Raw genomic sequence first — 72,089 nt, 5'->3', positions numbered from 1 at the left:
GAAACGGTCCTAGCCGTTCGGGGATACCTTGTTTGGAGGGGATATTTTGGGATCTGGCCCACAGCGCGAGGATATAGATAGTGCCAGGGCAGCATTGGTCTTCACTCGATACTAGGGTACCGAGCACGCCGGAGCTACAGGTCTAGAAGGGGTATGTACCACAGGAGACGTGAGTGTGTGTGTGCTGTGATTGCATATAGTTCATACGCCAGTGAAATAAGTGACATCAAGTGATCTTGAGGATTAAGTGATCCAAGTGGTATATCAAACCAGCTTCGTTCTGATCCAAGGACTGGTTCTGTAGTGATCAAAGCAGTGAGCAACGTGTTCTATCTTTCCTCTTGCAAGTGACATCTAGTGACAGTGGTGGAAATCCAGGGGTGATCAGGAAACAAAACCACGTGACTTTCTATTTGTTAGTTCCGGTCTTATCTTGCCCATAAATCTATTGCCAGTAGAAGCTCTCACAACATTCATATAGCAGCTAGGTTGAGTGTCATGGCTCTATCACACTATATTCCTGAACCACCAATAGGGTTCCTCAAGAGCCACGTGTACTTGTTGACATTCACTTCATCCTCACAGCGAATACAGAATAGTTATTACACCAGGTGGTTTCTCGAAGAGATTCTAACAACTCTAGACCTAGTAGTGGCACTGGAGCCGAAAGCGGTTTCAGCCCACAATCACTTTCAGAACTTATCTAACTGAGAACCCTGGAGAAACTGGAGTTTTCCAGTGTCATCAGTCAAATTGGCTTCTGAAAGAGGTTGAAAGCCTGAAAACTAGAAGTCGCTACCACAGAATCACTTGAGTGATAGCACTAAATACAAGCTTGACCACATTTGCTGACATTACATCCGCGATAAACATTTGCTGGGCAGTAATATAAGCCAAAAAGGTTAAGTTCTTAATAGAGACGTTAAGAAAATCACAGAACTGTGATTTGAACATGATCACAACTGTGATTGCATTATAATTCAAACTGCGATTAATAGTTATTTATCTTTTGTCCTCCTTTAACATGCGAGAAATCAAAATTTACACTCTCTTCTTACTGCATGGTTCACCTAATACCATGCAAAAGAACTGTGATTGCCAAGTAGCAATCACAGTTTAACCTGTGATCACAAAATCACAGTTTTTCCATCACTAGAATAATAGAAGCAACAAGTGCTCGACAGAGGTCACTGATATCTCGATTATATATCAACTCAAATCGAATGTTAGCGAGCCACAATACTACCACTAAAGATAATTGTAAAACAAGTAGTTATTATAGTGTGCAAAGATGTTAGGAGGTATGAATTTAGTTGATAAGGGAAGTGCACACAATAGTCAGTTTTGCAACACAGTGCCTCAGAAGTCTTAGATACACATTTAACAATATGGTGCAAATAGTGTACGCAGAAATGCCATTAGAAGGTTCTTCGAACTGCATGGGGTCATTGTACACCCGCAACATGCCAAGCGAACGCGATCACGGAATCTATTCTGGGACGTAGAGTGCGAATGGGCTCGGGACTAAAAAAGAATCCTACTGAGGTCCAAATATGGATACAGTTGTCGATGCACAACTCAGTTAACACATGGGCAGGAGGGTTCAAGACGGAGAAACAGCTGGAAGTCTATGTATGGGAGGGGGGGAGTGGTCCCTCTTTACTTTTATTGGACACGCTCGCTTAAACTAAACGTTCGAAACAAGTGAAGGTGAGGTTTCATAACACAGGAAAGGAGAAGTGAATGTGGACGGAAGATGAAATAAATATTTGAAAATTTTCGAAGGCAATCAAATTGTCTTTCATCCACATGTGCTCATAGATGGCGCGACGATAAATTTGGCTCCTTGTAATCAAGGTTCGATACCTGGTGGAGGCACATAGTGGTTAGGATCCCACTTTAAACTGTAGGTTCAGTCCCGATTAGCCTTTGTGTGCACAAAATGGACTTTGAAACAAACTCAAAGAAACACACGTATATAACAGTTGAAAGTTGTCCAAACATTCTACTTAACTTATCTCTTATGAAACCTCGACATCAGAGTCGAACTCAGTACCCCTGGATTGCAACACGATATCTCACAGGCCATGCAGATCAAAACGTTACGCTACAGTAAATTTAAAGCAAATAAGAAGCGGTAAAGATTAAAGCGAACATCATGAAAACAGATGAAACTTGAAATCATTGTCACTAGTCCACGATGCAAAATAATGCTTTCAACATTGAAACACTACGAGGAAAGATAGTACATGTGAATTACGTTTGTGCCTTGGGAGTGGATCTAAATAGTAGTGCAACGCAGTGTACCGAGGTCTCATTCTGTTAGAGCAAATGGTGTTTAATGTTACCACGTGAAGTCTTTAGTAACATATAGCTTTTGTTCTATAACATTAGGCTTCTACAATATACATATACGCTTGCTCATCAAACAACACCTTGAGCTGAAAGGGGAATTCGAAAATTAAGTGCAGGCTTGTGTCTAGTGCCTGAAAATTCTTTACACTTGAAATTAGACTAGACTAATCGTTCGTATGTCGTGTTTTTAATTCAGATTAGTCGTGGCGACGAGAATAAATGATTGATGATGAGATTTTATTTGGAGTCTCAGCTATACCTACCATTCTGACACGATACTTAGTTAAGGCAATTGAACTTCTTGATAAAATAAACTTGATTGTTTTTTACAATTTTACCGAAAGATGGCGTTAAAACTCAATTGCACTTTTTCATTTTGCCATCGTTCGTAAAGTATTTAGTACCACTCTCAGATTTATCTGTAAAACCTCCTGTTTGTTTCCGATTGCTAGAAATTTCTTATAAACAAACGAACTTGTGAATTCCGTAGAATGCAAAGAAACTGACTAGCTTCTTGGTGATCTCATATAGGGTCTTTCACTACTTAGTTGGCTTAGTCAAATAATTATTGCGGAAGTAATTAAATCACTATGCGCCCATTTGAATAACTTGTAAATTTGACAAATGTTAGCAATAGCCGCCTTTATGATGGACGAAACGCAGTATGATGACTTTTATTGTACAAAGCATAGCAGGGGTGACGAGGGCCATTTTGGCGCTGATGTACAGCCACGAACACTGCTGGGTTGTAATAATCCCATTGAAAGTTAATGGTATCTTTACAACCCAGAAGTGTCCGTGACTGTACTTGAGTTTATCCAATGAGCTTTGTACACACTTTCCTTCAACATTCCTCAAAGCAAAAAGTTCATGGCGACAGATCTGTTGCCCGAGGTGGCCATACTCCTTTCGAAATTATTCTGTTCTTGAAGGAAGATCTGATGATCCATGTATTTATCAGCAGTGTGCAACATTGCCCAACCTTTTGCTGAGAGTTTGCAAAAGGACAACATGGCACCTGGTGGTATTTATTTTGAGCTTCCTACAATAATGAGTATTTTCATGATAAATGCTTTTCTGGGCCAAATGAAACACCCTGTACTATGAGAAACATTTTTCCGTTAACAATTTCCATTCTAACGTCCAGTATTTCCATGACATGAATTTGGGTAATAATACAAAGTCAGTTGATATACTTCAATTGTTTTCTGGATAGAAATAATAGACAAATAGCTGAAACCAGACTCATTATTTTGAACTATATGATGAGAGATTACTTTCGTAAACCCAAATCTATTGTATAGTAACTTCCAATTGGTAGAACACTAGTTTCTAGTGTCTTTACTTTAATACTATATTTAAAAAATGAATTGATTAACACACACATGGAGTCTATTGATCATAACTTTTGACTTTCACACAAAAAAATTGGAAACAATTTAGTCACAACGAGCAGCTTATATGTATATTGCATTCCTTCCAGAATAGCAAGTTTTGAGATTTTTCCCAAAATGATGTAATCACCACAGGGGGTCTTAATGAGATGAGAAAACTATATTTTATGTTTTGCTTGAATGTTAATTTATAATATAAAAATCAGGATTTTAAAAACCGCAGAAAGAGAATCAAACTTCACAATATCATATGCAAGAATTATTATCTATTTTTTTAATATCACATGTACAATTACACCATTACATGTATTTCACAGCCCTTAAATGTGTTTCTTAATATGTAACTAGCGTCCATGTCTTTCTTCATGCACGTACCATTGTGATTCATTAACAAAGTTTCCCAGCGTGCTTAAAAGTAGAAATTTATTCAAAAATATATCTTTTATTTATTTTAATATTTGTTGTTCATCGAAAATTTGCTCTGTTTAAATCAGACACATTTCTCAAGCGATATATATATTAATAAAAGCGTAGATGCCATCTAACGGAAGTTTCAAGAACTGCCTCGGTACCAATGATTTGCAAATGGACATTAAAATAAGCTTAGGGACGCCGTAGCAAGTAATACTTTTGCTAAGGTTCTGTATGTGCATTGTACTTATTATTCTTTCTTTCTTTTGTTTTTTCAGGTTAACAAAGACAGACATCCAACATGTGTGACGACGACGTTGCTGCATTGGTGGTTGACAATGGCTCCGGCATGTGCAAGGCCGGTTTCGCTGGGGATGACGCCCCACGAGCCGTGTTCCCATCCATCGTCGGCCGACCCCGTCACCAGGTATATAGACTGTTCGTAATCACACATACATAAACCATTAGTTACTCACAATCACACATACATGGACCATTTTGTACACACAGTCACATGTATGCTTCTGACGAGAAAACTAACGCTAGATGGAGGTAGTGTGACTTCTTATAATATTACAAATGCAAGTGGATAGCTGTAGAAAATATTGAAACGTAATCTACAGCTTAAAGTAGGATCTGAACTATGAAGTGTACTTCTGCCGAAAATCGAACCTGGGACCCGTGGACTAGGTGGAATTCTAAGGGATGCTTTCCTCCCGCGTGTACTACAACTGATTGAAAAGTATTAGTTATTGACAACAGAGGGTAAGAGTGTCTATTTTGGGGAGAACAAGAAGACTGAAGTATACGAGGTTCGATCATAGCCTAAGCCTGTGCCTATGTTGAGGAGAACAAGAAGGCTGCCTCACTCCTAACCAAGGGGTCGCCAAATAGTTAGGTTTGCCCAGTGTTACAAACGAATAGCATGTGACTTTAATTGGAAATAACTTGGTTAGTGTTAGGAAATGTAAGATAGAAATATTATCTCAGAACTTGACAGGGTTAAATGAAGGGAAAACGTTTCTATAAATTTGCTCACTCCTGCCTGAACTGGAATGTACGTTTCCCTTACTCGCCTACGCTTATGTGTGAACTGATGGGTGAGGCCTTGGAGAACCCTTTGTTCGGTCTCTAACAGGGCGGGCAAAAAAATAAGCAGACGTTATTTTTAGTCCCACCGTGTCTTCAGGAAACATACACGTCTTTTCTAGACTTGGTTACATGTGTGTGTTTCCGTGGTGACGAATATGTGTATATACCGATAGGAAGGGGGGGGGGGGCGATTCCATATATGGACTTTAAAGGTCTTCTTGGGTTATTTCGAACAGAACCTTTGCGTTCCTCAACTTATTTCCGTTCGGTTTGGAAATAGGCGCGGTTTGTTTCTGTAGTGAGACGATTCCTTTCTACTATTTTGGGAATCGTTACTTCTGTGTTGTATATGCCCTTCTACCACACCCAGCCCAGGGTGCCAGCTCATGGACAAAGGCAGCTACTGGAAATGATATTGTTATATTCAGTTACTTGGTTGCTTACTTGATTATATGTTTACGCGAGCAGTTTCTTTAATGGACCTTTCTATAAAAGTGATTGACTTCAAGGGCTCAGAATAACGAGGGCATGGCGACTAAAATTATAGCCAGGCTAATCTTTTATATTATTTTTGGGATAGAGTATATGACTCCTCAGTGTTGCCATTCTTACAAGAGCTGGTTCTCCCTAGTACGACTCTGTTTTTTATTGTAGGTAAGGGAAACCGTGAACATAGCTTTCAGATTTTATCAGCTTTAGGCTAATAGTTTTGTAGTCTACATTTGAGTCACTCACTCTCGCTATACAGGGTCTCCTCGATGGTGCAATGGCAACTTCGTCGCCTTGTTGTCAAGAGGTCCCAAGTTCGATACCCGGTGGAGGAACATAGTGGTTGGGATCTTACTTTAAACTGTAGGCCCAGTCCCGATTAGCCTATCTGTACATAGGGTGGACTTAAAAACTCAAAACTTCTCGCTATACACTGATAATGCTTTTGTGTCACTCTGTCTACACACTGACAAAATCTACATTTGAGTTACCCATTCTCGCTATGTACTGACAATTTAGACATTTCATTCACATGCTCTTGCTATACACCTATGAAAAATCTAGTTTCGTGTTGGGATTTGCCTCTGTTCTAAGATAGGTGCAAATAACCTAATTGCTGACACGCCGAAATGCAGAAACGCACACTAAAAACAGCAAGGAAATCGAAACCTAAAAGATAATCATCAACTGCTTTCCAAGTCATGTTGATGCAAGGAAGCTAATCGAGATTTATTTGATGTGCGGTTCTTGCTTGTGAAATGTGGCATCACTGTAGATCAAACCTGGTACCGTTTGTCTACAGAACCTTAGAACCTCCAGGTTGTCAGGGAGGCTATGTTTATAGAGAGTAAGACCCATTATCTCCACTTAGGGGGAATTTTCGTTAGTGTGTATCGCAGGCGTGTTCCCAGTCATTCGTTTTATTTCGTAAAACTAAAGGTAACGCTACTTAATGCACGTTTAAACTAAATGTATTATATTGATTATATTCACATTTAGGAGTACCTTTATCACTTTTCTCCTTAATATGTTTAACATGTTAAACAATAAATGCTGCACAACTTTCAAATATTGCATATGTTCTTGGTTTCGTTAAAAGCTAGTTAACACTTCCATGGTGCTCTGTAGACATTAATTTTTTAATATTGTGTTACTGCCTATGGAAACTAAAACTTTAATTTCGTTAAAATATATATATAAGTTTTAGCTTCACTAACTTTACACCAGAAATATTATTTCACAAAAATCACCTTTGTAACTGTCCCATAGTATTGAGCAAGTTTGGTAGCTTTCTCCAAATTTTTGCACCTTAAGATACAGGTTTTGTTCTAAATGTGTATCTTCACAAAGTAAAAATGTACAAGTTTAACTTTTCAAGCATTCTCTTCACTTCAGACCAACAGTACAATATTTTTCTGTAATTTCTAAGTATTCTATTATCGAAAAAGTTAAATTTATGCAGGTTTATTCAGCTCCAAAAAGTTATCTAACTACACTACAATTCAGGTGTACTAAGTACGAGAATCTTCGTCCCTTGGTCTTGCCCTAAACATTTACTTTATCTACAAGCGTCAGGCAAAAGAGGGAGGGTGACGCTTAATCAGTTCCTACACCCTGATTTTTGTGATATCTAATCTGAATGTCAGAGTTACCACACGCGTGGGTTTTTCTGATAATTTCACTCTCCCGGGTTTCGGCACCGTTTTGTATTAATCGTACTGTTATGCTCTTTGTGCGTGTCTGTGTAAGTTTAAACTCCAAAATACAATTTCTCTCCTCTACAGGGTGTGATGGTAGGTATGGGTCAGAAGGACAGCTACGTAGGTGATGAGGCCCAGTCCAAGAGAGGTATCCTGACCCTGAAGTACCCAATCGAGCACGGCATCATCACCAACTGGGACGACATGGAGAAGATCTGGCATCACACCTTCTACAATGAACTCAGAGTCGCCCCAGAGGAGCACCCAATCTTGCTCACAGAGGCTCCCCTCAACCCAAAGGCTAACCGCGAGAAGATGACCCAGATCATGTTTGAGACCTTCAACACACCCGCCATGTACGTTGCTATCCAGGCTGTGCTCTCCCTGTACGCCTCCGGTCGTACCACTGGTATTGTGCTGGACTCTGGTGACGGTGTCTCCCACACAGTCCCCATCTATGAAGGTACGTTGGAAACATTTCGCAAACTTCTTAAAACACTTGCCACAAGCCAGACAGAATTTGCTCTCACTATTTCAAAAGCCTTCCACAAGTCTACACTTTCCAAAACTTAAAAGTCTTGTAGCTGAGGACCAAAGCATAAGAATATCTCTCTCTCTTCTCAAAACACATCAGAACTTCAATAATTATTGGCAAATAATTTGGTTCTCAGTTCCGAACCAAGCCTAAACTCAGAAATACAAGAACTCTACTCAAGCATCTCGACATCACATAACAGTCACAGTGTACACACACATGCAATGAAATAAACGTTGTTGTTAGATGAAATTGCAAAAAAACTTTGAGGTATTAAGATATTTTACTTACCAACAACTGTTGATTGAATTTGTATTCTCCAACGGATCTGAAAAATAAAATTAATACTTAGTATCTTGTGACAAAAGTTAAACAAATACAAAATACAAAAGCACGATACATTTCTACCTCATTGGTTACCTTATTTATCAACTGACCAAGTTTTTGATCTGAGACTTGCTTAACTAGCTGATTCAAATATTCATTTAATTCTCACTAAATTATTAGTAACACAAGGAAACCATGGATACTTGTTTTGAGTTTGTGTATTTTTTTTTTTATACTAAGCTCGAATTATGCTCTTCTTCTTTCTTCAGGTTATGCTCTGCCACATGCCATCCTGCGTTTGGACTTGGCCGGCCGTGACTTGACTGATTACCTCATGAAGATCCTGACTGAGCGTGGCTACAGCTTCACCACAACCGGTACGTACCCGTTATTTTACAAGTTCCAAAATCAGACATTGAAATGCATTAAGCAGTTGTAAAAATCACAACTTCTCAGTAAACAAAGAGCTTTAATTTAATTTACCCCCTTAAAACCATAATTTTCAATTTTGTATAGCTTGGTGGTTTTCAAACGTAATGATTTTTCAGTTTAATGAACCATAATGTTCTCAGGAAGATTCAGAATGTTAATTTTTCTATTACGTAGCCAATCTTTCCTTCAAACATTTAGATCTGCTATCCTAATTCTGCAATATACTCTTCTTATTTCCTTGTTCTTGCTTCTATATTGGTTAATTCTAATATTCAGCCAGTTAACACTTCCTCGCTCTTTACCATCCCGTCACTCTGTCAGTTCTTATCTAACGCTCTGTGAGTTAACACTTCCTCGCTGTTTACCGTCCCGTCACTCTGTCCGTTTATTCTAACGATTTTCGAGTTAATACTTCTTGCTGTTTTCCGTACCGTCATTTTCTTGGTTAAAATTAAGATTCTGCACGTTAGAACTTCCCACAAAATTAGTGGTTAAAAAAGCTTTCATATTTTGTAACTATTAACACCCTGAAACCATTGTAATCGGAAAAATCTGACCAGTGTTTCCAACTTTCTCTCCCACCAACAGCTGAGCGGGAAATCGTAAGAGACATCAAGGAGAAGTTGTGCTATGTGGCTTTGGACTTCGAGCAGGAAATGGCAACCGCAGCTGCCTCCACCTCCTTGGAAAAGTCCTATGAATTGCCTGATGGCCAGGTCATCACCATTGGTAACGAGAGATTCCGTTGCCCAGAGGCTCTCTTCCAGCCATCCTTCTTGGGTATGGAATCTTGCGGCATCCACGAGACCGTGTACAACTCCATCATGAAGTGCGACGTCGACATCAGGAAGGACCTGTACGCCAACACTGTCTTGTCCGGTGGCACCACCATGTACCCCGGTATTGCTGACAGAATGCAGAAGGAAATCACCGCCCTGGCCCCAAGCACCATCAAGATCAAGATCATCGCTCCCCCCGAGAGGAAGTACTCCGTATGGATCGGTGGATCCATCTTGGCTTCCCTGTCCACCTTCCAACAGATGTGGATCTCCAAGCAGGAATACGACGAGTCCGGCCCAGGCATTGTCCACCGCAAGTGCTTCTAAAAAGGAGGCCAAACATCTTCAAGCATCAACATCGCACACGAACAACAAAACAGCATCGGTACAGCGTACAAACACGCCCCCTCATGCTATACCATCAAGCATCAAAGGAAACAACAGACAAACTCCACCTCTCTACCACTCTTATGGATGTCTCTTGCACTATATCTCGTCTGCTTCCAGGTTTCTCATTGAATCCTGAGAAGAAACTTGAGCTGCTGTGGTGTTTGATACAGAAAAAACAAATATTTTGTAACACTATTATTATTATAATTAATATATTATTATAAATGCTCATATTGAGATCTTGTGAATAAAGGGGCTTTTTAAGATAATACTCGTGAAGTCATCAACAGTTTCCGCATGTCAACTCAAGCAAAATATTCGAGCACCATATTCTGCTTAAGTTCATATGTGCCTAGCCCTTATCTTACACAACAATGAGTTCAAACCATGCAACAACAATGGAATCAACGTGTGATTGTTATCGTAAGAGTTCGTTCAGAGAGGTGGCTTGTGTTGGTTAACAAACATGAACTGAGAAATTTTAAATAACAAGGGCAACCTCCATGTTCATTATTATTATTCTTTATTTGCTATTTATTATTTATTCGTCTTGTTTATACGTGTCAATCACAGAGCCTACTACTGGGAATTATGGGGAATTGAAGCATTTTGGAGCATTCTTTGATTTGGCTCACTCGAAACGAATCAAATCAAAGAACGATTCATATCGGTAAATATTTCTTTTGACACCAGAGAAATGTACAGCTAAAAACAAAGGTAAAATAAAACTGCAAAAACAGCTTTAAAATTTTATACAATGTATTGTTATGTGACAAGCCTCACAATAAAAATCTGTTTAGTAGTGTAAACATGACACGTTCATTTTTACAAAACCAATCAAAGGTTAAAGACAGTCATTGCAGTTTGAACAGAAATGCAATGAGTTTATACATAGAAATGATATAGAGGCAACATATTATGCACTGGTAGTATTTGGAAATAACTATATGGTTAGACATGGTATTGGTTTCAAGCTCTAGAATCTATAAACATTGTTGTCTAGAACATTACCTTTCAAACTAATGTTACTCTTATAGCTGGTGATTGTTTTTAAAATGTTATTTCATATGATAGTCCAAGGACCTCTCAAAGTAGTCCCCGTCCAGAATACATATTGATGATAGGTATGCTATACAATTTGATATATTGGATTCTCTACTGAATCTGAATAGGATATGTACTAGACAGCAATGTTTATCACGATCTATATTAGCATTATAACTTGACATACCGTAGTTACTCAGATCCAAGAAGTTTAAGGTGTGCCAGGAATACACTTATCAACAACTTACTAAAACAATAGTAAGAAAGCTATGCAATTTTCATTGTTGGTTCTAATCTCCATACACTGTTAATGTCAACAAAGCCACGTGACTTCTGAGAAAATAGTTATTTTTTATGTCTTGGTTCTGGTGTTATTTTGCCCATGAATACATTGGTTGTAGCTCTATAGCCCATAATACAACGTCACACGACTTCAATATGGCATCAACGTTGAGAGATATGACTACATCACATGCATTATATTCCTACGCGGATGATTCTTGCCATTGGAATAGCCAATACAATTTCTCACAAGCCACGTGTATTTGCTTACATTGACTTCGTTCTTACAGCAGACGAAGAATGGTTAACGATATAATGCCGATCGTCTCTCAACTTAACAACTATAAATAACAGTAGGAGTTATTGGAGAAACTCAAAACAATGCGCTCTTGTCAAATACTTGCTTATTCCAACTTGAATCTACACTTGACTCGTCAGTCTGATTATAATGTTAGCAATACATGGTAACTTTTCTGGTTCTTTACATTAATCGCAACGATGATGAAGATGAAATTAGTCATACAGAAGAGATGCCAAAAACAATTAACAAATGACATAGTAATTTGATAAATTGTATCTACAAATATGAAAGGTCTTCAATGCAATACATCGTACACAAACAGTTAGTCTGTACACGAGTCTACATACCATATCTCGGGAACTATAACAGAGAGAGAGAGGTGAATGCGACTGACATGAAAAATCGACTTCTGACCACATGCAATGACCAGTCCTTCTCTCAATGCAAATTAGAGATTAAGTATGATATATATCTCAGGAACATTACCACCGAAAGATCTCATATGTGTAACGTGTGGCTGTGTATAATGTCTGCCACATTAGACAACAATCAACATTTTAGAAACATCAGTATGGTGACACGTAGGCTCTACCATATAATGATAAAAAACTGCATTATAGAAGAATGGGAAATATTGATCTAATATACAGGGTGAGTCAAAAGTCCTTGACCACCCCTTATAAAATGAAAGGGAGTGTAGATTGCAGCAATTGATCATGGTAGTAATATGTTAGGCCTAGGGGGAAACGTTTTGGTGCATGCCATGACAACGTCCGCCATCTTGGATCCAACTTCATTTCTTTAAATAGGAAGGGGGCCATGTGGGGTATGGTTTTGGGCTAGAATTTCACCAGGAATTCAGTGGTGAAGTCAGATTTATGAACTGACTAACATAGGCCTAGCACATTACGAATTGATGCAATCTACACTCCCTTTAATTTTATAAGGGGTGGTCAGGGACTTATGACTCACCCTGTATTATGGGATCATAAATGGCTCATGCATCCTGTACACTTTTGCTGTTATGGAAAAAGGTTCGACTAATCCTCCGGGAGTAGGACTTCAGCTGAGATCAGGACAGACAGGTAATTAAACCGAAGTACACAAGTGACACTTATAAATCGACTCTATAACACAGCCAGTGGCGGCGATTAGGTGAGCGTTGGGGGGGCAGACTCCCCCACTTTTAGTCACTTTTGCCTCCGCATTATGACGCCTTAATGCTAAACCTTGTCTATCAAGAGAAATTAACTGTCCTTGCCCCACAATTTTGTCACCCGATCGCAGCTACTGACACAGCTTGAAGCTGTTGATTGATTTGCCTTTGCTTTGTCACCTCGGGTTCATCGCGAAGATGAGGATGAATGGTGATAATATTAAATTGATGAAAGGACAATCAGCGCACAACATAAGTCTTACTGGCTATAAGCCCAGACGCCAGGGCCTCGTTAGTCTGTGAAATGCAGTCCAGTGTGTACTATTGGATGCATTCTGAAGGGGTCACCCCTCACACACCTTGAAGCTGTCACACTGGCTTAAATAAAGTCCTTTACGGGCAGAGGCGTCTCCTGAACGCATGCGGTGCATGCTGCGCATGCGTCAATTGTGGGAAAAAGGACAGCTTGCTCTGCGACGACATTCATGAGCATTTCTACATTCTAATTTCTTCATATAGGAGAAGTATTTATTTTACACGAGAGCGCTCAACTAAGATTATATTACATTTCTTGAATCTGAAGTGACGCATGCGTCAATTGTGGGAAAATAATTATTACTTTCTTTCACTTCAGATCCAAGAAATGTAATATAAGCTTAGTTGAGCGCTCTCGTGTAAAATAAATACTCATCCTATATGAAGAAATTAGAATGTAGAAATGCTCATGAATGTCGTCGCAGAGCAAGCTATCCTTTTTCCCACAATTGACGCATGCGTTCAGGAGACGCCTCTGTTTACGTGATAACATAAACTGAAGCTTTATTTGTTTAAGAGTATAGATAAGCTCGAAGAATCAATCGTGATTGAAAGATGACATTTACAAAATCTCTCTCTCTTCCCCTCTCCCACTCTTGCACCCCCCTCCACACACAAATATAAGGTTAACGAACACTTTTGTCCATCTCTGTTGTGTGGGTCCTTTATAGGGTCGGGTGCGATGCACACCAGCTTGCAACAAGCGCCGAAACTAAATGGTAATAGCTCGAAACGTGGCCCTACTAACCTAACCATACATGCATTATTATACCTAAACGGAATTGTAGATTATGAGGGGCCAGGTTTAGAGCTCTTTGTATTTAGTTTTCGCGCTTGTTGCAAGGCTGGGTGTGCATCGCGCCAGACACGGCCTTCATATCTGTCCCTCTTCGTCTTCGGTCGCTTTTTATTATTTTCTTTCTGTTACTGCCACCCTTTTCACTTCTCTACTTTTTAACTCACTTTCTCTTTTTTTTTAAATTCAACCCTCTATCTCTGCTTCCTCTCCATGACTCATTCATATGCTTCGCGGTGCTTCTCTCTCACTCTTTTTTCTTTGGTTATATCCATTCCTTTGTTTCTCGTTCGTTGTATCTATCCACTTCTCCTAATTACCATATCTGCCTCTCCCTCTTTCGTTATCTCTGTCTGTTACTTCTGCCTCTCCTTCCCTCCCTTCTGTGATTCTCATCCTTCCTCTCTTTCTGGTTCGTTGTATCTATCCTCTTCTCCTTCTCGCCATCTCTGTCTCTCTCTCTCTCTCGTTTCCTCTAATCCTCTTTCTCCCTTCCCCTCATTCTCTTTAGTTTCTCTGTTACTGTCTTTCCTCAATTGTCTTTTCTCTCTTAAGCCTTTCTTATTATCATAAATAGGGCTAGGAAGTTCATGAAAAAGTATCTTTCTTTCTGGACCTTGAAGGCAATTCCGAGCCTCTTGACTTTTGGGTCAATTTCAGTATTTTCTGTTGCTTTTTTTATCATTTTTGAGGTGTTTTTTTGTTCGTTCCCTATTGTTCCACACATTTGCTATCAGAAATTTCAAATTTAAATTTCTAACAAGAACACCATTCATAAAAAAATGGCAAGCGCAAATGAAGAAAACCACATGAGCACTTAATTGCTCCATCACCCCCTGCATCGGTAGTTTAAACAACCAAACAACTAGTTTTATCGAAATATTACACTCGTCTATTGTAATATATGAGAAATGAAGGTTTCATTTTAAGAGCAAAAAATATTTTTAGGTCATTCTATATTCATTCTACAGGTCATTTTTTGAGTCATCAAGTTCAGAGTCATAAAGATAAAGTCTAATGCGCAAACCTAATGTAATAAGACAGAGTAATTATTATCACGCGCATCCTTTAATGCGAGAACCCATTGTCAGATTCTCGATAGAACTGATCGTCTGTATAAGGTAACATTGGCCCTGTCTAGTTTGCTCCACTTTTTGACACTATACAGCTCGCATTCTCAGCTGGCGGCTGGGAAACAACGAATCAGCGATCAGTTGGATTCTCTTCGACTGACATCGGGCATTTTCGTGTCACGAGGCCCCGAAAGTTGCTGGCGGGACGAAACAAATGAGCGTCGGATACACAGCTGTTGCCAAACGTACTGTAAAATGAGAGAGAGAGAGGGGGGGAGTTGATAAGCGCCGTTACTGGATAAAAGCAGGGTTGTTGAAGGTCCAGGAACCCACAAATTCTAATTGGTTCTATTGGGTTCCACTGCCGGACCGGAATCTTTTCTCTCGCACAATTTAAATTCGGTCCAAGTTGCGTATTGTTTCATTGAAAAAAGGTTCCTGGACCGTCTTTTAATTGTTCCTGAGAAAAGGTCCCTGGACCTTATTTAAATTGATGCGAGAAAAAGGTTCCTGGACCGAATTGAAATTGGTTCGGAAAAAAGGTTCCCGGACTGTATTTAAATTCATCCGGAAAAAAGGTTCCTGGACCGTATTTAAATTGATCCTGGAATAAAGTTTCCTGGACCGAATTAAATTCATTCTGGAATAAAGGTTCCTGGACCGAATTTAAATTGGTTCGGAAAAAATGTTCCCGGACCGTATTTAAATTCATTCAGAAAAAAGTTCCTGGACCGTATTTAAATTGATCCTGGAAAAAAGGTTCCCGGACCGTATTTAAATTGATCGGGAAAAAGCGTTCCTGGATCGATTGAAATACTTTACAGATAAGAAGGTTCTTTACGGTCCAGAACCCATTTACGCTTGCTGATTTTCTCTCCTGGACCGGAATTGAATTTATTTAGAATTCCTGGACCTTTAACAACCCTGGGTAAAAGTTGTACAATGGTACACCGAGCGCGGAAAATTAGTACACAATAAAACACTGTACAAACAAGCTAATAAAAACAACTGACAAAAACAGACGCTGCAACGGGAGAGCGATGTTACCCCTACAACTTTTATTTCGCTACTGAGGTTGTTGACACTTATCGAGGCACACACCCCGGAAGACGACTGGGGAGCAGATGGAGCTATGTAGCAAAAGGTAAGTCAGCCGTCAGTTGGGCCCGCGACCAGTGTTGCCACATGAAGGGAAATTTCCCTTTTGCAGGGAATTTCGGACCGAAATTTTAGCCAAAAGGGAATTTCGATGAAGAATACCACAATTGAAGGGAAATTTTAAGGTCGTCTGATTACATTATTACAGTTTATGTTAATTTTGAATTTCATATACACATTTTTATGTTATTTATTTGTTTTGCTATTTCTACTTGTTTCTGCTCCTATAAGTTTATTGTACGTTGCTTTTATGCATCTTTGGATAAATAGTAACGATGAAGATTAACGAATAAATGGATTCCTGACCAGGATTCAAACCAGGACATCTGGTCAGGAAGTGATGAAACTGATATGTGAATTTTATTTTCAAACGAATAGCGAATTCAACGGAATACTTCACTACGTACTACTACTGCTTCCACCACCATCACTAATAATTCTGCTACTACCATTAATACTAATCATTATTATTATTATTATTATATAATTTGGTTATGTCAAAAAGGGAAATTTTGCCCTTTGGAAGGGGAAATTGTGCCCTCATATTGTGGTAACACTGCCCGCGACCAGTATACGTGTAGTCCAAGCAAGGCTGCTACATGGAAATTGCGTTCAACGAAGTAGACGCTTTACACGACCGGTGGTCAAGTTCAGAAGCTTCAACAAATGCATGTCTTCTCTTTCAACGGTCATTTGTTTGATTAGCGCTTACCATGTGACTATACATCGCTCCAGAACGTAGAGCATACCAGCCTTCTGGCTTCTCCTGCGGCTTCTGAGAGAGCACGAACTGCGCATGACCGTTGGTTGGAGATCGAGGTTCCTCAGTATCCTCTTCCATGTATTTTGCCCATATAGCTACCCCGAGCTTCTGCCTGCCGCCCGAACCTTCACTATGGCAGGATCTCTCCTGTGGGGGTTCAGCTGAGGGTCTGCACGAGGGCGGCCGACTCGCGGTTTCTCTTTCTCAGCAAAAAAATTTGCCGTGTTACGGACACAAATACATGACTCCTTGTGTAGAAATTTTAGCGAAGAATTGTCAAAAAATAAAGACATTGTTTATTGTCCATTCTCGAGGTAAATGCCATATATTACTTGGGGGTTCACTGATCCTGTGCGCTATAGGGCCAACCGCGCCTGCCGTGTCTCGAATCTGTATCCATACAGGGCCCTGGCGCTTATCTAGTTCTGATAATATTTAGTTTTCTCTTACTCTCAGGTTAGTGTGTGGGTTGCAGAAATCTCATTGTGGGACTCACACTACTTAAAGGAAATGGTGATCATTTTTGTTTTGAAATGCTCATCAACGATGACCTGATATATGTAATGAAACTACTTTATCTGTAAAAGTCTATTAACTTGTATGTGTAAAATACGTGTGACATTATTTAGGAAAGCAAAGTATTAAGCAATTCATCATGTAGGTGGAGGATAGAATTATCAGAGTTAAGTACGTGTGTCGTATGCAATACTCGTGTGTTGTGTAAAAATCCAATTATATCCACAAAAATTTACTTGCAACTCAAGGAATTACATTAATAGTTGAACTTACGGTTCGGACTTTCGGGATTCATTCTAGAAAGATACATAAAGTAAGTCAATATAGCACTATTCAGATTTCACTACGGAGCTAGTTAAAGTTACTGCTCTAAACAACTTTCCAAGCGAGTTTCGTTTAAATTCTTCATACAAACGAGATCGAAGGAAGAAATCAAAGAAATAATTGATGAGTATATGTATTTTGAATTTTAATCAAGATTTAGGAAACCATATTATTTAGACTTATTCATTAAGATCTTTTAGCTTGCTTATTTAGTAATTACATTTTCTGTCATCTAGCGGTGAATGTTGGAGTTTAAGCCCATAAGTGATTTTAAAGAAAGATAGAGCTGCCATCTGTTGCACGAGTTCTAAACCATTACCCAAGTATACTGGGGCAATTACGGTTAAGAAGAAGAAGAACGGCACGACATGGATTAAAATTTGATGAAGACGAGAAGCAGTGGACATTATGCATTTGAAATTATGACACCAGCCAGACTACATTCAAATTTCAGCTGAACGCTTCATGTGGTCAGTGTGTTAGTTGGCGAATGCTCCGTGTATATCATTTCTTAACTATACCCTGTCAGGGACGGCGCTACAGGGGGGCTGAAGCCCCCCCAAACAGGTCTCAGCCCCCCTAGATTTTTGTAGTATGCTAGATGCATTTCGATCGAAAACTTAAAGAGTAGAAATTTACATTTTTCATAATAAAACTTCTATTGGGGCAACAAACGTGGTACGAAATCTGCTACCTGCCTGGTAGGTGGACGTATTCAGTGGCTGAGAAATTGAGGGGTCTAGTGAGAGAGGGAGCTATGCCACTTTGACAAGAAATGGAAATAAATTGAGTTTTCTAAAGCATTGCGTTGAGTCATAATTTGTATAACAAAGGGTATTTTTTTTTGCTGAACATATTGTTAGGTAAATTATTCAAAAGGAAAAATATGAATTTCAATATAAATACCATTTATTATGAACATGTGTATTATATTGTTGTAGTATACCCATGTGGAAAAATCAATCTAGCACATCAAATACTTTGAACAAGGCTTAAATACTTTTGCCTGAAAGTAAATCATGTTCACAGGGTTACATATGATCTACATAAAGACAACTTAATATGTCTTCTGGAGGATCTTCACTGTCCATTGTTTCTGTGGATTTTAGTTTTTGGTAAACACCATGAAAAACTGGAGGAATATAAGGCATTATCGCCATGAGATCTTTTAACTTCAGGGCTGATATTAAATCTTGCACTGGTTACTGCAACACAACCTCTGCCACTCCTATTGCAGACACCATCAGTAAGTGGCATAGCTCCTTCTCTCACTCAAAATGCTGATGAGGACGTATTCAAGAACTCAGAAAATCTGCTGCAGAACAAGCGGGAGCTATGCCACATGGTTGTAGTTCACATGATAGATGACAGATGGCAGGAGAAGACTGAAAATGGCAAAAAATAAAATTTTCATGATTTGGGCCATAGCTCACTGTCTCACTAGACTCCTCAATTGTTCTTTGATTGTTGGCATATACAGCTAAATGAGTACAATTATTATTAGCCTCTATAAATCGTATCATTATATTTCTGAATAGATCAAACAGGTGTGACAAATAAATTTTACATGAATAAGTCGGACGACGTTCAAAATGTAAAGTGTTATGTTTCTTTTCTATCCCGCATTCAAGTACCGACAATTGCACGAGTGCTAGCGATGTTCTCTCATTGGTCTCATCGTTATATCTATCCATATCGTTGCAAATATTCGAGAAGGAGAAATACAATGTTAAGGAATCAAAGAGTACAAAAACTGCCTAATTCTTAAATTCTAGGAATTGTAAAGATTGAAATTGGGCCCCCAGCGCCGATAGTCGGTGGGGGTAACATTTCATTAAGTGGTTCGGATTCACTAGAAACTCTGGCTCTCGTCCCGATTAGCCTCTGTGCATATAGTGGGCGTTAATACAAATTCGTATCAACTAATCATTGAAATACGGTGCAAAAATCTGCGTGCTTGGGCAAGTTTATTGCTTACAGCCCTAGTGTTAATTAGTTCATGTTAATTAATTATCATTTGTGAAATTATAAAATAATTTCTGAAATACCGTCACAGTTGCTTCCGTGCAAGAGAATCAATTTTTAAAGCACATCTAAAACTATTGTAAGGCTTAATGCCTTGTTTCCATGATATTAAAAACTCAATATGCTGACCAAGGCAGAAATTTATTTTATTATAAAACATAAACTAAATGGCTTTAAGAAGGAGGATAGACTGGACATAAACATAAGAAGGAAGAAAAGTGGCAAGGGAGAATTGGAAGAGAAAGAAAAGGAGAGGAGGTTTGGAATAAGGCGTATGGGGAAGACCACAGAAAAGATATACAAAGTGCTTAGGAAAGCGGGCATTAAAACTTACAGGAAGGGAGGGCGAAGCATCTTAAGAATAGCGAAGAATGCAAACAAGATAAAGGAGAACAGAGAAGAGGAAGAGGAAGGGATTATCTACAAAGTGAAATGTAAATAATGCCAGAGTGTGTACATACGAGAAACGAAAAAGAGTCTGAAAGACAGGTTGAAACAACATAGGGATGATGTACGACTTCAGAGAGAGAGAGAGAAATGCGATATTTAATCACACGAGAGAAACAGGACATGACATAGAGTGGGATGAGGCTAAGCAGATAGGAAGGGAGAAGAGAATACTAGTGAGAAAATGGAAGGAGGCCAAGGAAATAGAGAAGAAAGGTGAAGAAGACAATGAACTGGAATGGGGGATTGAAGATAAACAAAGAATGGAAGAAGGTGTTAGAAAGAGTGGAAAGGACGAGAGAGGAAGAGGAGAGAAGAAGGAAGAAGAATGAAGGAAAAAGAGCGTGAGATAAAGAGTCCAACCACATTCTAGATGGAAGAAAATATGTTTAGCCTTTTAGGTGAAAGTACAGTTGACAAGGAAAGCCACCTGCTAGAATGTTCCAGAACAACTTTCTAATAGTCTGTAGGGGAGTAAGGAGTAAGGTATATCGTTCTGTTTTGTGCAGAGTCTGAAGAAGACCTTGCTAGAAGGTTGAAACGTTACGTTTAGTTTATGTTTTATAATAAAATAAATTTCTGCCTTGGTCAGCATATTGAGTTTTTCTAAAACTATTGATGCAATTCTGATCCGTATTTTGCAAAGGTCTAATATATTCTGAAATAAAATGATAATCTTCAGCAGTTATTTTCACTAATCAAAATGTCCAGTGTAAGAGTTGCATCCATATTCTTTACTTTTTTTTGGCAATGTATTTGTCTCGTAGTGGAGGTGAATTTGTAGTGAAAATATGTTTGTTCCTTGAGAGTGGCATCTCCTGAGTGGACAGTATTTCTCGCATCCTCCACATTTGTGGCCCGAAGTTCTGAATTCCAGTCGTTGAACAAGGAAACGTAAGATATTTAATCGTGGCAGAGAAAATGGTATCATTATTTTATCACACATTTTCTATAGTTTATTTGAAGTCTACTTTATTAAGTTAGTGCCGCTTTTCTGGAGCACGAAAAGCTACAATCTTACAAAACTACACCATGAGGCAAGAAGGAACTAAAAATAAAGACTCTCTTGCAATGGTTGAAACATTCACAATTGCCTTTTACAAACTTTATAAACTTTGTGTCATTGCAATGTGTATACCCCCATCGCGGCAAATCAAGTGTTACCTTTGTAATTGAATTGGTAAGGAGAGGTTGAGTGCTCTGTTCTGTCCTTTGAGAAAGAGCTTGCAAAGTCTATGGATTTAAACAACGTTGTAGCTGCTCACAAAAGAAGACGTATATTATCGTCGTTTTTTTAATTTAGTAGTTCATTTTCTCATTTTAGCGAAAAGCAATCAAACTCTTACCTAGAAATAGTGTTACGTGTAATATTCATGCGTGTATCCAGCGAGTTGATAGTTTTAGTTTTTATGGTGTATTTTGTATTGTTCATATGAATAGTAAGTCTGTGCATAGGCGCCGACTCCATTGGGTTTTGGGGGGCTCGAGCCCCCCCCAATGTTAACGATGGGGGGGGGGGGCAGATCCCCCCAAATAATTTTGCTGAAGAGGATCTAATGTATTATTTTGCTTCTCTGGTAAAGTTTACTCTGAGTTGTGCCACATGTACTTAACTTTAAATACACGTTTGAAATGTTCTAGACCATCAACAATTTGGGGGCTATGACCAGATACAGCAAAACACATGACTTATTACTATATACTAAGCATATAATTATGAGTATTGTTAACATTTTTGCTAAAAAGAGTTTCAAAAGAAGATTTGCATGAACTAGGAGAGTGGATGGGACTACAAATGGCTCTCACATGACATTCAGAACGAGATCATTTATATATTAGGGAGATTTGTTTTGCTCTCCGTGGTAGCAGATATTATAAGTCGGAAATATTTTGCTATTATGGTTGACGAAACTTGTGACATATCCATCCGGGAACAATTGACATTTTGCATTCGTACTGTAAATGAAAATTTTAATATTTTTGAGGAATTCATGGGCTTTTACGAGATTCCGAACACTGAGGCCAAAACTTAAAAAAGGGAGGGAGGGAGTCATTCATTAATTTATTTCAGTGATCAGAGCCCCCCAATAATTTTGACAAGCCGGCGCCCATTATTCTACTCAATAATGGCTTAGGAAGAGAAAACGATACAATTATGGTATTTTATTTGACGTGAAAGATTCGTGCCTAAAAGTGTGTACTTTTGTATATGACGGAAGAAAATGCAGTGATTTTTTTTTTTGATCTGACTGTAAAATATGTCACTGGTAAAATTATACCGTAGTAAAGTGTGACGTTAATACATTTTAACCGGTATTAGTTAGCCCTCGAGAATTTAGTTCTGAAATCCTTATTCCCCCACTTATTTCAGGCTGGCGCCGTCTCTGTACCCTGTCCCAGCTGACTGCGGAGCAAGGCTACGCATAACGTCAGAGAAGCGAGGGAAATTGAGTAGCCAGAGCGAAGCGGTACACGCTGCTGAGAAGGTTGCAGTAGCTTTCCCCCACTCCACTTAGTTCCGTTCCTCTCACGTGTTCATTGGTGGAGCCGTCTCGCGTCACTACTTGCGCAGAGACTTGTTTTCGTTTGCCTCCTCCGCAGTTAGCTGGGACAGAGTATACAGTATGTAAAAAACACAGTTGAAAAATCATTCTTGTCAATTAATGGTACAATCATCAACTACTATTGGACACTATTCTGCAACTGACCAACCTCACCTAGCCGAGACAACAACAGGCTGTTTTCAGCTGCAACAGCAGGCTGTTTTAAGCTACAACATCAGGCTGTTTTAAGTTACAACAGCAAGCTACAACAACAGGCTTTTTAAAGCTACAACAGCAGGCTGTTTTAAGCTACAACAGCAGGCTGTTTTAAGCTACAACAGCAGGCTGTTTTAAGCTACAACATCAGGCTATTTTAAGCTACAACAACAGGCTGTTTTCAGCTACAACAGCAGGCTGTTTTAAGCTACAACATCAGACTGTTTTAAGTTACAACAGCAAGCTACAACAACAGGCTTTTTAAAGCTACAACAGCAGGCTGTTTTAAGTTACAACAGCAAGCTACAACAACAGGCTTTTTAAAGCTACAACAACAGGCTGTTTTCAGCTGCAACAGCAGGCTGTTTTAAGCTACAACATCAGGCTGTTTTAAGCTACAACAGCAGGCTGTTTTAAGCTACAACAGCAGGCTGTTTTAAGCTACAACATCAGGCTATTTTAAGCTACAACAACAGGCTGTTTTCAATTACAACAGCAGGCTGTTTTAAGCTACAACATCAGGCTGTTTTAAGCTACAACATCAGGCTGTTTTAAGTTACAACAGCAAGCTACAACAACAGGCTTTTTAAAGCTACAACAGCAGGCTGTTTTAAGCTACAACAGCAGGCTGTTTTAAGCTACAACAGCAGGCTGTTTTAAGCTACAACATCAGGCTGTTTTAAGCTACAACAACAGGCTGTTTTCAGCTACAACAGCAGGCTGTTTTCAGCTACAACAGCAGGCTGTTTTAAGCTGCAACAGCAGGCTGTTTTAAGCTACAACAGCAGGCTGTTTTAACCTACAACAATAGGCTGTTTTAAGCTACATCAGCATGCTGTTTTCAGCTACAACAGCAGTTTGTTTTCAGCTAAGTTTTAGTGGAATGGTGCTGATATTTTGATAGATACTCGAGTATCCGACAGTAGGCTAGAACCAGTATTCTGGCGAACATAGAACCGCAAAAGAATAGTTTTGTTTATTGGATGGTAACGTACGTATACAAAAATTTTCATACCCCCCTCAAAAAGAACCACTTCCCAAAATGTAATCACAAATACGCTATTGAGTGAACATCCCCCCCAAGCAAAAAAAGCTCAATTCTTACAGTGACGAAGACTTAAATTTTAACGGCAGAATGGTCATGTTTATGATAACAGTGAACAGTTCCGGTATGTGAAAAAGCGATAAGACGCAAATCATATGAGCTCCTGAGGGAATTTCTTGAAATCTTATTTCTTAACTATCGCATTTCCGATCACATGACATTGAGATCACATTCTCCGCGAACCTTTAGCAACGAAACTGGCTCACCACATCCTTATTAGAAACGTGACAAATGATGGCGCTGTAGTTGGCAGTAGTTCAAGGTCGCATAAAACTCGTGATCAAACGAATTTGAATCACAGATCAAGGAGTAATAAATTCATCTCTAGATAAGCGAGTGTGGCGCCGCTGCTACACTGATCTACGAGAAGAGAAAATTCATGAATGTAGTGTAATTTTAGTGTTCGTGTGGAGTCTTAACGCCGTTTGGTAATAAAATACAGAAAGGTAAGTTCATAAGTTTGTGACGTGTTGGGCGATATAACGCGATATATCGCGATATCAACTACACGGTATATGGTCACAATATTTTGACGATATATATATAGTGTGGGAGATATATTGTCACGATTATTTCGGCGATATATTTCGTGGCCACGAAACATATCGTGTCGGCGATATATCGTCACGATATTTTGGCGATATATAGAGTGTCAGCGATAAATTGTCATGATATTTTAGCGATATATATCGTGTCGGCGATATATCGTCACGATATTTTTGCGGTGTCTATATCGTGAAGACGATATATCGCCGATACACGATACGGAAAAAATGTAATTTCGTATCCTCTGTGATGAGATTTTCTTGACGGTATATCGCTATATCCCGGCTTCGGTATCCGATGGAGGCTTATAGTTGTTCGGATCCCACTTTAAACTGTAATCCCCTATTCGTGACTAATACACTTGACTAGTTCATAATTGTGTGCATATTTTGTTTATAGTGGTACCCCAATTCCTGTTATTGTTATATTGTAAAGCACAAATAAATCTAAATGCATCATATCCATTAATGCATCAGAAACATATCGATTGGTGCGCTAAAGTGTGTTTTATGGCCTCAGCGAAGAATCAGGTTTACAGTTTCATGCATTTTTGAGTATCGTAAAGGCAACACAAAATGCAAAATTGGATGCAAGGGAGTATTCAATTATGTCCAGATGCACTTTACTAACTCTATAGCCTTCTCAAACCCGAAGCTTTATGGCTGCAGCAACACAAGACTTCCATCTGTCCCTATCCTGAGCAAGATCAATCCAATCTTTTGTACAGGTCTCTTACCATCAGGTTTCCCAAAGAAAATCCCGTAAACTCTTCTTTCCTCTCCCATTCGTGCCACATGGCCTGCCCACCTAAGTCGTCTTGATTTAATCATTCTAATAATATCTGGACATGAATACGAATTATGCAGTTCTAAATTATGTAACCCTCTCCACTCACCTGTCTCCTCGTCCCTTTTAGGTCCAAATATTTTCCTAAGGATTTTATTTTCAAATACTCTTAATTGATGTTCCTCTCTAATGCATCAATTATGAATCTTTTCCGATGATGAATTCAAACATTTTGTATGAGTTACAGACTTTATGCATTTTTTGTTTCAGATGATGCACTTACATTTCTGCATTTTACTGTAAAATACATTAACTCTCGTGTGTTTTCTACGACGGGTTTTGTTTTAAACTGAACACATTGTACAGGGTGTCCCACGAACGGCGCAACTGGGAATTAAGAGTGGCGTTACTTTGTAACCGAAACCTGTACATACATAAGTCATACACCAAATGTTAGCCCTGTCCAAGTAGATATTTTTAAACATAGAAACAACAAACGGGGTGCAGTGTTGTTCATGCAGTGTTGCCAAATGTAAGTGAAATGTAAATTTATTTTTCCACAAAGCATGGAAAATTGCATGTCAAACATTCGTACGAAAATTTGGACGTCAATTTCCACCTTGGGTAGGTGGACTATTTCGCCATCTATAGTTCAGAGAAGAAAACCGATCGTTTTCGCGTATAGCCAATCCTGAAATGCCTCGTAAAGGCGTACCGGTCCAAATGGGTGTTTTAAAAAAATATGAGGTACAGTGGCAACACTGTTGATGTTTGAAGGCAACAAAAGGTGTGTTTAGTGATGGTCTATGACATGGAAATACTGGAAACAGGAAAAAAAGAAAATGAAAATGATGGGGAAAAAAGTGTTACTTACCTACTCCTGGCAACCATGCAAGGCGCGTAACAGGCAGTGTAGCTTTACAAAAGATGTTGAAAATAACAACCATTTTCCCTGAGGCATTCATCAACACGTTTTATCATGTTGGAAGCAACTTTATGCAAGGTTGATTGGTTTATATTGTTAATGGCTGTGCAAATGTTTATTTTTAGATCATCAAGTGTTCTTGGGTTATTAATGTAAACTGTTTGTTTCAAATAACCCCACAGAAAAAAATCTGGAGACGTCAGATACGGGGAGCGACTGGGCCATAAGTTTTAGCTTATAATGTGATCGCCAAAAAACGCTGCCAACATGTCTAAAGTTTCATTAGACGTGTGACATGTTGCGGAGTCTTGTTGAAACCAACAATCACGTTCATCACGTTCCAACAGAGAAATAAACTGTGTGATAAGGTTACGATAAACTATTCCGTCAACTGTTGTGTTGAAAAAGAATGGACCGATTATTTTTCTCCGCGAAATCGCGCACCACACACCGATCTTTTGTGGATGAAGTGATTGTTCATGTAACAAATGGGGATTGTTACTTGACCAGTGTCGAGAATTTTGACTGTTGACATATCCATTTAAGTGGAACCATGCTTCATCCGTGAAAAAAAAACTTATTCAAAATATTCACACCATTGTCTCTAATAAAATTTCTAAACCACTGGCAGTATCTTACACGTGCACCTTTGTCTGCTTCCTTTAGTTCTTGCACAGCCTGTACCTTATATGCACGTAGGTGCTATTGTTTTAACGCTCGGAGAGTTGTTGTTTTTGATACACCTGACTGTGCAGCAAGTTTACGAACAGATTTACTGGGAGATTGTGATATTCTCTGCTCCACATCCTGCAGCACACCTTGTGTCAAAACTGGTGGTTGTCTGTGGTAGGGTTTGTCATTAACTGATCCTGTTTCACGAAATCTGGAAACAAGTTGATATATCGTCGAATTTTATGGAACACTGTTATTCGGATATTTCTAGCGAAACTCAGTTTTTACACTAGCGTACGATTTTGAACAAAAATAATGTTCCACAATGAACACCCTCTCTTCCAAAGAGTACTTCATTTCACAGAACAATTCTAATCTTCCCCTACGAACAATGCGAAATGCACGGCTCAAACAGTTCTCGTTCGGTGGGCGCTCTTATCGCATTGCATGGTTGCCAGGAGTAGGTAAGTAACACTTTTTTCCCCATCATTTTCATTTTCTTTTTTTCCTGTTTCCAGTATTTTCATGTCATAGACCATCACTAAACACACCTTTTGGTGCCTTCAAACATCAACAGTGTTGCCACTGTACCTCATAATTTTTTTAAAACGCCCATTTGGACCGGTACGCCTTTACGAAGCATTTCAGGATTGGCTATACGCGAAAACGATCGGTTTTCTTCTCTGAACTATAGATAGCGAAATAGTCCACCTACCCAAGGTGGAAATTGACGTCCAAATTTCCGTACGAATGTTTGACATGCAATTTTCCATGCTTTGTGGAAAAATAAATTTACATTTCACTTACATTTGGCAACACTGCATGAACAACACTGCACCCCGTTTGTTGTTTCTATGTTTAAAAATATCTACTTGGGCAGGGCTAACGTTTGGTGTATGACTTATGTATGTACAGGTTTCGGTTACAAAGTAACGCCACTCTTAATTCCCAGTTGCGCCGTTCGTGGGACACCCTGTATAACGTGACACTGTGTGTACCATTATGCACGGAATAGTGATGATGATGAAAATTCTAAAAATAACTACTTAACAATCACAGTTCTTTTTACGTGTAATTTTATCTGATTGCTGTTTTTAGTGAACCAAGAGCAAATACCTTTCTGTGATTGTGATGGAATGAACACTATAATATTTTGCTTTAAAAGTTATTCAGAGACAAAAATATATTCTTTAATGCTTTCATTTGAAAAAAAATTGACTTTCTCAACATTTCTGGAGGGACTGTATCCCCATCAGCCTCTCCTAGCGTACGCCAGAGCCTTTACATATCGTGCTCAACGTACACTGAGTGTGTCACAAGCAGGAAACGGTTGAATCATCACGTAACCGTTACAATTGTTGTTTTGTCTATCAGGAAGATAGTAGTTGGCTTGATTCATAATAGATGGCATTGCTGATGTGTAAAATCAGTCGGTACAAGTTAATAGAATGCGACTTGAAAGAAAAAAAATATTTGGTTTAAAATCAGCATTTAATTAAATGAGATCATCAAGTTTAATTTCTAATGAGTGGGGGTGATTAAGGGGGGGCGTGGTGGACAGTTCCTCTTACACTCTTGCTCTCCCACTTTTGCATTTTAATACTAACCTTGTTTTCCAAGTGAAAGTAATCTACTTTCCCCTACCCGCACTCATACATTTTCTCACCCATTAGCCAGGGGAAAAAATACAGTTAATCGTTTAAACTGAGGTTTAATCATAGTTGCTATTGTGATTTATAATTCATAATGATTGACTCTGAATGAATGATTGAAACGATCTCTCTCTCTCTCTCTCTCTGCCCTGCTTCTATTATTTTTTTATATACCGGGTGGTCCAAAAGTCCCGGAACGCTCACATATCTTTAGAAATACACATCGAATCGGAAAACGAAAAAATACGGCACCCTGGGAGTGGGGCGGGGGGCAGCTGTGAAATTTTAAATGAAAACCCCCATTTTGTATTGTAGAATCGGAAAAAGGACTTCATTCCGAGTTCAACGATATCAACCATCCTCCTAGCTCAATTAGGAACGGAGATATGGCGATCTTAAATTTCCGGGGGGGGGGGGGAGTGAAAATTTCATAAATCCCCCCAAAAAAAATCAATGAAAGCGATTGCAGATTCGGAATCTGCACGTCAAGACCTTTCAATAAAGTAGATGGAAAGGGGGGGGGGGGAAGTCTACCAATTTAAAATCGCCATATCTCCGTTCCTAATTGAGCTTGGAGGATGGTTGATAGCTCGTTGGACTCTGAATGAAGTCCTCTTTCCGATTCTACAATACAAAATGGGGTCTCCATTTAAAATTTCACTGATATCAAGTGTGATATCATTAAATAGCTTTCTTTCACTTATTAAACACGTATTTTTTCGTTTTCCGATTCGATGCGTATTTCTCACGATATGTGACCGTTCCGGGACTTTTGGACCACCCGGTATATATATCTCTCTGTCTCCTGCTTCTTTTATTTTCTTATATCTCTCTCACACTTTGCATGCTTCAGTTCCTTTTCAATTCTCTCACTACCACATCTTTGCTTTTTCTTCTCTACCTCTCGCTCTCTCTTTCTTCTTTCCTTTCCTCGTTCTTCTCACAAATTCCATTTTTCCCTGTCTCTCTGCCTCTCACTCTTCTCCTTGACCGAGTGGTTAGCACAGAACGCTACGACGCCAGAAGTTCCGGGTTCAAATTCCGGTCTGGGCATGGGTGACCCTTCATCAATATACTCATTTTCGCGATTAGCCTAAAGTGGCAGAAATGCGAAGTAAAATCAATCAAATTAATCCAGTTCTGCTTCTCAGAAAGTATATCATATTTCAAGACGCTCCGTAAACATGACGTCATATTATTTTAATAAATTAAACTTGACAGAACCTTTTATCGTCGTGGTTGGCAAAAAGTGTCCGCACCTTATTAAAATGCTTTTGGCCCTGCTTAAGAAATAATCTGCCGATCCTTCCCTCATAAGCAATCACATAGCCATTAACCCAAGTGAAGATATTTTTTTGTACAGGGTGATTCAAAAGTTTCCTGACATTTTAAACAAAAAAACATTTTACTGACAAAATTGACAATACTGGTCTAGAATATAAGACAAACTCAGTACATTTCAATGTGGTGGCCCTGTAAGTTCCAAGCAAAGCACCCACCTCGCTTGCGTAGACCGAGACACATGCTCCAGCATAGCTGGCGTGATCTCCCCTGTTGCTGCAGCCATTCGCTGTGTCAGTGTTGATCTTTACTTGGTACACCTTAGACTTAATGAAACCCCACACAAAAAAGTCTAGGGGAGTCAGGTCTGGAGAGCGAGCCGCCCAAAGTCTTGGTAAGCCACGGCCGATTCACCTATCGGGGAAGGAGTCAGCAAGGTAGTCCAGAACGATTCTGGTAAAATGGGGGTCTTGCTGGGAAACAGCAGAGTATTTTATCCCAACCTGAAAACCTTTCATGAGCGTTATAAGGGAAATGACAGAAGGCTTTTGAATCACCCGGTATATTATTATTTTACAAATTATTATAGTAGTAATTGTCTTTTCCAATCGTTTCAGGTTCTTTTGACGCTGCTCGCAAAATGGAATTTCTTCCTGAATACTGGTTGAGCTGGTTGCCGTACTTATTGGCCTTTCTCATAGGTGGAGTTACTGCGCTGTATGTATACATAACACACAGCCATACGTATTGGAGCAAGCTTGATGTCCCTTATTTTAAGCCTAGTTCCATCTTCGGAAACCTCAAAAAGTCTTTCCTCATGAAGGTCCACATGGGGGAAGAACTCAAGGAGCTGTACTTCAAAGCAGCCAATCACAAGTTCTTCGGGCTGTACTCGCTGGTAAAGCCAATCCTGATGATCCGTGATCCGGAACTGATCAAGACGTTCCTGGTGAAGAACTTCAGTCATTTCCACGACCAGGCTTTCGGCGTGGACGAGAACGTCGACCCACTCTTCGCCAAGAACCTGTTCGCCGCTAGAGGTCTGAAGTGGAGAAGCCTGAGGGTAAGGCTGACACCTATCTTCACGTCAGGAAAGCTCAAGAGGATGTTCAGCTTCATGGTCGACAGCGGTCAGGAGCTGAACAGGTTTGTGGAAGCCAGGGCGCTGGGAGAGGAGATTGTAGAGGTGAAAGAGGTCCTCACCAAGTTCACAACTGACGTGATAGGTTCGTGCGCTTTCGGGATCCAGTGCAACTCTATGAAGGGAGAGATCTCGGAGTTCCAGAAGATGGGTCAGAAGACGTTCCAGCCGTCCTTGAAGAACGGGTTGAACTCGGTCCTCCGGTTCCTCAACCCGAGCCTGGCGGACTCTTTGAAGTTGAGGTTCGTCCCGGAGGACGTCACCAACTTCTTCAGGAAGCTGGTGAAGGAAACGATGGAGTACAGGGAGAAGAACAATGTACAGAGGAACGACCTGATCGACCTGCTGATGCAGATTAAGAAGAAGGGCTACATTGACGACGAGGATGAGGAAAGCGAGAACAGAGAAGACATTGGTGAAGAATTGAATGGAAAACTAAGTTCAGCAAAAGGTAAAGCAGCATGTCGACATTATCTTAAGTACATGCATGGTGAAAACTATCACAATTTAGTGTCCAGTTGTTCACATTCTGTGGGTCAATTTAAAGTTATAGGCACTGTGGTTCTTAAACACACAACACCCTCTATGTTTCTCGCTCTATGCGACACGACATCACATGAACGAACTGTTGCAATTGCTCTCAGTTGGTAGAGTACGCGGATGACCCGGGTTCGAATCCCGGGGCAGGCAATCTAGACCAGAATTTTTTCAGTCATTTCCCTGTTTCTGCGTGGGTCTAATGTCCACCCTACCTCGTATAAATGGGTACCTGGGTGCAACGCTTGAGGGTAGAGGTGGCCGGGCGTGATGCTGATCACACCATCCCACCACATTACCCCAAATGCCTTCGTGGCATGTGTGCACTCTCATGGGTACCTAAGCGCCGAACTAATATAAAAGAGAGCGAGCGCGGTGTCGGTATTACCACAGAAGTTAATGAGTTCAAGTGCTAGTCGGTTCATAAAGTTCGTGACGTTTCAGAAATCACTTTGTTTGATGGAAAGATGAGGCACGCTATGCATGCCGTGGCAAATGTGGAAAATACCATAATCCTATGCACCTGAGCCTCCCTGCTCTGAGTTCGATACCCGGCAGAGGCACATAGTGGTTCGGATCCCACGTTTAACTGTTGATCCAGTATCGATTATCCTATCTGTGCATAAAGTGAACGTAAAATTCAATTCAACTCTTATGCACGTGCGAGCTATAGCGGATCTATATCGTTCTAAGAAGGGGTCGTCCAGAATTTTGTGAAAATGTCACCCACCAACATTGATGAAATTCGGTATACTTATAGAACTTTTTAATGCTGATTACAAAAATGACAATTTCTTTTAGATTGATCAACGGGTTCAGAAGCTGAGCTTTTTAAAATCTCCGTGTACGCCACTTGCGGCTCCACTTTGAATGACACGCAAACTTCAAGTTTGTTTTAATTTAATGTCATTTGATGCAAATGATTTTTTATCACCCTGTATCTCAACCGCTCATCCCAATTTTTCCATCAGACATTAGTACATACCTTGAGCTACCTACATATAAAATTGGGGGAACTTGAATGGGGGGCATTGCACGAAATTCGCTCTTCAAGTTAGTAATTTATTTTTCTAAAAACAATACATGAAACTATACATAAAAATACATGGTTCTTAATACACTCATCTGAAACCTTATTTAAATGAAAGCTTACACTATTCTGAACAACGTAAAACAAACTTGAAGTTTCTACGGCAAACCTGAGGGAAGATACCATCATTTATACCCTAATGCGTGTCATTCAAAGTGGAGCCGCAAGTGGCGTACACGGAGGTTTTAAAAAGCGCGTAACATCTGAACCCCTTGGTCAATCTAAAAGAAATTGTCATTTTTGTAATCAGCATTAAAAGTTCTATAAGTATACTGAATTTCATCAAAATCGGAGATGGTGGATGACATGGCCTGACATGGAATGACCCAAGGGCCAAACGATTGTGAATGTGGCAGGGATCTTCGTCGGTCACGTTCGTAAAAAATATTCCCATTATTATATATTTATGATATTTCAGGTCTCCTTTCCACCTCTTGAGCCAATCGCGACGATGAATGACGAACAGGTGAAATGGATTGTGGGACGAACGCAAATGATCCATCCATGTGTTGACCGGGGTTGGAACCCACTTAGCCACGGATAACAGCACCGACTGGACGACCACGCCTCTTTGAATTGTAAAGAAATGAAAAGGTATATACTGCCATATATATAAGGTATATATAGTAGCATTTTCTTCCTCAGAATTCAGTCATGACGACATAACTGCACAAGCGGTGGTGTTCTTCCTTGGAGGGTTTGAACCAACTTCCAACACCATGACGTATGCGCTGCACGAACTGGCAGTCAACCAGAATGTTCAGAAGAGACTCAGGGAAGAGATCGACCAAGTTCTGGAGAGACGAAAGGATGTTACCTACGAGGCGGTCCAGGAAATGGAATATTTGGACATGGTCGTCAGCGGTAGGTGTATTACTTCTAGTTTCTTTACTGTAATAGAATTATTCTACAGAGTGTCCCAAAATAATGTTCACACTCTTTGAACTTAATAGCAGAGAAACCATTAAAGATGACTTGACTGGACGTTTTGCATTTGAAGCTGCAATGTCTATGTTGAGTATGTGTGAGAGTATACAGGCCTTCTTTTGTTTTTAGTCCCGTCACAGCGGTAGTCATTAGTGTACACAAAACGGCAGAGGTGAGAATTTTGCTTCCGAGAAAGGTAAGAGGAGTATTTTATCCATCCAGATCTCCTGATTTAACACAGTTTAAATTACTACCTGTGGGGAACTGTGATGAATGCTGTGTACGCCACAAAGCCAGACACACTGAGTGACGTGGAACAAGCAACTTAGACGCTTCCCTTCCGCAGAAACCGTATCTGCTGTTCATTGATCTATTCAGGTTAGACAAAATACATTACTGCCTATGGTGGTCATTTTGAACATCTATAACTTTAAGGTATGTGACACAAAAAAGTTAGTGTTCCTATTGGCGTTCAAAGAGTGTAAACATTATTTTGGGACACTCTGTATATTATTTTTATTTATTTAAGGAAAACAGACCTGTCATCTCGGTGATCGAGTACGTTGAGTGGGCGACTCACGATCTCGCCAACGTGGTTTCGGGTTCGAGTCCAAGCTTGGACATACGATTGATTGCTTTGGTTTATTTTACGTCGCTTTCTGCCAAAATTTGGCTAATCGCGACGATGAGGATAATTACATGAAGGGACACTTACAAAGAGCACCCATGCCCGGACTGGAATTCGAACCCGGAACGCCTAACGTCGCAATGCTCTGCGCTAACCACTCCGGCACAGAGGTCGGCGTGGACACATAATACTATCAATATACTACCCGGTGGAGGCACATAGTTGTTAGGATCCTACTTTAAACTGTAGCTCCAGTCCCGATTAGACTTTTTCTATATATAAACTGGACTTAAAAGCAAACAAATTCAACAAGCAAAGACACACTGAAGAAAACAACCGACTGCTGTTAATGAGATCCCACCGGTGTTAATTAACACAAATCTATGGTTCTAATCATGGCCGTATATAAGGGAGAGATGGGCTTAACGGATCCAAACCCCCTCCCATCGGTAAACTGTCTTTGGTGCAAGATTAGGGTGCACGGAAAGAATTGAACAGTCCATCGACGCACATCATTTCTTCGTGACAGTTTAGCGAACATTTTTCCTGTCAAAAAAAGAAAAGTTAACACATTAGTTATTTTCGATTCGTGCATTATAGTCGGGATACTACAGTGTTGCGAAGTACTGACTTCTGTGTCCGAAGATTCTGCACCACTATCATTGGTTTCGTTATCTGGCGCACCGATGCAACGATTAAGCGATGAAAGGTTATAAAACAAATTTTTGGACTGAAAAAGCAAGGTGCTATGAAATACGGTAGAAAAACGCAGCTAACGTAAACTATGTACGAGGGTAAATCATTAAGTAGGTCACAAACGTTTATTAAAAAAAATAACAACTGAGATACTGGCTTGAAAACCATTTTTTTTGTTAAACATAATCTCCACCAACATTGATACACTTATCCCATTGCTTTATCAGTCCCTTTAATAACGTGGTGCATGAAAGTCTTTGGGTTGCTGTCCCAGCCACAGTCGCACCTCACTTCCATTTTCATCATCGGAGAAACGCTGAACCATTCCGAGAGTTCGCAGACTCAATTGTGCCCAGCTATGCGACAAACACTTATCACTGTAAACGGGAAACATTTCACTATGAATATCGTTTGCAGGAAGTCCTTTTGTCCACAATAAAACGCACAACAGCAGCTGTTCTTCTAACGTTCACCCTTCGAGCACGGGCGCCATTTCTAAACTGAGCTGCCCATGCGTGCGTCTGCTATCTAGAGACTGCTAACCAAATATCATCACGCTTGATTGTGCTGCCACCTTTTGGCACCTTTAGAAACCACCATTTTCAGCAATCGTACATCAGTTTGTGACCTAGTTACCGACTTCCCCATGTATTTACATTAACGTATTCTCCATTACATTACAGAGACACTGAGGAAGTACTCCTCAGCTCCCTTCCTTACAAGGGAATGCACAAAGGACTTTACGATCCCGGACACCAAAACGACTGTTCAAAAGGGAACGAAGGTGTTCATCCCAGTAGCAGGACTCCACTATGATCCCAAATACTACCCAGAGCCTGAGAAATTTGAGCCGGAGAGGTTTACCGAGAAGAACAAGAGCAAGAGACCTCCTTACACATATCTTCCGTTCGGAGAAGGACCAAGGATGTGCATTGGTAAGATCTTAGTTCTTTGTACTTTGCTGGGTGTGCTGTAAATGTTGAATTCCGGAATCATTCTTGTCAGTTTGCTGGATATGTTGTAATGAGAGAGATGTAGAAATAGTGCTAGAAAAGGAAAATAAGGAAGGTACAGGGAAGAGAAAAATAGAAATTTAAGAGCGAAGAAGAGACAAAGGATAAACAAGAGATGGAAATAAGTGAAGGAAAAGATAGTAAAGGAGACAAAGAAAAAGAAAGGAAGAGGAAGGAGGAAATAAATAAAGGAAAATGAGAAACACAGAGATAAAGTGACAGAAAAAGGAAACGATAGAGAGGGAGGAGATCTAAAAGAGAAGAAAAACACTAGTAAGAAAGACACCAGAAAAGGAAGAGAGGGTAAAGAGAAGGGAAATAAAGTATTTTTCTCCACCATTTATTCTGTTCTCTCTATCTCTCTGTTTTCTTCTACTCTCTATTTTCCTTTCTTTATTATTTTCTATTTCTCTGTCCTCTTTCATTCTTCCTGTTCCTCTTTTTCTTTTATTCTCTCTCTGTTGCTCTCTCATTCATTCACTTTCTTCCAAGCTCATTTACTTACTCTGTTTCTCTCTCTCTCTCTCTCTTTCTGTCTTCTCGAATTTATATCTTTATTTATCTCTACCTCTTTCTTCCCTTCTTCTCTCTCCTTTACTTTCAGTCTCTTTGTTCCTTTCATCTTATCATTCTGTTTCTCTCTTTTCATTCTCATTCTCTGTTTCTCTCTTTTCATTCTCATTCTCTGTTCTCACTTTCACTCTCATTCTCTGTTTCTCTCTTTTCATTCTCATTCTTTGTTTCTCTCTTTTCATTCTCATTCTCTCTTTCTCTCTTTTCATTCTCATTCTCCGTTTCTCTATTTAGATTTTCATTCTCTGTTTCTCTCCTTTCATTCTCATTCTCTGTTTCTCCCTTTTCATTCTCATTCTCTGTTTCTCTCTTTTCATTCTCATTCTCTGTTTCTGTCTTTTCATTCTCATTCTCTGTTTCTCTCTTTTCATTCTCATTCTCTGTTTCTCTCCTTTCATTCTTATTCTGTTTCTCTCTTTTCATTCTCATTCTCTGTTTCTCTCCTTCACTCTCATTTTCTCTTCATTCTCATTCTCTGTTTCTCTCCTTTACTCTCATTCTGTTTCTCTTTTCATTCTCATTCTCCGTTCCTCTCTCTAATTCTGTTTCTCTCCTTCTCGTTCATCTTCTTACCTCTTTAATTTTCATTTCCTCTTTCTCATTTTCTGTTCCTCCTTTTCACTCTTTCTGTTTCCTCTTATACCCGCTATGCTCTCTTTTTTCAATCTCTTTTATCTCTTTCATAATCTATTTCGCCAAAGGTAAATGAACTTTATTGACCAGATCCATAAGGTTTATCTCATAAAGTTGCAAAACTAGAACGAAATAACTAGATCAAATTTAATTCCAACATTAAATTAACTCAATTCCGCTTGTTACATAGCTTTCTGTCTAACAACAGTCAATTTCCAGTTATAAAGTCGGTTTACGTACGGTAAACTTGTAGACGCTGAATAATTCAAAGTTCTCTAGTAGAAAGAGAAGTTTGCCATCTTTTGGGAAAATGTAAACAAGCACAATGTTCCTCTTTTTTTTTAAACATTTTTTCAATGCAAATTTTACATTTATTTTCCACGTTCTTTTGGATGCAATTCCACGATTTGGTTTTTAAGATAAAGCAGGGGTAAAAGTGAAGTTTCTTGTGGGAATTCATCTCTTGTCATGATCTAACATCCTGCCAAATGTCAGCACTGCACGAGTTTTTCGACGTGAGCAGATTTTTGGTCTTCGTTTACTGATGGAAAAGGTGCGGAGGTACAGCCACACACATTCACAATCCTAGCCATTTGCGTGATGGTGAGGTCAACACCACGTTCCGACCGCATTTACCCTCCAGCACTGCCCCAGGTAGCCCACCAATTTATTAGAGGTGTGGCCATTTTCTAAGGGCACTCGAACAAGGGAACAGAACGTCCCGTATTAGCCAGAATAGTCCCTTTTTGAGTCTGTCCCGATTTCTTTAACGTAAAACGAGGCATGTCCCTTTTGTGTGACTGACTTATCGGGATATAAATGCTGTAACAATATACATCGTCTACTTTTACTACGAACTATAGCATTGTTGTGTCATAGTCCGCTTTTCTCAAAATATTGGAGTTTCTTCCCTGTTTACCTGGAGTTAATACCCCCACTGAACGAGTGTTTTCGTACATATATGGTTTGTGGACAAGTGACAAGAAAGGGTTTTTAGTACAAACTTTGAAAGCTATGTTGATTAATAACGTGAACTTTAATCACTCGTGTGTAAACTATTACAAAATGTTATTTGAAAAGAAGAATGTACTGGAGAAGATCCATTCATGGGCAAAATATCAACAAATGATTGCAGTGCATATCATAATATTATGTATGTTATTTACACAGTATTTATTTATTTCATTAGTTTTCAAACCTAGGTACTAAAATGTGTACCTTTAGCCGTTCCGTGTTGTCCCGTTTTGCTTCAGGAAAATGTCAAAAAAGTCCTGTTTTGTTATTTTAAAATTCTGGCCACCTTACACTTGAGTGTCAACCTCTCTTCCACGAAGCACGCCCTGACTGCATTCTTACTAACGAGGCTCTGCCGACTGGACCTCGATCCATCTCATCTCATCATCATTCATCTCTGTAGTCGCGATTTGCCAAAAGTGGCACAAAATAATCCAAAACAATCACTCTAGCCTTTTATTGGAGGCTGAGTGAACCCCAGAGCCTCTTCATTCACAATATCTTGAAAGGTTCCTATCTTAAATCAATCATCACGGGTATCCCATTGCAGACCCTTATACCGACTGGATAACCGACACTTCTTTGAGGGAGATTATTTCCATAACATCTTTAGCTGTTATGCATTTGAAGCTTCGGAACGAGTCACAACTCTCGAATCGGCCAATCAACGAAGCGAGCCGCTGACGTTATCTCAAACCAGAACCTATCGCTAAGCCCCCCGCTCAGGCTCTACACGCCCGCTAGGCTCGCTAGACAGACTCGCGTAGTCCGCTGGAGATGTTCCGAAAGTAATTCGACTTCTACTAGTGCAATCCGAGGATTCTGTCACATTCTGGACACTTATGTCCACAGCTATATTTATATATATAAATCACATAATAGTAGCTATTTAACTAAGTAATATATAGTTTCAGCATCTATTTGACTAAACTGTTTTGCTATATAGCATAGTAAATAAGTACGTTTAATCTGACATCACGAATTTGAATTAAATGTTTTTGAGTTGTTGCCATTCAAGGTAGTGAAAGCAAATTTCTCATACTTTCATAAGAACTAAATTAGCAGCGCCATCTTACATAATGTATATAAACAGCGCCGTTGACGTTTCAATATTTCACGAATAAGGCTAAATTCGGAAATTAAAAAGGGGAAAATGTTGGGAATACTGTTGTGAAATACCAGTAAAATCCAGATGAACGTTCTGTTGCGACATATGTTCCGGAAATACATACTCAACTTCGAATTTTTCATATTAATATCAATAAAAATCCTTACAGCGTCATGACAACTCGCAGGTATGGTGTTTGTTTATGAAACGGGCTCGTTTACAAATAATAGAAGTTACACCAGATATCGAAATAAATAAAACCGTCTTGAATCGTTGTTTAAGTTAAAAAGATGTTTAAATTGTTCTGCCAATTTCAAATTCTGATTTCTCTGTCTTTCAGGGAATCGGTTCGCGTTGTTGCAATCCAAAGTTGGTCTTGTATGCTTACTGAGGAGTTACGAATTCAGAACATGCAGCAGAACGAAGATACCTCCGAAAATCAGTCCAAGAAGTATTTCGTACGCCCCTGAGGATGGGGTCTGGTTGCAGATTGTGAAGAGAAGAAGTTGATTTACTCCTTTGTATGAATTACGAAGACAGTGATACAATAACAGACCTTCTCAGCTAATTCGCATACAATGTAACTTTGCTCTCCACAAATACATCAGTTGCGTACTTACGGTGGGGTTATTGGGCTTGAACTCCCCACCCAGAATTATTATTATCGCTTGTTGATTTAATAATTTAAGTTTGATTCCTATCCATGGCTTGTTTGAGTTTGTGTGTGAAGTTCACTTTATGCACAGAAAGGCTAATCGGAGTTGGACCTACAGGTTAAAGTTAGATCGGAACCACAATGTGGCTCGCCCGACCCTGTGGCCGAGTGGTTAGCACATCGCGCTGCGACGCCAAGGGTCCCGGGTTCGAATCCCGGTCGGGCTTGGTTGTTTGTGAATGTCCATTCATCAATTTCATCATTTCATCACTCATCCCCATCTTCGCAAATTAGCTAAGAGGCACAAAACGCGAAGTAAAATAAACTAAATCAATCAATCAATCAATCAATCACAATGTGGCTCCACCTGGTATCGACGCCCTTCATTACAAGGCAACGACGTTACCACTACTCCACCTGATTCCTGTCAATGGCATCAACAGTTTCACTGTAATTTCATTTGTTTTACGTTGCTATTCTGACACTTTTGGCTAATCGTGACGATGGGGATGAATGGCGATAATCACAAACATATATGGACGACAAGACGCAAGTAGTTAGCTCATCGGGCTACGGCGCCAGGGGTCCCGGGTTCCAATACAGGCCTGGGCATAGGTGTTCTTTGCAAGTGTCCCTTTATCAATTCCATTTTTTTTTACCAGATCACTATAAGGGAAAGGTAGGACATGGTATCCCAAAATGTAGGACACAAATAATTCGCAGTTAAGTAACACCCATTACTACTATATTGTCTGCTTTCATAATGATTTAATAATTTCTTAAATACAAAATTCACAAACTTGTAATCAGTATTAAACGATACACTTCGTACCATAGGCGTAACTTGGCGGGGGCAAGGGGAAGCGCTTGCCCCCCAAAATTTAAAGAGCCATATACGTCACAATTATTTAGCAAATAATCCTGGATGCTGTTTTTATGGGATGGAAAACTTTCTGAGTCTCTTCCCCCCAAGTTAAGCCCCAGGTTTGATTCTGTCCCCTCAAAATTAGGCCCAAAGTCTGATTCTGCCCCCTCAAAATTAGGCCCCAAAGTCTGATTCTGCCCCCTCAAAATTAGGCCCCAAGTCTGATTCTGCCCCCTCAAAATTAGGCCCCAAAGTCTGATTCTGCCCCCTCAATATTAGGCCCCAAGTCTGATTCTGCCCCCTCAAAAACAGGCCCCAAGTCTGATTCTGCCCCCCCCCCCCCCAAATTAGGCCTCAAGTCTGATTCTGCCCCTCAAAATTAGGCCCAAAGTCTGATTCTGCCCCCTCAAAATTAGGCCCCAAGTCTGATTCTGCCCCCTCAAAATTAGACCTCGTCTGATTCTGCCCCCTCCAAATAAGACCCCAAGTCTGATTCTGCCCCCTCAAAAACAGGCCCCAAGTCTGATTCTGCCCCCCCCCCCCAAATTAGGCCTCAAGTCTGATTCTGCCCCTCAAAATTAGGCCCAAAGTCTGATTCTGCCCCCCCCCCCCCCCCAAATTAGGCCTCAAGTCTGATTCTGCCCCTCAAAATTAGGCCCAAAGTCTGATTCTGCCCCTCAAAATTAGGCCCCAAGTCTGATTCTGCCCCCTCAAAATTAGACCCCGTCTGATTCTGCCCCCCTCCAAATAAGACCCCAAGTCTGATTCTGTCCTTAAAATTAGGCCCCAAGTCTGATACTGCCCCTTCAAAATTAGGCCCCAAGTCTGATTCTGACCTCTCAAAATTAGGCCCAAAGTCTGATTCTGCCCCCCCCCCCCAAATTAGGCCTCAAGTCTGATTCTGCCCCTCAAAATTAGGCCCAAAGTCTGATTCTGCCCCTCAAAATTAGGCCCCAAGTCTGATTCTGCCCCCTCAAAATTAGACCCCGTCTGATTCTGCCCCCCTCCAAATAAGACCCCAAGTCTGATTCTGTCCTTAAAATTAGGCCCCAAGTCTGATACTGCCCCTTCAAAATTAGACCCCAAGTCTGATTCTGCCCCCTCAAAATTAGACCCCGTCTGATTCTGCCCCCCTCCAAATAAGACCCCAAGTCTGATTCTGTCCTTAAAATTAGGCCCCAAGTCTGATACTGCCCCTTCAAAATTAGACCCCAAGTCTGATTCTGACCTCTCAAAATTAGGCCCAAAGTCTGATTCTGCCCCCCCCCCCCCCAAATTAGGCCTCAAGTCTGATTCTGCCCCTCAAAATTAGGCCCAAAGTCTGATTCTGCCCCTCAAAATTAGGCCCCAAGTCTGATTCTGCCCCCTCAAAATTAGACCCCGTCTGATTCTGCCCCCCTCCAAATAAGACCCCAAGTCTGATTCTGTCCTTAAAATTAGGCCCCAAGTCTGATACTGCCCCTTCAAAATTAGGCCCCAAGTCTGATACTGCCCCTTCAAAATTAGGCCCAAAGTCTGATTCTGCCCCTCAAAATTAGGCCCAAAGTCTGATTCTGCCCCCCCCCCCCCAAATTAGGCCTCAAGTCTGATTCTGCCCCTCAAAATTAGGCCCAAAGTCTGATTCTGCCCCTCAAAATTAGGCCCCAAGTCTGATTCTGCCCCCTCAAAATTAGACCCCGTCTGATTCTGCCCCCCTCCAAATAAGACCCCAAGTCTGATTCTGTCCTTAAAATTAGGCCCCAAGTCTGATACTGCCCCTTCAAAATTAGGCCCCAAGTCTGATTCTGACCTCTCAAAATTAGGCCCCAAGTCTGATTCTGGATCCCTCAAAATTAGGCACCAAGTCTGATTCTGACCCTTCAAAATTAGGCCCAAGTCTGATTCTGCCCCCACCCCCAATTAAGCCCAATTTTAATTCTGCCCCTCTAAATTAGGCTCAAGTTACGCCCATGCTTCGTACTATAGATGTTTTCAGGTTGTTCGTTGTTCAGTAGCTTGTTTCTGTACCCCCCCCCCCCCTGCTTGCTAAGAGAACGTTGAATAGGAATCGAAAAGAACTTGTAGAATCCATGATGACTTCTTTCGGTATAAACCAAAAGTAAGAACTCATTCGCAGGCATTGAATACTGATGTCAACAGAATGTGGCCCCAAAACTTCGTTGATCATAGCTTCAATATTTGTACTAACACAACTCCCTTGCAATGTCTGAATTAAAATAAATTTCACTATTGAGTTTCTGAAGCTTACATGATGTCTTCCTGTGATTTCTCTTTGTTCAACTGAAACATGTACTTTCTTAAATCAAATAATGTAACGTCACATTATTTTATTTAAGGAAGTACATGTTTCAGTTGAAGAAAGAAAAATCCTATGTTTTTTTGCACGTAGCCAGGGGGAGGGCTATGGGGAGTTGAAGCCTCCCCCGAAATCCTTGCAAATATCTCATTTAAATAGTGTATAGTGTATAATTAGTGGTAATTAATTTTACTTCCTTAGCAGGATTAAACATTAGATCGAAAAAAGTTTAGTGTATAATAGAGGAACCAAGTTATGTTTTTTATATTCTACCATTTAATCCAAAGAATAAATGGATCCACAGCTCCCATAATGTATAGCTTTCTTCGTGAGAGGTCACACAATATAAACTTCTTGAGTAAAACTTGACCCTATCTTTTAAAGCCTTTTTTTTACGGAATGAGTAAAAGTTAATAATAAAATACAATAACTATGAATTTCAGTACACTAACTGTACAAAATGTAAGAAAAATAATGGACAGCGCTAGTGTTGGATATTCACCCATACGGTGGATCGAGTAGACAAGTCTCAACATTTATGTAATAATAATAATAACAATAAATTTGGATTAAAATTGGTTTATTTTTAATAACTTATAATAGTTATTATTGTAAAATGAGAATTATAACCGTGGTAATAATAATAATAATTATTATTATTATTTCTACTAATTAAGTTTCATCAGTGGCCTACCCCCCCTACAAACATTTCTGGCGACGCCTATGCTGATAAGGGATGAGCCACCCCCGAAATAAAATCCTGGCTACGGGCCTGCTGGTAACACTAATCATATCATCTTTCATCTTCATTGATCACGATTAGCCAAAAGTGGCATAAAACGGAAGCTAAATAATAGTAGTCAGCCAATCAAAGACGTAATGCTACCCCCCACACAGGATTTTCCTGGCTGTGAGTCCAGATGCTAGACATGCAGCCTATATATAGTACACCTTCATGGAAGAGAGGTTAGGATTTGAGTACCTTTAGAGAAGGTACACCCCTACACACAGTTGTATTTGCCCCATCATCTTTTTCATGTCTTCATGAGTCATCATCTCCCACAAGGCCAATAGGATGAATTTTCCGTGATACATCAGTAACCTGACAGTAAGATAACCGTTAGAACCCCAAAAAGTGAAACCGTAAATACGCCACTGAATAATATGATCCAAGTACAAAACCAAGAAAATGAATCGATGATAGTGATTCAAGTTTTCAAATAGGGTACATTTTAATAGGGTTCTTAGAACCGCCTTCTTAGCTAATATTTACCATAGCACGACAATAGGAAATAATCCATTGTACAGGGTGTCCCAAAATGATTACCCTGATTTCATAATGTTCTTACTCTTTAGTGATTGCACTGTTTCTCTTGCAGATGCGTTGGACCAATCGTCGAGTTTTTCTTGCTGTGTGAAATTAATATGCAGGTTCGTCACTAGGGGTGCTGCTGCTCCTTCATCTGATCTAATTTTTTACTCTTTTCGACTGTACTTGTGTGTAAAAACTTTTGCATCCAAGATTTTTTCAACTTCACATCTGGTGGTTGTTTTCCATAGCGATTTTGAAACTTCCGTTGCAACGCTTTTGATGATTTCGTCTCAGCCAGCCACACGACACATGTTTTCAGATTAAACGGCAGCAGCGCCCCTAGTGACGAACCTGCATATTAATTTCACACAGCCAGAAAAACTCGACGATCGGTCCAACGCATCTGCAAGAGAATCAGTGCAATCACTAAAGAGTAAGAACATTATGAAATCAGAGTAATCATTTTGGAACACCCTGTGTTATCTGTAGATACTAATTGTACTTTTTTATATCAATATACCACTAGTGCTACAACTATTCTATTCTTCATTTCTGAGCATCCTCAGTGTTTTTTATAACCAGTGACGAAATTATGAATTCATTTCGGGAGAGGTCTAGGGATTTTTCTTTTTTGGACTTAGAATATTCATGACGTAAATGTAGATACACCGTAAAAGCTTGACTGAAGAAATGACTGTCCAAGACCGTTTTATCTTGCTGACATCCAACCACTGTAAAAACTGACCGTGTTAACGGATAGTAATTAATGTCAGTTTGAAGATTCAATTTTTTTAAAAAAAAATAAGTAGGCAGTACACACAACTGCGATTTATAATACTCTTTCTCTATGCATGATAAAGCAATTTTATATCTGAAAATAGTTTGGGAGCTATGTCTCAAATGCAGTGCCGTTTGGTTATGTATAGACTATAATAAGTATGAATGTGTTTGTATAAAGTGCTCAATGCGGTTAGAGTCGCCATATTTACTTACCATTCCAGCCATTGCGCAAAGGCGTGACGCGCATGCGCTCAGTGGAGCCAACTCATTTGAGAAATATTGAGTTTGGTCTCAATTCGATGTGTTTTATAATTTTATGCAATAATATAAGTGATAAATAGGCTCAGGGTTTGTTATAAAATGCCTTTTTCGTTCCTTGGCCAGAAAATGTAAGATTTTGCTTTTAGAAACCAACTCAAGACATTTCTGAAAGGCATACATGAATTTTACAGTGGCTGTTTTTGGCCTATTTTGGAGATAACTACCTTCTTGAGTGCCTAATTCGGGAAAATTACGATGTTTATAAGTTTTTGTGCCTGTTTTGCATTTTCGGTGCTTTCTGTCTGCCTATTTAGAGAACATTTGTTGCCTATCCATCCTCATCATGGTTTTCTAACAGCGTTGTAGCATACGACATAATAGAGATGTAACAAATTGTTATGAAATATTTTGATAACACTGAGTCAGTAATAAATTTGTGAGAATTTGTTAAGTGTACAATATTGAAACATTTTGCTTTATTAAGCCCGAAACCTTTTTTTCTAAAATAAAATATAACAACAGACAAGTCATTAGCTAGGCTCCAGCAACACTGGCGAATACAAGTTGGCGCCACTGCATGCTTTCACGAAAAAAAAACTGTTGTCATTCTCGTAAATTAATAGACCGTTAACATACCGTTAAATTGTAACTGGAGAATATTGTAATTTTTGCAATAGCTTTTCATAGGGTGTTTATAACATTTGAATTTGTAAATGATGATAACTATAAACTTGGGTGGGGGAGGACATTTCGTAGGTGTAATGAGTACTAAGAATGATATGTAGGAAGATCAAAATTTCTTGATGGAGCACTAAACTGCAACCAATTTCAGCATGAAGCGAAACTAAAATAAATTTTACCAAGCTTTTACCACTAGGAGCTATTCGTTTAGAAGAATACGAATGTGTGTCAGATATAGACATTCATGTCAATAATTATCGATCATTAATCTAATACAATTTCAGATAATATCAGAAACTATCATTAATTAGAAGATGTAAGGGAAGGTCCGCAACGTTATCAAGATAAAATGAATGAGAAACAAATAGTTATCAATAATTTGTTTAGAAGAATACAAATGTGAGTCAGAAATAAACATTCATGTCAATAATTATGGATCATTAGTCTAATACAATTTCAGATAATATCAGAAACTAGTATTCATAAACATAACGACATATTTTTAAGTTCGTTTATGTACATATTCGCCAAACACAACGGTACGGAGATGCACAATGCATACAGCACCATCTATTGAGAACTTTTGTTTGTAATATAAGATTGTTTCTAAATCGAATCCCCTCCCTCCCTTGGGATAATCTCTTCTTAGTGGATACTTATGTCATAAGAGGAAAATACCCCATTACTTTCAGGTTTCTATGCCCATGGGTTTGAGCTATACGTTGATGAGTCAGTGAGTAAGCGCAAACCTTTATACAAGGCGTCCCACAGAAAACTGGGACATATGATGGGTACCGGTTTTGTGTGTGACACCCTGTATATTAAGATTACAAAAAAACTCTGTGACAAGTGGTTTTCCATTGGTTGACGCGTGGTCAACGCATCGAGTAACATCGCCGCTGTTTTCTGGCTTCCGAAACCAGAGCCCGCCACTTTTTTCATTCCGAGGATCGAACCCGTGAACACCCGCACCAAAGGCAAGAGCGCTACCCATTCCGCTAAGCAGTAGATTGTGTTAATTATTACAACAATAATACATTGCTGAGAAATAAGCGTTATTTACTGTTTCTGGCCAATTTCATAGAGAATGATCCTTTGGTCAGGTTAAGGTCAAGATAAGATAGTGAAGGGATCTTCTAAAGGTCACAGACCTTACACAACACAGAATTTGAAAGCAAGAATGTATTAAAACTTGCAAACAGAATCAAACATGCAAGTGCGTCAAGTACCGATTATATGGAATGATCTTTGCTACAGTTACTCATTATCATTATATGACATGTTACGTATTTATGGTGCATGTCTTTCATGAGTAATAAATAGTGACAAACTCATGTAATCACTCTTCCACGAAGCTCTTTATTATTATTATTATTATCATTATTATTATTTTCGGTGGCCACTTCCTCCCTCCACGTTGGAACTTGCTGCACATTTAGAGTAAAGCTTATCTTCCAATTTCTTTTTTATTTTAAATACCATTATTTTTCTCAGGTTTCAAAGACTTGCAAGCGCCAAATTCAATTGTTGTAGACGCGTCAGGGTTTCACCACGAGGAACATTCACAAGGAAAACCCAAGTTCAGGTCGGGACTCGAATCCAGGTACTTCAGTGGCGAGATCAAAATTCTGCCACTTGACATGCTCGGTAATGACAAAATATGCTTCCACAATGCGAAACAATATTGATGCATCGTAAAAATATGCTTCCAAAATTGGAACCAATATTGTTGGTCTGCAATTTATATCCCAAATTATTCGAAACAACATTGGTGCATTGGAAAATATGCTTCCAGTAATTGGAAGCAATATTAGTGGTATGCACCTTATATCACAAACAATTCGAAAGAGTATGGACTACAAAATATTGCCAACGAATGAATTCGAAACAAATTGATGCATTGCAAAATTATGCTTCCAATAATTCGAAACGATACTGGTGCACCTGCAAAATATGCCCCATAATTCGAAACAATATTGGTGTACTACAAAATATACTTCCAATAATTCAAGGCAATATTGCTGGCATACAATTTGTACTTCCAAACATTCGAAACAATATTTGTTCTTCCAATAATTCGGAACAATACTCCCAACATTCGAAACAGCATTGTGGCACCCGACTGAATAGATATGAATGCAGCTTAAGATACCCCAGTGACGAATATCCAAGGCATTACTAATTATGTCTACTTTCTTTCTTTCTCAAAGGTTACAAGCAGAGAGGACATTACTTAAAACAGAATCTACGCGAAGCCGCCAAACAGGCAAAGAAGGAACTACAGCTCCAACTGAAGATCAAGATATGTAATCGGCAAAGAAACAGCATAAGAGATAAAGAAATTAAATGCTTCTATGTAAATAAAGAAAGAAGTAATAGCTATGTCAATACATTTTTATTGAAAACATCACAGAGAAACGAGATGTAGAGTCCAGGGTCATTGAAAATGCACTCTGCAATATCGACAAGACTAAGAAATTATATAATTTGCTTGTGCTTAGTTAGTTAACGTATCGTTTCTACCTCTTGCCAAAGGGTCGGGGTCGAACCTCGATGCAGGGGGAGGGATCCCCCTGAAATTGAAAAGTCCCCCAGAAAATTTCAACAACCTGGCAGAGAATTCCGTCAATAGCTAAGAAATTTGGCAACCATGTTCACTCTGGCTTTTTTCGTTCACTTTAATTTAACGTAGAACGTACTTTTTCTGTGTTTTTTTTTCCGCAAAAATAAGTTATGTTTCGTTCCTCTAATAATTAGAGGTCAAAATAATGAACAAATTCAAATTTCGCCCGTTTTGATAACTGCTAACTAGTAATGTATGATACAATTTAATTTCAGTGAAACACAACAATGGACACGTGTAGAGCGGCAGGGCTGGTAACCTTCTATTGTTGCAACGAATTTCAAATTGTTCCAGTTATTTTAAAAATTAATCAGTGAACAGTTTGCTGAGGAATGATAGTAACGTGCTTGTGAAGTCTTATCGAAATATACACTTAATTTAATTACAAGGGGCAATTTAAAATAATTAGTATTGTTTTTGTTAGTATTATATTTTTTTTTGGTATGACATTCTTCCCTGAGGAAGTTTGATATCCCTCCAAGGACGATTAATATACTCCCGAAAAAGTTTGAGTTCCCTGGGAGGACGTTTGATATCCCCCCGGAGTTTGATATCCCGAGGAAATTTGATATCCTCCGAGGAAATTTGATATAGGGTAACTTCGGTGAATAACGCCAGGAGGGAAACAACGCCATTTCAAAGTTTCAACTCTGAAAGCATGGACGCATGTAAAGTTAAGGTGTGACTCACCGTTGTGCGATAAACAATGGCGCCTGGTAGCATTGCTGATAAGAACGGTTGCCATTTTCGAGCCTTCATTTAAGAGAAACAGTTTGAACAGTGTAGACGTTTGAGTTGCGTTTCGAGGAAAAAGGGTCCACATTTTCATCGCGCCGACAAAGATGAGTGTTTTTCTATTGTAGGATTAGATTTTAAATGTTAACAAAGCTGTACGTACACAATACGTATATTACGTAAGTGAATGATGTGTGTACGGTTTTCAGGGTCGGTGTCATAAGTTTAGAACAGTTGGTTAAACTGCAATCTGTTGTTTCGGGAAATAACGCCATCATCGCGTCGGGGAATAACGCCACTCAATTTAAACTCAAATTTAAGGAAATGTTGATTTCGAAAATAGGTTTATCCTTGCTCAGTTACTTTCGAGGCGTACAGATATTTATTCTCGGTTAATTTCCTCTTTCAGATGGCGAGGAAATGTAGAAATATACGGGCCAAATGGTCAGTAGATGACTTGAGGCAAGATATGGCGGCCATCAAACAAGGGATGAAGATAGCATGTGCTGAACATTTGTTCCAAATTCCTCGCAGAACTTTGAGGGACTGGGTATCGCGAAAAGACAAAAAAAGACATGCTCTTTTCTAATAACTTACTACAGTAATTATTCTTCCTAGTACAGTTTAGTAAAGAAAATGTGAATGTTCTACTTGTAATTAAGATAATGTGAATGTTTTACTTGTAATTAAGAACATGGCGTTATTACCCGACAGGTCTGGAAATAACGCCATTTTGCATTAACACAGAATTTAGTATTTTATTGCTTTCATTATAACAGTGCAATCAATATTTTATTATTACACAATAGATTAAAGTTCCTTCTCCTATACATGTAAGTTTCATGTTCCTAACTATAAAAATGTACGAGTTATAGAACGAAATGACCAATTGGTGGCGTTATTCACCGAAGTTACCCTATTCCAAGGACGTTTGATATTCCCGAAGAAGTTTGATATCCCTCTGAGGAAGTTTGATATCCCTCGAGAAAGCTTGATATCTTCCGGAGGAAAGTGGCTGGTTCAACACTGCATTTAGGCTGTTTGAGCTAAAGTGGACTTGAAAGATGCTTGAGCATCTCGCCTGAACAAGGCCAGCGAGCAGTAGGGAAGGAGTGGGGATCCGCTTGCGGATAGGGGGGAGCCGCTCACTCCTCACAGAAACGCCTCCTGTTTCTTCTTTCCTTTTCTCCCCTCTTACAACGCTACAGTACCGCTGCTCGCTTTGCACTCGTTCATACGAGAGCGCTCTTCCACAATTACGGCGCGTTCTTTACTTCCTTAGATAAATCGCGACGATGATAATGAATATATTAAATAAATCAAGGAAGAAGTACTCTGGAACACCTATGCCCTAGCAGAGCCTCGAACACAGAACCATCGGTGAAGTATTAATTATACGAGGGATGATCAATAAATAAGGTAGCAGTTGAACGGAGATTAGTGCCTTGATCGGTTCATATTTACTTCGCTGTTCTGTAACTCTTGGCTAATAGCGAAGATTTATTTATTTATTTATTTAGCAAAAGATCCTTAACAGAACCAATAGTTCCAATTACAAAGGATCATATTTAAAACATTTATAATAAAGATTAAATATACATTTAAAAATTACAAAAATACAAAACTACAGAATTACAATATTACAAAATACAAAGCAAAAGATAAAAATGGCAGTAGGTATGTTACACAAAGTAACATAACAAAATACAAACACAATATAGTACAATCACAACAGAGTACTGCTAAATACTTTCAGATACAAACATATTGTACATCGCACAATAGTCGATGTATAACACCAAGATTAATTACACAATTTGTACAAATATCAAATCCATATGAGAGTAAATAAGGCATGACTAAATACATAGTATCGATAAAAATAATATAATACAAACACAGCTTCAATCAAATACTGTGAATTTAAATGATTAGGCAATGACATTATGATGAAGTTCAGTAAGGCTTTAATTGATTTATTGATTTAGATACCATGGGCACTTCAGCACATAGGCTATATTTGCCCGTCACGCAAAACGGGGATGTGCCCCTTAACTATGACAAAATTGAGGAGCTACCTCTAATAAGAAAATAATATATTTCTAGTAAAAGATTCATTATTAAAATGTTTAAAACTAATTCATTCATTCATTGCTTAACACGAGCTAAATCTATACTGTTTCTCAGGACAAAAATCTGCTTACTTAAAAGCTGAGATAGTATAGGGACACTCAACACATATATGAACAAAACACCTCTGCGGAGGGAGGGGAATATACTACCATAGGTCCAGACCTCGTTGTCCTGCAAGAAACATTTACCGAGTTGTATTATGTGGAAGTGAGGTTGACGTTTGGGTGCCTTTACCAGAAGCTCGCCCCCTTATACTCCGAAGTTGATGAAGGGACACTCACAAGGAACTCCCAGGCCTGGATTCGAACCCAGTATCCCTGGCATCGCAGGTGTCTTAACTGACATGAAACAAAGAATAAGGTCTTAGCAACAAGAAAAATTTCCCGACATAGTTTCCATGCATGTTAAAACATCTGTACAGTGGGGTGCATATTACCAAGCAAATTGTCCACTACCATATTCATTGAAGTTGAAACAAGACTCCAAACAAACTGCTGACAGCCTCTGCATCAGCATCGTAAAAATCCAGTACTTGTAAACGTGTAGGATGCAAGAGAATAATTAACGAAAAATAGTCATGGACAATTTGCCGAGCAATACCGGTAGATCCCACTGTACCGCTAACCAACACATTCTGACACAAATAAAATTTATGTCATATTTCTGATGAAGGTAATGTTTTACAAAGTAACTTCGACAGGCAGCTTTACAGTATCAGGTCTGGACTGTGCAGTGAACGATGAAAAACTTCCGATTAAATATTCACGAGCTTGATTTGCGGAGTGAGGCCTGGCGTTGTTGTGCAGCAAACACGATGTTTTTTTTTCCGTAAGAACACATGTTTGTAGTGAAATCGGTCATTCTACAAAGCAATGTTCGTCCATGTACGGACAAGTAATTTCAATGCTAAACTGGCGGGCGTCCATGCAACCACTTTTCTAACGTTTTTAACATGACTGTACACTTGTATACAACCTTTACTTTCTGCCATGCCCTCGTATATCGAGCCCCTTACCGTCATCATAAGATAATCCATTTCGATTCTTGAAAGATGAAAACTGTTAGTCAGACATGCTACAGTTTTCAGAGGCATTTTTAATAATATCCAAAACTGAACTAACTTATTGTTTTCTTAAACTCCCTCTTTGTACTAGTGGGGGTGTGATTGGGGGAATGATCGATATAAACGATCTTACACACACACTTTCATAGAATATCACATAAATAGGCTCACAAGCAAACTGTCAGCGATCTCTTAACAGTTAATTCCTAGATGCATCACTAGAGGACAGCGTTGCGCCAAGGTACTATCCTGCCATCTGTGGCACAACAGTCGAACTATTAGAAAGTCGATCTGAGAAACCGGAAATTTCAGATTAAATAGCCAACGGCAAAGATAACAGTAGGCAAGTTGTCCGTCATTGCTTTCATTATTTTTTTATTCTATAGGCCCGTAGCGAGGGGTAGGCCGGGAGAGGGGGCTGAAGCCTCGGGCGCCAGTCAAAGTTACTTTTTTCAAAAAAGAATATGCGACGGAGGAAAATTAACACTCGGCACTGTTGCACTGGTAACAACACACTGCTGGAATTTTCTGCTTCCCAAGGTAGCAGTAAATAGTACGCCAGAAATCCACCTCGCCCGGGTGAAAATTTTATCTTGAGCCTCCCTTGCGTAGAAAGAGAGAAGGAGAAGCAGATTAAAAGATTGATTGATTTAGTTTATTGGCCTCCCCGATGGCGCAGTGGTAGCGTCGTCTCATTTTGATTATCGGGGGGTCCCGGGTTCGATACCCGGTGGAGGCACTTGGCACAGTGGTTCGGATCTCACTTTAAACTGTAGGTCCAGTCCCGATTAGCCTTACTGTGCATAAAGTGGACTTAAAACAACAAATTAATCAATCAATTTAGTTTATTTTACTTCGCGTTTTGTGCCTCTTGGCTAATTTGCGAAGATGGTGATGAAATGATGAAATTGATGAATGGACATTCACAAACAACCAAGCCCGAGCGGGATTCGAACCCGGGACTCTTGGCATCGCTGCGCGATGACAGAAGAGACAGAATGGGACGGATTGGAAGAGGGAGGACTAGACTGGATGAGAGAGGGGGGAAACAGATATGAAGAGAGAAAGAATAGGACAGATTGGAAAAGATAGAGTGAGTGGGATAGTTTGGGAGACAAATAATGTTACAGAATAGAAGAGAGAGAGAGAGAGAGAGAGAGAGAGAGAGAGAGAGAGAGAGAGAGAGAGAGAGAGAGAGAGAGAGAGAGAGAATGGGACAGAGGAACACATTGGAAGAGATAGAGAGAAGGAAGAAGAGTTTAGAATGGATATAAGGGGACGGGTTAGAAGGGAGGAACAGATTGGAAGAGTAACAGGGAAAAACAGATTGGAAGAGGTAGAGAGAAGGAGGATAGATTTGTAGATGTAGAGAGAAGAAAGATCAGATTGGAAGAGATAGAAAGAGGGAAGATCAGATTGGAAGAGGGAGGAACCGATTGGATGAGAGAGGAAGAGATTGTAAGAAATAGAGAGGAGGAGGAACATATTAGAAGAGACGGAGAGAACGGGGCAGATTGGAAGTGGGGAGAGAGAGAGAGAGAGAGAGAGAGAGAGAGAGAGAGAGAGAGAGAGAGAGAGAGAGAGAGAGAGAGAGAGAGAGAGAGAGAGAGAGAGAGATACAGATTGGAAGAGGTGAGAAAACGAGGAACAGATTGGTAGAGGTAGAGCGAAGGAGGAATAGATTGGTAGACGTAAAGAGAGAGGAGGAGGAACAGATTGGTACATGTAGAGAGAAGAAGAAACAGATTGAAAATGATAACAAGGGAGGAAAAGATTAAAGAAGACAGTGGTAGATTAAGATGGAGAGATTCAAATCGAGAGAGAATTAAAAGGATCGGTAAGAAAAACATAGCTTATTAACATAAAGTATAATATACCCTCCCATTCACACCAATGAACAGCAGATTCGGACTCCGTATATGCCTTCAGCAGCTCCCAGAGAAGTATTTAGAACTGTTTAATAACCCATGTAACTCTAAAAACTTTACAGACTCGCCCATAAATACACATACAAGGAAAGGTCAACTGCAGTACACAATAATGATGTCAATATTTCCTTCAACACTCCTAAAACACGAAAGGAAGATTTGCCAATAACGGAAGCAACATTGACACATATTCTTTTACTAGTTACTGGGAGCGTCACGTCTGGTGCAAGATCTTTCCACGCTAAGGTCCGTTGTGGACGGAACAGATTGGAAGAGGGAACAGCAGATTGGAAGAGAGACAGGGAGGGATAAAGGGTCCTAGAAGAGGTAGAGAGAATGAAGAACAGGATGGGACGGATTGGAATAGGGAAGAACAGGTTGGGGGAGAGAGAGAAAGAGAGGAGGAGAAGAAGAAACTGATTGAAAGAGGTAGAGAGAAGCAAGAACAAATTGGAAGAAGGAGGAACAGATTGGAACATATTAGAGAGAATGAGGAACAGATTGGAAGAGGGAGGAACAGATTGGAAGATGGGAGAACAGATTGGAAGATATAAGAGAGAATGAGGAACAGATTGCAAGAGACGGAGAGAATTCAACAGATGGGAAGAGGTAGAGAGAAAGAGATAGAGAATGCAACAAATTGGAAGAGGTAGAGAGAATGAAGAAGAGATTCGAAGGGATAGAACGAAATGGATTGGAAAGGGGGAAAAAGATTGGAAGAGTGAGAGAGAATAAAAACTGATTGAAAGAGATGGAGAGAATGAAGAACAGATCAGAAATGACAGAATGGGACGGATTGGAAGGGGAAACAGAATGGAAGAGAAAGAGAGAGGAAGAAACTGATTGGAAGAGATAGAGAGAAGGAAGAATATATCGAAAGAGGAAGGAATAGATTAGAAGATGGAGGAAAATGTTGGAAGATGGAGGAAGAGATAGAGAGAAGGAGGAAGAGATAGAGAGAAGGAGGAAGAGATAGAGAGAAGGAGGAAGAGATAGATAGGAAGGAGGAAGAGATAGAGAGAAGGAGGAAAAGGTAGAGAGAAGAAGGAAGAGATAGACAGAAGGAGGAACAGAGTAGAAGAGAAGAAGTGTTCCTGTAACATACTCGCCTTACGAGGCTGTGATAGAAGACTGGGCACTTTGAAAGTTTTGATTGAAAATATACTTTATGCACATTTTGACTATATAGGATTTAGGGATGGTACAAAGAGACGAGGCCCTCGTTGTAGTAACGTTGTCGGCTTGTAAGCAAGGGGTTCCTGGTTCGATAATAACCGGTGGAGAGCACAATGATTCGGATTTCACTTCATACTGTAGGTCCAGCCTCAATTAGCTCACCTGGGTACCAAATGCAGTTCAAACAAGTCGTGCGATAACGAACTTGCTGCATTATATGTAAAAAAACTGACACCAGGTGGCGCTATGTCGAACTTCACCATGTTCAGGCGAGGACTTAGGAACGGCCCGTTCCTGTAACTCGTTTAACGTAAAACTTATGCGACTTTCGGAACGTTTTAAACTAGGCAAACTCATATACCACGTGTATCAACAGGATTTTTCTTTAAAAAAAATCGGTTATTTCCAAACCAATCGGTGATTCCGGAAGCGCGACTATCCTAGGAAGTTCTAGAAATCACCCCAGCGAAGATAACATTGACATTTAAAACAATATGTGAAGAAAACTTTTATGAGCGATTTCGTATATGAAACTTACGTAACCAAAGTCCAAATAACTTGCATGCTAATGTCACATAGAAGGTAGATTAAATGTTTACAATACTCCACTCGTTTCTAGTTAAAAATTGGAGGATTTGTAATGTAGAAAGTCAATATTTTTACCACCTTGTACACAGAGCCATCTATTGTGGAAATAATGGAACTACAAATTTTGAAATTACTATATTGACGTTTTCTGAAAAAAAAAATATGTATGATGGGTAAAAATGGATTTCATTTTTGGAACCAGCATTCCCAGATTATTTAGAGACAATAGTCATGTGCAAGCCAATCAATTTTTATTCGCGTGTATCTGTTTTCTAATATCTATTTTTACACCTAATCAATACTTAATGTTTTCTTCGCATGTTATGTTATATTGACATATATAGATGGCGCGACAATTGAAGAAGATAAAACACAACTAAAATGGTACACATTTAGACACAGAAGGGGAAACGAGAGATTACAAAATATGATAAGCAACTTAGTATGTAATATGCTTGATATACGTATTTGATATCGTCACGAGAAAAGGACCGTTTACATACAACACAACCGTATGCAGCAGTAAGAAATTTGCTTTGCACACATCATTTGTTTACCCAACACTTCTTACTTCGTAAGCAATATTGGCACACTTCCTTGATGCGTTGGGAGAGCGAGCATATGTTATTCCTGGCCTAACAGCTGAGTGGACAGTTCGTAATTCCGCGTGCATTTATAGACGATGTCTTCAAACCATTTCCGTGTTTGGCTTACGTCAGCCGCTCGTACTTTACTTGCACTTTTATTTTGCGTCTGTCTTCTGCATTTTGTGGCCAATCGTGACGATGAGAGTGAAAGATGATTACATAGAAGGGACACCCACAAAGGGATTCGAACCTGGAACTTTTGTCGGCAAGATCGTGACTCGACCATTCAACCGGCTCGAACACCAAATCCGTCAAATGGATTTATCTGAAAACAGAGGAACGACACACACACACATACAAAGTGTTTCCGTCACCTTCAATCAAACTTTCAGGGTGGACCAACCCAAGTACTTATATGAGACAAGGAACCGGGCCCGTACCCAGGGGAGGGGCCATGCCCCCCCCCTTTCGAGCCATGATTTTTTAAAAAGTAAACATATAAAAAGCTACGAAAATAACATCGACGATATTTCTAACTTGTAAATATTTCAATTTTATGCATAAATGAATGTGTTTGTTGTGTAGAGAGGCAGTCTCCAGATGTCTGCAGTCTGCGATATTGGGTACTTTTAGTTTTATAACCATTGATGCAAGGTTACTAGCAGTGGCGCCTATTGGAGGGCAAGGGGAGGGTAGTTACCCCCACTATTTCCAATTTTCCTCCTCCACTATTGCCTCTTGATGCTAAGCCTTGTCTACCCAGATCCGGTGGAGGTACAAGTGGTTCGGATCCCACTTTAAACTGTAGGTCCAGTCCCGATTAGTCTATCTGTGCATAAAAGTGGACATAAAACAAGAAAATGAAGGAAATTTGAAAACATTTTTAATTTGCGATACTCAGAACTATCCGATTACTTCTGACCAGTATCGACGATTGGGTGCCAAAACTGGGAAAGGGGAGGGGGGCCAAGGAGTTATTTTCTCTTGGTAGACAAACATTAAGAGGCTATAGTATGGGGTAAAAGTGGCAAAAAGTCGGGGACAACTGCCCCCAGGTCCCCCCAAATAGCCGCCACTGTATATAGATACATACAGATAAACACGGATCTGGCCCCTCCCTAAAAATATCCTGGGTACGGGCCTGCAAAGAACCACGGTACGGACACTCACCATTAAAAAGTTATGAGCCAAAGCAATTGGGGCTGTATTAGACAGTGGAATAGCTAAGGCAACTGAAAGATGCGGCTTGTATATTTAATATGGACATTGCTACACTGTATCGTACCTCTCTACGCTGTAGATGTTCAAATTGGCGACCCGCATCGTATATGCAGGCACGACAGCGTTCCAAGAACCTCTGTCTCTCCTCCGGATATCGAACCGGTGACCCTTCAATTACAAGGCGGCGACATAACTCCTTTCATCGGGTAGGTCCTCAATACTAATTGATTCTTGTATTCTCTCACCCATCTTCCATCTTACGGAAGAGACTCTTCTCTTCATTTTTTTCCGGAGCAGGTAATTGCCACTTTCAGCCACGTGGGGCATCACGTGAAACCACGTGAGAATCACGTGGAGGAGGAACGCGAACAAATTGTTTTTAATGCAGAAACTTTGGCAATGACTTCTAGACTTCGTGGAGGATTGCAGACACAAGAAAGAAAAACAAAAAAAGACTCAAGCATGACTCACGAGTAAAGGCATTGCCTGCAGCCTCTAGAAGCAAGTTGTGGAGCTTTCCTAGCGACCTTTAGTTAGCAGGCGATGTTTGGTAACTTCTGACTTGATCCAATATTTCATTGTTACAAGAAGGATAAAGGAATAACTAAATCTCTATACTTGCAATATGTTTTTAAAATATGCTATTAACACTTCTCAACATATATGATTTGGGGGCGGGATTGACTGTAGAATAGAATATTCAAAATATTTTGCATTTATTAATTCTAATTTTGGTTCATACATTTGAAGGGGGAAATACTGAACTAAATTAAGCTTTTGTTGCCATTAAATTAATACAAATTTTGGTTCATACATTTCAGGGCAAAATGCTGAACTAAATTTACAGTTTGTTACCATTCCATTCTAATCTTGGTTCATACATTTGAGAGGGAAATTCTGAACTAAATTAAGCTTTTGTTGCCATTAAACTGACACAAATTTTGGTTCATGCATTTCAGGGCAAAATGTTGAATTAAATTTACAGTTTGTTACCATTCAATTAATTCTAATCTTGGTTCATACATTTGAGGGCAAAATTCTGAACTAAATTATACTTTTGTTGCCATTAAATTAACACTAACACTAATTTTGGTTCATACATTTGAGTGTAAAATACTGAACTGAATTTATAGTTTGTTAAAATAATGTGAGTTCCCAATTTGTTTTTGTCTCCTTAAATGGCTCTGAACTAGCCAACAAAGCCTTCTCTTCTATCAAAAATGAAAAGTTTTGTTCCACTTAATTAAAAGCTTGGGTTCACAATTGGATTGCTTAATTCAGTGGACAAAAGACTGGAGGAAAAATTGGTCAATATGTTGTTGGTAATTTTCCAAACCTTACAAGAGTCACTTCTGGTAGTACTATTAAATTAATTCTAATTCTGGCTCATACATTTGACGGGAAAATTCTGAATTAAATTTATGGCTTGTTACCATTAAATCCATTAAATCCTTCTTATTTTGCTTACTATATTTGAGGGGAAAATGCTGAACAAAATTTAGTTTGTTGCCATTAAATTAATTCTAATTTTGGTTCATACATTTCAGGGGAAAATGCAGAACTAAATTTACAGTGTGTTTCCATTAAATTAATTCTAATTTTGTTTCTTACATATGATGTAAAAAGGCCGAACTGAGTTTGTAGCTTGTTGCCATTACACAAATTCTAATTTTGGTTCATACATTTGAGGGGGGAAATGTTGAACTAAATTTGTAGTTTGTTGCCATTAAATTAATTCTAATTTTGGTTCATACATTTCAAGGGAAAATGCAGAACTAAATTTACAGTGTGTTTGCATTAAATTAATTCTAATTTTGTTTCTTACGTATGATGTAAAAAGGCCGAACTGAGTTTATAGCTTGTTGCTATTACATAAATTCTAATTTTGGTTCATACATTTCAGGGGAAAATGCAGAACTAAATTTACAGTGTGTTTCCTTTAAATTAATTCTAATTTTGTTTCTTACATATGATGTAAAAAGGCCGAACTGAGTTTATAGTTTGTTGCCATTACATAAATTCTAATTTTGGTTCATACATTTGAGGGGGGAAATGTTGAACTAAATTTGTAGTTTGTTGCCATTAAATTAATTCTAATTTTAGTTCATACATTTCAGGGGGAAATGCAGAACTAAATTTACAGTGTGTTTCCATTAAATTAATTCTAATTTTGTTTCTTACACTTGATGTAAAAAGGCCGAACTGAGTTTATAGCTTGTTGCCATTACATAAATTCTAATTTTGGTTCACACATTTGAGGGGGGAAAGGTTGAACTAAATTTGTAGTTTGTTGCCATTAAATTAATTCTAATTTTGGTTCATACATTTCAGGGGAAAAAGCAGAACTAAATTTACAGTGTGTTTCCATTAAATTAATTCTAATTTTGGTTAATACATTTGAGGGGGAAAATCTGAACGAAACTTATAGCTTGTTACAATTTAACCTTCAGGAAAGTATGTTGGCCCTTGTTATTATTTCTTATAAATGGTCATTTGAATGTAAATCGACCATTTGTCTATAAATAATGAACACGTAAATAGTATTAAATAATAAATAGTAAATAATGACTAATTCGCAAAGTTGTGCCTCCAGGAAAGACCTGCTTCGAACCGCACATGCCGAACGTCTGTTTCTGCTTTTCGAAATTTGACCGGGACAAATTATAGAGTAGAAGGAGGCGAGGCATTCATGTGAACACCGGGTGATATTTCTTGCATGGCCAGACGAAAATCACGTGAACGCCACGGCAATAGCAGGAGGGGACTGCTTTGGGAGGCAACCGCAAAATATAAACCTCTTCCTTTCCTCTGGGACGTGCCAGGGAGTGGAAGGGGTGTAGCGAAGGAAGGAAACAATGAGTGGCTGAAGGAGGAAAGAAAGACATAGTCTCGAGCTTGTTGAAGTTTGTGTTTTAAGTTCATTTTATGCATAGACATGAGCGTCCGGAGGAGGGGGGGCAAGAGGGGCCGTGGTCCCCCATGGAAAATGAAAGTCAACCAAAAATTACACATTTCACACATCAATTTCATTTCAGCCACAATAATATATGTTAATTAATGCACGAACATGATAAATTCAAATTTAAACATTTTTTTTTGAGGGAACAACAATATTATTGTGGAAAATGTGGCTTGTTTGCCCCCCCCTGGAAAAAAACTTCCTTGCACCTCCCTGGAAAAAGTCCTGCGGACGTTCATGTGCACTGATAGGCTATTCGGGACTGGACCTACAGTTTTAAGAGGCATTGAAGCCGGGATCCCTTCATTAAAAGATGACGACGTTACCACTACGCCATCGGGGAGACCCTCGAGTTTGTTGAAGGAGAAACTAGTAACAATTAACTTTTCCTTATCGTGTTATTCAATGAATTTTCTTATTCGGAAATGTGCAACATGATTTAGGACACAATATTTTCAGAGGGTGAGAAATTCGAATCAATCCATTATACATACAATGAAATCTCGACAATATGTGAAAATCTGGATTTTGGTCTCCAGCTTACACTGTATATAAAAATGTTAAGGTCAATTTTTGAAGCATGAGGAGTTCATACATACCTTATACCTTACATTGATACTGTGTATATAAAGATTGATTGATTTGGTGTTTTAAGTCCACTTTATGCACAGTAAGGCTAATCGGGACTGGACCTACAGTTTAAAGTGGGATCCGAACCACTATGTGCCTCCACCGGGTATCGAACCCGGGACCCCTTGATTACAAGGCGACGACGCTACCACTGCGCCATCGGGGAGGCAGGTGTATATAAAGGGGAGAGTAATAAAGATAAGGCTCCCCGTGGATATAGCAGCGTGCCTCGAGGCACATTTAGGGGACGTGGGGATAGCGCCCCACATATTCTCGATCTCTGCAATTTTGCATATGATGTGATCAGCACCACGCTACGGCCGCCTTTGCTCTCCAGGTGCACATTTATTTGAGGCTGGGTGAGCCCCGGAGCTGTTTTATGCGGGGGACAAGGCCGGAGAATTCCGACCATAGATCACTCACCCCGGGAATGAAACCCTATTGGCTAGGCCACCGCGGCTCAAAGGTTATCCATGCTTTACATAATTTTATATAATATTGATATCATTATGTTTTGGTATCTTATGCTCTCTTTCTTTATATGGAGGTTAACGTAACAAGCGATTGTGACATCCTATACATACGTATATGTGGCTATCAATGTACCGAGTGTTCCAGAAGTCTTTCCCTGATTACAAACTTTATTCATATCCGCTATATGCAATGTAGAGATGTGAAAGTGGTGCCAAAATGTTGGAAAACTAACCAAGTTTATTTGTTGCAGGTTTCAGCAATGTGGCTGTAGTGTAGCAGTGTCAGTGCCAAGAAATCCGGAATTAATGCTCTTGACATCGAGTGGCATCTATCCATACAATGTTTCTTGGACTTGACAGGATTTGGTAATCAAGATAAATTCCATTTTTTAAATACGAACTTATTCATGGCAGATATTCTAGACGAAATAATTCTGTACATTTGAAAGTTCCTCTGCACTGTTATTGGTGACCGGGTCTCGTGATACCAGAGGACATTCTGAGCTTTTTCCTGATTTGTGAACATTTTAGGTTTTCTGGGCACTGACACTGCTACACTACAGCCACGTTACTCAAACCTGCAACAAAAACACTTGGTTAGTTTTCCAACATTTTGGCACCACTTTCACATCTCTACCTTGCATATAGCGGATATGAATAAAGTTTGTAATCAGGGAAAGACTTCTGGGACATCCGGTATATTATGGGTACATTGTATGTTTATTATTATCTGAATGTAATGTGATCAAATCAAGCTTTCCTGTAGGTAGAGAATTGTTTCTCTCTTCGCGAATATAAATGATAGTAAAGTAGTTGCCTTGTAATCAAGGGGTCCCGGTTTCGATACCCAGTTTAAACTGCAACTCCAGTCATAATTAGCCTATTCGTGGAAAACTTTGACTTAAAACTCAAACACACAACCAGCATCACTAGTGGTACGTACTATTCGCATAAGATCGGTTTTACATTTCAGACATTACAGCTTCTGAAATAAGTCTCTGCAATATGCTTGCAGGACAAAAAAGATGCGACACCTTGTTAATTATTGAGTTCATCGTTTCGGGAGATGCGCTGAAGAGCATTTATCATATGGCGCAGAAAGTAGAAGCATTTATCTTTCAAATGCTGAAAGTTTCATCCAAATCGCTCTGTTGATGGCTGAGATATAGTTATTTACAGCTTTCTAGGTAAGGAAATGTTCAACTGGAGTTTGCAGGCAAATTTCAGCACCACTGTTGAATTCGTGCTCCTCGATGACGTAATGACTTGTATCATTTATGTGAGGGGAAGAAGAGGGGGAAGAGAGAAGACAAAATACATCCTGATTCATCTAGATTTCATATGACGTTTCATCTTCCCAGTATTTTCTAGGACAGTGCAAAACAAGTGAATTGGGTGCAAGACCTGTCACAGGAGGTCATCAAATATTAAAAGGCAAGTCTTGTACAGGATAAATACATGAATGCTCTTCTTTTGAAAGCAGCAACGGACCAATTGATTTAAAGGAAGAAGGACTGCGTAAATCATTGTAAACGAAAAATTAAATAAAGACAAACAAACTCACAAGGAAAATAAGCGTAACTTCTCCGCTTCACCATCTAATATCATTAAGGAGTGGAATCAACGGGGATAAATAGAGGTGCTGTGATCAGCACCGGTCTTCGGACAGCCTTTATCTCCCAGACATGCACGTGTGTTAAATTGACAATGCACGAAACGAACCCTGGTACATCTCAGGATAACAAATATAAACCATCTCCCTCTCTCATATCGTCTATTTTACTTTCTCTGCACATCTCGGCTCTGTCTTTCTCTTTTCGCCCTATAGCTCTTTCACTTTCTATATATCTTTCTCTCATTCTCCTTTATCTTTTTCCCTTCCCCTCTTTTCTCTGTTCCTCCATCTCTTTCACTCCTCCTTCAGATTATTCTCTATTATTTCTATATTTCTTTGTTCCTCTGACCCTCTATTAGTGGTGTCTCAAAAGTAATATCGCAAACTGACACAGGTGAAAGTACACGATAATAGAAGCAAAAAAATCTCAGTAAACATGGGTCTGCAAACGAGCCGTTTTCGAGATAATCGCGAATGTGGATTACAAGCCGCCACGGACTTCATTGCTTGTAGACGTCGTCCTAGTTGGTAAAATGCTAATAGTGTGTGCGAATGTGTGGTCAGAAGCCGTCACTGATTGTATTTTGTAAACAGCGAGTGCTTTACTCCTTTCGCGTTCCGAGGTTTGCTCTTTGTTTACAAAAGAGAACATTTCCGAGAGGTGGCGTTGTAATCAAACAGGATGGATACAATCACTATATAGTCTAATCGTACTGTGGGATTAACTTTTCTTACTGTGTTATTAGCATTTTACCGACTAGGGACGACGTTTAAAAACAATGAAGTCAGTGGCGGCTTGTAACCACACATTCGCGATTATCTCGAAAACGGCTCGTTTTGCAAACCCACGTTTACTGAGACTATTTTGCTTCTATTATCGTGTACACCCTGTATATCGTCGAGACGGCATATCGCCGATATCACGATACGGAAAAATATCGTATCGTATCGTGTGTGACGATATTTTCTTGACGAAATATCGCGATATCAAATTCCGGATATCGTCCATCCCTACTCTCTATCAATTTCTCTCTATTTCTATGGAGCGACCACAACGAAAAGAACCTTCGGCCAAAAGTCTCCGCGCATCTTCCCCTCCATCGGTTCAACTCCGGCCATAAGGAAGCATGACACTCTATGCCCTTCCCCTCCACACGGGAGTACGGTACACAGAACTCGCGGATCTGAGCAGGCTCTTTCGCCTGTGGGATTATTTTATCTTTCCTCCTCTGTCTATTTCATGAATGTCTCGTCATGAAACTATGTGGGAGGGGCTGAGGTGATTTCACTCTGGGCTAGAGCCCACACTGGCCCATTTCCTGGCGATGCTCCTGCTTTTCAAACAACTTTTCTTCCCCTCATTTACAGATGCGGTCATGCCCTAAATCCAGATCTATCAGAAAGGCATACATTGATATTCTTCAGCCCTATCTCCCCCTGCAAGAATTCGAGTTCTGGCCAGTGATGTGCCGTAGACTATAAGTTTACGTCTACGTGCGTTGTCTACACGTAATCTACGCGTAGATTACATTGGGTTGTAGTTTACATAGACTACGTAGACAATTTAAAGTGCATTAAAATTAATTTTCAAGGATTTCATGAAAGGAAAGTGACATTTTCAACTATATTGGTTGTAAACGAAATGAAAAGAATCCTACTTACAACAAAATTTCTCTTCTCTTCTATCATCAACTATGGAAGAAGATAAATAGTATGCAAAAAACAACAACAGATGGCAGTAGTGAGGCAACATTAGTCTTTTCCCCATAAAACACTAGAATATTTCCTATTTAGGTATCTTCCTAGGTGAGAAATTGTTCGAATTTGGAAGAAAGAGTATGAAAAGTTCTCCTCACACATCAGCAACTGATTCGCAGTATAATTTTGTTTTACTTTCACGGCGCCCTTTGCTAAGTTATCACCTCTCGCCATGTTGTTTACATAGATTACGTCATCTACGTGTATAAAATAGTCTACGTGTAGAATGTAGACTATCGTTGTTTACGCGTAGACGCACATCACTGGTTCTGGCTCATTCTAAAATCGATCCCTACGTCATCGGTGAGAACAACGCATTCCTTGAAGCAATGAGTGAAAACCCGCATCAACATGCCAATCAACGCACTACAAATGAATCTGAAATGGCATAATGGTGATAACATAGCATCTGACGTTGGCACTTCGCTCCTAAACTTCTAGAAATAAGTATGTTGGTACGGATGTCGTCACACACAACACAAACGATCTCTCAACAGCTGAACAAAATAAGATTCTGTGGTGGTACTCACCCATTTTTCTTGGTGCCGCAAAATGATGCACATGCCGTAAAAAGAAAGCTGAATTTCATTTCAAAGGAATGAGTGCCATGCGACTTTCATACACTGGCGTAGCCTGGCAGGGCCTCGCTGGGGGTCCATCCCAACGTACACTGCTTTACAATCATTTCTTTTCTAGAGTAACAATACGCAGAGCATTATTGGTACCACTTGAAACTTACTTCCACATTGGTTAATTTATGTCGCTCATCTACTTATTGCATCATAGACGGCGTAACTTTGCGGGGGAATGATGGCACTTGCCCCCCTCCAAATTCAAGTTTCGATTGATTGATTTGGTTTGGTTTTTCTTCGTTTTCTGCCACTTTTGGTCAATCGCGAAGATGAGGATAAGTGATGATATGGTGAAATTGATGAAGGGACCCTAACAAAGAACACCCAGGCCGGGATTCGAACCCAGGACCCCTGGCATCAATTCAAGCTTTGTTAACCTCCTGGAAACTGAGACACAAAGTAATACAGCGTAATTATTTAGCAAATAGTCCTGGGCACAATTTTTATGGGGTGGAAAACATATCTGTTCCCCTTCCCCAAAGTCAGACCCCTAAGTTACGCCCATGTCCTGGACGACGAGGATGAACAATGAAGTAATGAGACGGATGAAGGGGCAAACACATGCCTGAGCAAGATTCGAACCTGGGACCTCTGCCTACAAAGCACGTTAGGACAACGGAGATTGGCAGGAATTCCATTTGGAAAATATCATCTTAGCTTCTAGAAGAAATCACATCGCTCTGTTTAGGATGCGAACCGTGCGAAAACAAGGAAGTGTAAAAGAAGAAAAAAGAAGAAGAAGAAGAAACAAAGGCAGTGAAGAAGTCCTGTTCTGCGAGTTGATCTCTTATTCCTTTTTCGCCACACTGCAGTTCCTTGCGAGAAAGGGTTTCGGAATCTTCCATCAGGGACTGTTCACGTGTCAGGCGTGCACCTAATTCCCAAAACAAGAAAGGGGAGAGGGAGGAGTTGCTTTCATTTTTATCTTCTTATGGGACTCAACGAACTCTTGAATTTGAATGCGTTGTTGCCAACTTCGAAGAAAATGAGCAAGATTTGGAGAATTCCTCAGACTCAGTGTTGCCACACCAAGGGAAATTTCCCTCGACTCAAGTGCAATTTCAAGTGAAAAGGGAAATTTTATGAAAAAACAAAATATCAGGAAACTTTCGAGTTATCCATGTCACATTTTAGATTAAAGCTATTTCTACTTGTAATTTATCCCTTTCCTCCAAATGGATCATAATTAGGGATTTTAATTTGCCTTCTGAACCATCATTACATAACTTTCAAAATGATTGGAATAACACAGTGTGTGAACTTAATGATTAGTGTTGTTATGAAAATTTTCGTATATTTTTCGCGAAGGTAGCTACAATTATGTATTATTAATCACACACCTTTGTTATGTAGTTTTATTTCCATTAATTCAATTAGTTTTAATAGTTTTGTAAATTAACGTTTTTTTATTGACTAATGAAAATACTAATATTACTACTACTTGTTATTGAAGCATTCTGATCATAATTTCAACATTTCTTAGATGAAGTGAATTGTTTATGAAAATGGGAAATTTTGTACCCGGATAAGGGATATTGCACACCCTCGTTGTGGCAACACTGCTCCTACTTCGAGTTTTCTCGCTTATGTTCCAAATGAGTTGCTCATTTTATATACGAAGGAACTATATTCCGTTCACTGTAAGAATGACAGCAGTATTATCAAAATCACGTGACTTTTCAGAAGTGATTTCTAATCGTTACAATAAAACTGAACACACCACCGTGTTTCTCGTTAAATTCTAGCCCATTTTGATGTGTCACATGACCACCTTTTCATTTGAGAAAATGAAGATGATTCCAAGATGGCGGCTTTCCAGATGACGGCCATCTTGGTAGCGAGTCTTTAATGGTTTTTCCCCTCACTCACGCCATATTTCGAAGCTCGTCTGTCTTTTATAGGGGTGGTTCTACACTTTTGGCTCACCTTGTGCACATATGAATGTAAATCTTGTAAATATAAGCACGAAAATCCATAACACACAGGCCCACGTTCGGTCTCGGAGACCGCTAAGCACGAAAAAAGCTATAAATATCGCTCAAGGTCACGTTGAAGTGGGTACTGACAACGTAAACCAATGCAGGTTTCTGGAAGGGACAAGAGGACAGCGCTGCAATCTCTCGGAAACTTCTTGTGTATCTGCGTTAAAACATTCGGAGCGAATGTAGAATATAGAGAATGCCTCTAATTTCGTTAATATTTGGTATACTAACTAAATTTGGCCTTCTAATCACGAATCTGTTGTTAAAATGCCGCGGACACGTCTGGAAATCGTGAAAAAAGCTGATGTAAGTTGATTATTTTATTTTATTTTTTTTTTAAAAAAAAAGCTCTTTCGCATTGTTGTACGAAAAAAAATTTAACTATGCTTGCCTAACCTAACCTAACCTTGCCGGAAATGGTTCATGGGGCTATCCGTCAATGGTTTATGAGGCTACCCGTGCATAGTTCGTGGGGCTACCCGTGAATTTTTACACGCGTCCGCGGCATTTAACAACAGATTCGTGATTAGAAGGCCAAATTTAGTTAGTATACCAAATATTAACGTAATTAGAGACATTCTCTATATTCTTCATTTATACCAAACATTCCCCTGGAACCTATGTTTATTCTTGATTATTGGGTGATGAATTAATTGTTAAAAATAAAAGAAGTTCTCGGTAATTATTTTTTTTAATAATATGAGTCTCACTCTCCCTCATGGCTGGTTGCAATACAATATTCTATTCTCTTTCCTTCTCGTTCTTTTTTCCTATTTTCCTTGTCACTACAATCTTCTATTCTCTTTCTTCGTCGATCATTTTTCCTATTTTCCTTGTCTCTACAATCTTCCATTCTCTTTCCTTCTCGTTCTTTTTTCCTATTTTCCTTGTCTCTAGAATCTTCTATTCTCTTTCCTTCTCGATCATTTTTCCTATTTTCCTTGTCTCTACAATCTTCTATTCTCTTTCCTTCTCGTTCTTTTTTCCTATTTTCCTTGTCACTACAATCTTCTATTCTCTTTCTTCCTCGATCATTTTTCCTATTTTCCTTGTCTCTACAATCTTCCATTCTCTTTCCTTCTCCTTCTTTTTTCCTATTTTCCTTGTCTCTACAATCTTCTATCCTCTTTCTTTCTCGATCATTTTTCCTATTTTCCTTGTCTCTACAATCTTCTATTCTCTTTCCTTCTCTATCTTTTTTCCTATTTTCCTTGTCTCTACAATCTTCTATTACTCTCTTTGTCTATTTCTCTCACACGCTTCTTTGTTCCTATTTCTTTCTCGCTTCTTCTATTATCTTTCTCTCCCGCTTTCTCTATTTCTCTCTCATTCCCTTGGTGTGTGTACGCTCGTATCTGACCTATTTCTATCCCATTCTCTCATTGTCACTATTTTTCATGTCCTTTTATCTCTCCCTTTAAACTCTGATTTCTTCTGATGACCAGCTTTCGGAAAGTTGTTTCTTAACAAGTAACTGAGATACAGTTATTCACATTAAAAAGTAACTCAGTTACAGTTATTGCCACTTCAAAAGCAACTCTAAGTTGCTTTCACAGTGAGGGTTTGGATGACTACAAAAGAATTCTCACATGAGCCACATCGTTTACTGATCAGCGCGTTGATTGGTCGACATTGAATCTCGCCACCCAAATTCCCGGCTGCGAATCATCCTCATCGTCGCGATTAGCCAAAGATGGACAGAAAAGAGACGCAAAATAGCAAAAGTGCAAATGAACACATACCCGACGCGACACGGACGAAAATGAGATCACAGGAGTGTCACAGTTCAATGGGATGCTGATATCAACTCGACCCAACAGAGATAGTGACAAATGACAAAGTCTAGCATCCAACTGGTTGCAGCCGGGGGAGTCCGGGTTACGCAACTCCTCAGAAATCGTCACGGCAGGTATTGATAGATAAAGAAAGTAAGATGCGTACGTATTTACTGAAGACTAGCGCCACCTATAGAGTATTTAAACATGCGGTGCTTTTCCCGTTAAAGCCAGTCAACGTATTTCAATGCAGAATCTATATGTATCATACAGGGTGTCTGAGAAGTCACAATACCTCTAGATTATATTACATAGGACAAATTATCCTTACATATGTATTTATTATAACTAGGGCTCTGAAGATGAATACCTATAAATTGCCAAAAAAAGTCCTATAAAAAGACCTAAAAATATAAATAAAAGGACCTAAAAACGGAAAAAAGGACTTATAAATGTGATCCAAATTAATTGATAACTTCAGTTTTAATTAGATATTTAATGAATAAAAAAAATACAAAATTTTAGTGGTATGGAACACAGTGCGAAAAAACTGAAAGCTTCAAAACAAAAGAAAGTTGCCACTTACAGCGCGACCTTCCAGACAGGTTACGGTTAAAGGACCTTGTACCGTACCTGCTTCAGTCGTCCAAAAATATATTTATTTATTTCTTTTTTCTTTACTACAGAAAGGATGTTTAAGAGGTGATGATCTGATAATGATTCGAATTGAGAATGGGCAGTAAAAACGTAGTCGGAAGAGGGTGAAGTTGCAAAAAATCCGTTAAGACCTAAAAATAGGCTAAAAAAGGACCAATAAGCCAAAAAAACGCCGAAAAGGCAAAAAAGGGCGAATAAAACCCACCTTTTTCTGGCCTACAATGACCCGAAATGAACATATATTATGTTGGGCCTCGTCTTCGGACACTAGGAAAAGAAAAAGGATTTTTCCTCAACTTCCGAGTACGTTACATCTTGTTGGGAAACCTGATGGTAAGCGACCTGTAGGAAGGCCAAGACGAAGATGGAGGGATTATGTTGAGATGGGCCTAAAGGAAATCGGTAAGGATGGAAAGATTGGATTGATCTTGCCCAGGATAGGGACAGATTTAAGGCTTGTGTTGCTGCAGCCATAAAGCTTCGGGTTCAAGAAGGCTAGAGAGTACATCGTTTGCCTCATGCGTTGACATTCTTGCACCCACACGCACGTCACTAGCCGTTCCTCAGCTAGGCGTGCCAACTTTAAAGATTAAATCAACTTGATCAAAACTAATATGAACAAAACAATGCCCAAAGGGGAAAATACAGTTAAGTATCCTAAAAAAATATATAAATATGCAATAAAGAACAGCAAAAGTTTAGATGAATGGCTTAACCCAAAAGAGATTAAAAAAATACAGGGTTTCTATAAAGTAACCGTTAATTGTGAAAAAAAGTGTATGTGTATCATCAATGAATACAGTATATCTTCAAGTTCATTGTCGCACGTTGTTAGTTTCAGACGCCACCACTGGAGGCGTGAGCGTTTGTTTATCTTACACAAGCACCGGTTTGGATTGGTCGTGGTGGAACGATTAAATGGGCACCTCGTTCGCCTGATGGGTGCCCCAAAGGATTTCTCTATCTGGGGTTACATTAAAGAACGTCTGTTTGTTCCTCCACTTCCGGATAATGCAGGCAGCTGCGACCAATCCAAGTCTGTACTTGTGTAAGATAAACAAACGCTCACGCCTCCAGTGGCGGCGTCTGAAACTAACAACGTGCGACAATGAACTTGAAGATATTTGAATTTGATTTTAAAATTTTGGGTGTGTCAGCACTTAGGCTATTTTGCACCCGTCACATTATACGGGGTCCAGCCCCTTATCGTTACAAATAAATACTCTAACGTTGCATATCTAAAAATCACTCAGCACACACAAGGACAAAAAACAGGACAACACCCACAAAATTATACTGACCAGGGCCAGTCGCCAGAGACTCGTTTGTCTGCAAAATGCAGTCCATGAAGATATGCTGTATTCATTGATGTATAAACCCTTTCTGTTACACATACACTTTCTTCACAATTAACGGTTACTTTTGTATAACTAATTTATAGAAACCCTGTATAAGACAATGTAAAATGAAGGGAATGTATTGGGGTCAGTACATAAGTTCATGGCGTTTTATAA

General features: G+C 39.4%; 2 protein-coding genes across 3 annotated transcripts in view; both read left to right on the top strand.

Moving 5' to 3' along the window:
• Window positions 1-9,870, top strand: part of LOC145996047 (actin, muscle) — a 9,873-nt gene extending 3 nt beyond the window's left edge. The window contains exons 1-5 of the mRNA XM_083132259.1: window positions 1-151; window positions 4,439-4,587; window positions 7,526-7,904; window positions 8,573-8,680; window positions 9,324-9,870. The exon at window positions 1-151 is cut by the window's left edge and continues 3 nt beyond it. Coding sequence (XP_082988385.1) covers window positions 4,462-4,587; window positions 7,526-7,904; window positions 8,573-8,680; window positions 9,324-9,841 — 1,131 coding nt within the window. The 5' untranslated portion in view covers window positions 1-151; window positions 4,439-4,461 and the 3' untranslated portion in view covers window positions 9,842-9,870. The remainder of the gene's footprint in view (window positions 152-4,438; window positions 4,588-7,525; window positions 7,905-8,572; window positions 8,681-9,323) is intronic.
• A 14,409-nt stretch (window positions 9,871-24,279) lies between these two features.
• Window positions 24,280-48,364, top strand: LOC145996046 (cytochrome P450 6j1-like). Of its 2 annotated transcripts, XR_014442741.1 has the most exons (6): window positions 24,280-24,414; window positions 30,448-31,422; window positions 33,244-33,462; window positions 35,533-35,784; window positions 39,531-39,770; window positions 48,251-48,364. XR_014442741.1 is itself a non-coding variant. In XM_083132258.1 (5 exons), exons 2-5 carry the CDS (start codon window positions 30,471-30,473, stop codon window positions 39,698-39,700), a joined length of 1,593 nt encoding a protein of 530 aa, XP_082988384.1. In that variant the 5' UTR covers window positions 24,280-24,414; window positions 30,448-30,470; the 3' UTR covers window positions 39,701-40,954. The 2 variants fall into 2 exon arrangements, 1 of the variants encoding a protein (XP_082988384.1); XM_083132258.1 differs by lacking the exon at window positions 48,251-48,364 and having other exon boundaries at window positions 39,531-40,954.
• The last annotated feature ends 23,725 nt before the right edge of the window (window positions 48,365-72,089 follow it).

This window comes from Lepisma saccharinum, chromosome 12 (assembly GCF_977018435.1).
Source record: "Lepisma saccharinum chromosome 12, izLepSacc3.1, whole genome shotgun sequence".
Classification (NCBI taxonomy): Eukaryota; Metazoa; Arthropoda; class Insecta; order Zygentoma; family Lepismatidae; genus Lepisma; species Lepisma saccharinum.
This window is presented reverse-complemented; position numbering and strand designations above follow the sequence as displayed.

Bases quoted from the DNA above. Each gene is read 5' to 3' on its own strand.
- LOC145996046 (XM_083132258.1), top strand. From the start codon at position 30,471: ATGGAATTTCTTCCTGAATACTGGTTGAGCTGGTTGCCGTACTTATTG. The intron at 31,423-33,243 runs GTAAAGCAGCAT...TTTCTTCCTCAG, and splicing joins AAAACTAAGTTCAGCAAAAG to AATTCAGTCATGACGACATA. The intron at 33,463-35,532 runs GTAGGTGTATTA...ATTACATTACAG, and splicing joins TTTGGACATGGTCGTCAGCG to AGACACTGAGGAAGTACTCC.